At 38.2% G+C, this 72,089-nt stretch overlaps 5 protein-coding genes, 1 non-coding gene and 1 pseudogene across 7 annotated transcripts; 4 read left to right on the forward strand and 3 right to left on the reverse strand.

Moving 5' to 3' along the window:
* The first annotated feature begins 14,354 nt into the window (after positions 1-14,354).
* On the forward strand, positions 14,355-17,328 carry LOC149390621 (pectinesterase-like). The gene is made up of 3 exons (XM_089619478.1): positions 14,355-15,003; positions 15,099-15,483; positions 16,486-17,328. The coding sequence occupies exons 1-3, from the start codon at positions 14,377-14,379 to the stop codon at positions 17,178-17,180; spliced, it is 1,707 nt and encodes a 568-aa protein (XP_089475604.1). The 5' UTR covers positions 14,355-14,376; the 3' UTR covers positions 17,181-17,328.
* Positions 17,329-25,118: 7,790 nt separating this feature from the next.
* Positions 25,119-29,927, forward strand: LOC149390622 (ARM repeat superfamily protein). The gene is made up of 9 exons (XM_089620849.1): positions 25,119-25,844; positions 25,921-26,328; positions 27,109-27,193; positions 28,035-28,131; positions 28,234-28,297; positions 28,374-28,430; positions 28,926-28,963; positions 29,361-29,442; positions 29,724-29,927. Exons 1-9 carry the CDS (start codon positions 25,212-25,214, stop codon positions 29,811-29,813), a joined length of 1,554 nt encoding a protein of 517 aa, XP_089476975.1. The 5' UTR covers positions 25,119-25,211; the 3' UTR covers positions 29,814-29,927.
* Positions 29,928-30,803: 876 nt separating this feature from the next.
* Positions 30,804-30,885, forward strand: TRNAS-GCU (transfer RNA serine (anticodon GCU)). The gene has a single exon. It is a non-coding gene; the product is annotated as a tRNA-Ser (tRNA).
* A 12,172-nt stretch (positions 30,886-43,057) lies between these two features.
* On the reverse strand, positions 43,058-43,780 carry LOC149390624 (uncharacterized). Its single transcript, XM_089619815.1, has one exon. The coding sequence runs from the start codon at positions 43,778-43,780 to the stop codon at positions 43,058-43,060; it is 723 nt and encodes a 240-aa protein (XP_089475941.1).
* Positions 43,781-46,646: 2,866 nt separating this feature from the next.
* On the forward strand, positions 46,647-48,029 carry DIC2 (dicarboxylate carrier 2). Its single transcript, XM_089620217.1, has one exon. It carries the CDS (start codon positions 46,863-46,865, stop codon positions 47,766-47,768), a length of 906 nt encoding a protein of 301 aa, XP_089476343.1. The 5' UTR covers positions 46,647-46,862; the 3' UTR covers positions 47,769-48,029.
* A 729-nt stretch (positions 48,030-48,758) lies between these two features.
* On the reverse strand, positions 48,759-57,517 carry REN1 (Rho GTPase activation protein (RhoGAP) with PH domain-containing protein). 2 transcript variants are annotated; one of them, XM_089619464.1, is made up of 24 exons: positions 57,302-57,517; positions 57,125-57,196; positions 56,746-56,814; positions 56,359-56,395; positions 56,056-56,132; positions 55,693-55,763; positions 55,509-55,587; positions 55,165-55,252; positions 54,583-54,702; positions 54,207-54,284; positions 53,935-53,990; positions 53,766-53,835; positions 53,539-53,623; positions 53,171-53,414; positions 52,560-52,772; positions 51,954-52,241; positions 51,783-51,832; positions 51,410-51,470; positions 51,210-51,293; positions 50,735-50,848; positions 50,487-50,656; positions 50,232-50,295; positions 49,656-49,865; positions 48,759-49,511 (listed from the first exon to the last, which is right to left on the reverse strand). In XM_089619464.1, exons 2-24 carry the CDS (start codon positions 57,152-57,154, stop codon positions 49,044-49,046), a joined length of 2,826 nt encoding a protein of 941 aa, XP_089475590.1. In that variant the 5' UTR covers positions 57,155-57,196; positions 57,302-57,517; the 3' UTR covers positions 48,759-49,043. The 2 variants fall into 2 exon arrangements, with proteins under 2 accessions (XP_089475590.1, XP_089475589.1); XM_089619463.1 differs by having other exon boundaries at positions 55,114-55,252.
* Positions 57,518-68,673: 11,156 nt separating this feature from the next.
* Positions 68,674-70,799, reverse strand: LOC149390627 (2-methylpropanoate--CoA ligase CCL4 pseudogene; annotated as a pseudogene).
* Positions 70,800-72,089: the final 1,290 nt, after the last annotated feature.

The raw sequence follows: 72,089 nt of genomic DNA on the forward strand, positions 1-72,089 counted from the left end.
GTTCAGTAAGTCGAGGATCTGGTGGTCTCGGTGGTCAGTGGTGTGGTCTGGTGGTCTCGATGGTGATTTTTGGAGTGAGTGAGAGAGAGAGAGAGAGAGAGTGAGTGAGATGGGTGTTTTTGGTTCTAAAATCGAATTAAAGAGGTGAGGAAGAAGAAATGCTTTAAACAAATTGTGACAAGTCGCATCCAAATCACAGTTAGATTGCCACATCACTTAATGAGCGAAAAAAGGGGGAGTTAAATTCCGCTCATTATTTTGAATTTCGGATGCGACATATCGCATTCAATAGCATCAACTTAAAATCAATGATTTTGTATCTTGCTCGGTGATGCCTTTGGATGCAACATGTCATATTCAATATTCGTTTAGATGCGACATTTGAATTCTACATGTCACATCAAAAAGTTGTCTGCATCCAAAGGTCATTTTTATAGTAGTGAAAGCAATTATCAAATCGTGGTATTGCACCCTACACTAGCGATGTATCTTAGGTGCCACATAAGGACTTTAGCCAAAAAAATTGAGTTAGGTAACTCTCGTGGGCAAAATATTGATACAATATAAATTGACACTCGGTGGTTAAGACGACTCCCTTATTTGCGATTTACAGCCATGAACCTCCAAAACGGTTGATTTAAAGCTTCTTTGCTTCAATATGGTCGTCACTCAAAATTGCATGAATGAAAAGAATCACACGGAGTTCTCCACCGATGATACGTTATACCTCAAGCTCTAACACTACTGTAAATAGTTGAGAGAGCTCCACAAGAATAACAAGTTATCTCCACGTGTCTAGGTACCTACAAGGTGTTGACATACTTGTTGATGTTGGACTTCGTCCTAGAAATAACATGATAAGGACTCGGCCCAATGTAAAAAAGTTGGGCCTAAGCCCACGAATTTGTAAGAACATGTCCATGAAAAGCGCCAGCCCGAAGGAAGATTCACATATTAGCTCGAGATAACTGCTCCCCGAAGACTCGCAGGTATAGGGTGAGTCAGCTCGGACATCCTTAACCGCCCCCAACGAATGAGTCTTTGAACGACAGGTATCCCAGAATGTAGTAGTGAACTTCAACGGACACACGATGTGTCACCAATCAACCCGGAGCTCACGACCTCAATTCTAGTACTATATTTATAAGACAATTAAGCCTACGTGAGGCACGTTACGTAACTTCTGATTTCTCCCCATCTCTTTTCTGTAATCTCTTGATTCAAACAATTGTATTACTCTTAGCGATATAATATACAGCCCCGAGCTCACCTTGCATTCAATCGCTTTTTAAATGTTATTTTACAATATACAAAATTCTTCAAGTTTTTCCATTTGGTCTTGCAACGGAGATTTGAGGCCCAGTTCTAAATCTAAATCAACCACTACTACAAAATTGGTTTTCCGATGCGCAAGACTATCAGATGCGACTAGTCGCATCAGATAGTCAATCAGAAGCCCAAAAAATTTGCTCAAATTGTCTTTTGATTTTGGCTATCTGATGCAATTTTTCCCACCTGAAAATATGTTCAAACTTTCAGGTGCGACTTTGTCGCATCGGATAGTTAAAAATTTTAGGCGGGCCTTATCTCCCCCTCTTTTATTTCATTAATCTGATGTGGCGAATGGAATTTTAATTTTTTTTTAATTATGATTCGGTGCGACTAGTCGCACCGGAAGAGTTATCAGGTGCGGCCAGATCGCACCTGAAGATTTATCAGGTGCAATAAAGTCGCACCTGATTATTAGGGTTTGTTTAAAAACCAAGGTCGACCCTTTCTTCTCAGTAGTCGCTCAAACTCGTTTTTCTCTCTCCCTATCTCTGCTCTGAACGTCCCTTCTTCGGTCTCAAAGCTCTCTCCGACCACCATCTCATCCGTCCCTCTCTTCTCCGCCTCTTCCTTCGCTTGAGAACACTTCGTCGACCACCACAAGCTACCGTCTCAGGTCCTCCGCCTCATCCGGCCACCGCCTTAGGTCCGACATCCTCAGTCACCACAGCCACCATCCCTGCTCCACCAGGTTATCTCTCTATCTCTCTCCCTCTCACTGTATCTCTGGCTCTCTATTTCTCTCACTATTTTTCTCTGTTTCATCAGCACCAGAGCTGCGCCAGCTCCGCCACCGGACCTCACCGTCTTCGCCGTCCCTGCTCCATCTTCGACAGCGCCTCAGCCACTGGACCTCACCGTCTCCGCCGTCTCTGCTCAATCTCCGATGCAAGGTTAGTCTTTTTTTCTGTTTCAGTATTGTATATATATATATATATATATATGTGTGTGTGTGTGTGTGTGTGTGTGTGTGTTTGTGTGTGTGTCCGTGTGTGTGTGTGTGTGTGTTTGTATATTGTATATATGTGTAATTAGTATCTGTATATATATATGTATGTTTAGTTTATATGTGTTAGGAATTAATTTGTATATTGTGTTATGTAATTTTAATTAGATTAGATTAGTTTTAATGTGTAACTTAATTAGTATTAATTTGATAATTTCACATGTTTAGTAATTTGGCTAAGTTTAATAATTCTATTAGTTCAGGTTAAAAGTTTAAATTGATTGTAACTTAATTAGTATTAATATGATATCTTCAATTGTTTAATAATGTGATTAGTTTATGTTAAAATTAAGTTTTCATTGTTTTTTGACATGTTTTGATATAGTTTGTGACATTTTTAAGTTTTTTTCTTTTAATTAATTTAGATGAATTGTAAGTAAATTATTACCTAGAAATTGTAATTAGTTTAATAATTACATTTATGTTGCTTAGTTTATAATTAGTTAATTAATTTGTGATAAGTTTGTTTAGTTGATTTAACATGTAATGAAATTGTAACTTTGAATAAGAAAAATAGTTTTGTGACATATTTTGATAGTTTGTGATATGTTTTGATAGTTTGTGATATTTTGTTTATTTCGGTTTTTCATTTATAAAATGTTGTGACCGAACCACAGAGGTTCGGTTTAGGGCTGAGCTAATTTGTAGGATAGTTCTTGATGGTTTTTGTATGTCTTTAAATAATTTTGCAGGTTTTTGGTTTGTCAGTATAATATGGGAAACTCTGCCGAAATTTTGGTAGAGTTTCGAATCAATTAGTCTAAAAACTCCCAACTTATTCAATCCGACTTCAAAATAAAATACAATTCATAATCTCTCTTTCATTTTGTTCTCCGTCCTTTATCAATAACTCTCCACACACTAGTACAATTAATAGCATCAGGTGCGACAAAAGTCGCACCTGAAAGCATCAGTGTCGCACCTGAAAGTATCATCAGGTGCGACTTTAGATGCGACAAAGTCGCATCTGAAAGTGCGCACCTGATGATTTTAGGTGCGACTTGTCGCACCTGAAAGTCATCACTATCAGGTGCGACATTTTAGGTGCGACTAGTCGCACCAAACGTCGCACCTAAATATCCTCCAAAATAAGTTATTAAAGCGGGAGTTATAGTATCAGATGCGACTAGTCGCATCTGATACCTTCGCGGGAAAAGTATCAGATGCGACTAGTCGCATCTGATAGTAATTCCCCGCGAAATATTTAGCGGGTTACAGTACAATCCGATGCGACTAGTCGCATCTGATACTTTTCCCGCGAAGGTATCAGATGCGACAAGTCGCATCTGATTGTCTGTAGTTTTTTTTTTTAAATGCTGATTCTAATAGAATCAGCCTATTAAATATATAAAAATTATAATTTAAAAAATTAATTAAATAATTTTTTTGTTAAATTAAATAAATAATTTGAATAATATTAATTAGAATAATTATATAAATAATTTAATAGAAATTCTAATATTAAATTCATAAAATTTGATAATTTACGTTCAATAAATTAAAATAATTACAATTTATTCTTTTTGTTTCCCTTTTTCATTCGAAGTCTCCCAATTCTGGAATGCACGGCCTCCTCTTCCGCCAGATCTTGCTCGTGCGCCTTGGCGGCCTGATGCGCTGCCGCTCGAACGATGTCGCTGAAATTCTACTGAACGATGAGACTTCCTCAAGAGCTGCAAGAGTTCTGTGAACGACTTGTTCGTCCAATGGTTCGTGACTTTGAGGTGCATCAACGAAACCAAGATGGACAAAGAAGAAAACTCTTTGCATCCAGGGTACAATTCCGCTTCCAACTCGGCGAAGAGGTCTTCCACTTGCTCCTCTGCACGCACCTCGCTCTGGGTCGGCTCCGTAGCATCGTCGAAATCCTCGTGATCCCTGATATCATCCACAGCACCGTGCAATTCTCCTATTCCTCTCTGATCTGTTCCTCCGATGGAATCTTCTTCATGAGGAAGGAAGACACGCTCGAGCTCGCCGTGATGATACCATTTTGTGTAGCCTGGGGTAAACCCCTTGTTCAGCAAATGATTCCTGACAACCCCGATGTCGTGCCATCTCACGTTGTTGCAAGGTTTGCAAGGACACCGATATTTGCCATTTTCGTTAGGGAATCTTCTTGCAGCGCGAATAAACTCGTTAACACCGGTTTTGTACTGCAATGTCACCCGATTATTCTCCGTGATCCAATCTCTACTTGGATTGGACATTTCGCTGAATGAGAGCGAGAAATGAAAGTTTGGAAGAGTTATTGATAAAGGACGACGGAGAACAAAATGAAAGAGAGATTATGAATCCTATGTTATTTTGAGCTCGAATTGAATAAGTTGGGAGTTTTTAAACTAATTAATTCGAAACTCTACCGAAATTTCGGCAGAGTTTCCCCTATTATACTGACAAACCAAAAACCTGCAAAATTATTTAAAAACATACACAAACCATCCAGAACTATCCTATAAATTAGCTCAGCCCTAAACCGAACCTCCGTGGTTCGATCACAACATTTATACATGAAAAATCGAAATAAACAAAATATCACAAACTATCAAAACATGTCACAAACTATCAAAGCATGTCACAAAACTATTTTTCTTATTTAAATTACAATTTCATTACATGTTAAATCAACTACACAAACTTATCACAAATTAATTAACTAATTATAAACTAAGCAACATAAATGTAATTATTAAACTAATTACAATTTCTAGGTAATAATTTACTTACAATTAATCTAAATTAATTAAAACCAAAAAATTTAAAAATGTCACAAACTATATATCAAAACATGTCAAAAAACAATTAAAACTTAATTTTAACCTAATATAAACAAATCACATTATTAAACATGTGAAATTATCATATTAATACTAACTAATTTACAATCAATTTAAACTTTTAACCTAAACTAATAGAATTATTAAACTTAACCAAATTACTAATTAAACATGTTAAATTAATTATCAAATTAATACTAATTAAGTTACACATTAAATTAAACTAATCCAATTAAAATTACTTAACACAATATATAATACTATAATTAGTAACACATATAAACTAAACATATATGCAATATACAAACACATATATATATATATATACATATATTATTACACATATATTCATATATGAATTAGTAATATATATATATATATATATATGTATATATACTTAAACAGGAAAAAAAAAATAAAAACACTAACCTTGCGTCGGAGATTCAGCAGAGACGGTGAGGTCCGGTGGCTGAGGCGCTGTCGGAGATGGAGCAGGGATAGCGGAGATGGTGAGGTCCGGTGGCGGAGCTGGACAAAACAGAGCAAAATTGCCGTGAGAGAAAGAGAGAGCCAGAGATAGAGTGAGAGAGAGATAGATAGATAACCTGGTGGCCGGAGCAGGGACGGTGGCAGTGGTGACTAGCGAGGTCCGGTGGCCGGATGAGGCGGAGGTCCGGTGGCCGGGTACGAGGCAGAGGACCAGAGACGCACGGGTACGTGGCTGTGAGGCGGGTACGGGTACGTGGCTGTGAGAGAGAGAGCTAGGCAGAGAGGGAGCGAGGCAGAGAGGGAGTGAGAGAGAGAAATACCGAGTGAGAGAGAGAGGCAGTGGTGACTCGGAGGCAGCGGGGCCGGGGCTGAGCGCACGGCGAGACGGCGGAGACGGTGGCGGAGCTCCGGCTAATGAATCATAGAAAATTAGTGAGAGAAAGAGAGAGCCAGAGATAAAGTGAATGAGAGAGAGAGATAGATAGATAACCCGAGGATGTCGATCGGAGCGGGAGCTTGTGATGGTCCGGTGGCCGGCTGAGGCAGCGGAACCTGAGACGGGCGCTTGTGGTGGTCGGCGAAGTGTTCTTAGGCGAAGGAATAGTCGGAGAAGAGAGGGACGGAGGAATAGTCGGCTAATGAGGACGGAGAAGAGAAGTTCGCAGAGAGGGAGAGAGAAAAACGAGTTTACAAAAAAAAAACAAGTTTCAGCGGCTACGGAGAAGGAGAGTCGACCTGGGTTTTTAAACAAAACCCTAATAATCAGGTGCGACAGAATCGCACCTGATAATTCTTCAGGTGCGACTAGTCGCATCTGATAATTCTTCAGGTGCGACTAGTCGCACCGGATTATAATTAAAAAAAATAAAAATTTCATTCGCCACGTCAGATTAATGAAATAAAAGAGGGGGATTTGAAGCCCGCCTAAAATTTAAAACTATCTGATGCGACACAGTCGCACCTGAAAGTTTCATCATATTTTCAGGTGCGACTAGTCGCATCGGATTGTCAAAATCAAAAGACAATTTGAGCGAATTTTTTCGGCTTCTGATTGACTATCAGATGCGACTAGTCGCATCTAAAAGTTATTTAGATGCGACTTTTAGATGCGACTAGTCGCATCTGATAGTCTTGCGCATCATAAAATCAATTTCGTAGTAGTGACAACTTTCACTTTTCGCTCTCATTTAGCGAAATGTCCAATCTAAATAGAGATTGGATCACGGAGAATAATCAGGTGACATTGCAGTACAAAACCGGGGTTAACGAGTTTATTCGCGTTGCAAGAAGATTCCCTAACGAAAATGACAAATATCGGTGTCCTTGCAAGCCTTGCAACAACGTGAGATGGCACGACATCGAGGTTGTCAGGAATCATCTGCTGAACAAGGGGTTTACCCCAGTCTACACAAAATGGTATCATCACGGTGAGCTCGAGCGTGTCGTCCTTCCTCATGAAGAAGATTCCATCGGGGGAACTGATCAGAGAGGAATAGGAGGATATCATGGATCACAAGGATTTCGACGATGCTATGGATCCGACCCAAAGCGAGGCGCGTGCAGAGGAGCAAGTCGAAGACCTCTTCGCCAAGTTGGAAGCGAAATTGTATCCTGGATGCAAAGAGTTTTATTCTTTGTCCTTCTTGGTTTCATTGATGTACCTCAAAGTCACGAACCATTGGACTAACAAGTCGTTCACAGAACTCTTGCAGCTCTTGAGGAAGTCTCATCCAGCTGGTAATTGAATTCCGGAGAAGCATTACGAGGCAAAGGCGAAGCTGAAGCGTTTTGGCATGAGATACGAGATGATCGATGCGTGCATTAACGACTGTGTCCTATTTTGAAAAAATCTCGCAGAAGCCGACGTGTGCCCAATATGCAACAAGAGCAGATGGAAGCCAACTGGGAAAATGATACCGCAAAAGATTTTGTGATATTTTCCCCTGAAAGATTGATTGAAGCGGTTGTACGCGTCTCGACACACGTACATCTATACCAACTATCATGAAGTGGATCTATATTTGACGTAAGTTATCGTTGAGAATGCGTTTCAATTCATTCTTGTATATATTGCTATTTGAGTAATGTTTTTAACAACAGTGAGCATTTGGATCTCTTAAGCGAATCTGGAGTTCGCGATATTGAAGCGGAGCATAGAAAGAGGTTCAAAATTTGGTTTGAGAGGAAGGTAACAACAATATAGCAATGCAATTTTTTTTTTATAAACGCACAAGTGCTAATCAATGCTTTCTTCGTAATCAAATTTTTTATATGAAAGCTAGTGGCTCTGACGTGTTTGTCGAGCTCTATTCGCTTTCTATAGGTTCCCTTCAAGTCGCTTATCAATATCCGAGCTGCTTTGTAAACGGCGTGAAGTTCATCACTCGTCGTCGCGATAATCAACGAGTCACTCAAAATAGCGGTGTATGTGTGCTTGTGGATGATTTCACTTACTATGGTCGAATGGAAGACGTCATCGTGGTGAACTATAGGCATAACTGTAGTGTTGTATTGTTCAAATGCATTTGGTACGGTGACAAGTATCATGCAAACCGACTAGTGCACACCGATAAGACTACTGGAGAAACGAGTGCTTATACCGTGAAACAATGGTTTACAGAGGAGCCGTACGTACTCGCGACTCAAGTGAAACAAGTTTTTTTTACATCGAAGATCTTGTTAAAGGCGGCGACTGGGAAATCGTCCAGGAATGAAATCATTGAGGGATTTGGGACATTCCTAAAGTTGACCCCTCCAACTCAGCCTCGATCCCATTGACAATAGAATTGTCAAACATCGAGCGTCTGAATCATCGACACGAAACCAATGAAGCTGAGTTAGTGACTGTCGTTGACGATGATGAAGAAGACGATGATGAAAATGAGTGACGGGTCGTTTTTTAGAGAGAAGATGTTGATGTCGATATATAAGAGGATATTAACATTATAGGCATAGATGACGATGAATGAGTAATTAGTATGTTTATTTACTAGTATGTAACCACGGTTTTCCTCCGCCATATGTGAAGTTTGTTAATAATAAAATCCGTGGTGCCGTCTACGTTTTTTTTTTAAACAGAAAACTAATATTTATTTACTAATATTGTTTTCATCTTACAGGATGTCAGATGCAGGTGGAGCAGGTGGAGATGAGTCTCCGCTACACCTTTCAGGAGTAGGTGGAGATGAGTCTCCGCTAGAGACACCGGGTTCCCAAGGTCCTAAGAAAACAAGGGGACCAACGAATGGCTCTATTTCGGCAAAAGCAGCGCATGGGGTACCCGATGCGAAGGTTGTTAGGTGGGACCCAATCAACCAAACCTTCTACCAGGATGTAAGGAAAATAATAAAAAAAGGTAGGAGTGTTCAACAACCGCGTCGGCGCTTTGATGAAAGTCCATATCCCAGTCACAGTTCGTGATTGGAATGAAGTGACACCCCAGATGTTGGGCAATATTATGAGCGTACTTCATTCCGAGTACACTTTCGTATACAAGGATGATGAGACCGAGGAGCTGCTTCCAGCGGATTGCTTTCGTCATCAGATTGACCAGACTATCATTCGCGATGCAAAGCGAATGAGGCGCAACCAAAAGTCTAGATTATTAGGGACGTTCTTAGGCATATGTTGCGGGCAAATAAATGTCACCAAGAAAGAAATCCCAAAAGGATATCAGAAAGACAATTGAGAGAACACTAGGACAAAATACGTTTTCCGGTGCGACGAATGTCGCACCCAATGCGTAAAATGTCGCACCTAAAGGTTTATTAGGTGCGACATTAGGTGCGACAGCGTCGCACCAAATAACCCGTCACAGAAGGTATTCGGTGCGACATGTCGCACCTAATAAGTACCCCTTTAGGTGCGACACTTTCAGGTGTGACTTACCGCACCTAATGTCCAAGTTATTTTCCTGCCAAATTTTATAAAATTGGCGAAATTCATATCGGGTGCTACAATGTCGCACCCAATGCCGTTACCGCCATGATATTCGGTGCGACATTGTCGCACCGAATATGTTTTTTAAATTAAAAAAAAAATACAAAATTAAAAAAGTAAATTAAAATTAATTTAAAATTAAATAAAAATTAATTAACAAAATTCTAAATGAATTAGAAATAATATTCTGAAAATAGAATTCTTAATTAAAAATACAAATTCTTTCCAAAAAAAGCGTAAAAAATGAATTCCTAATTTTTTTTCCTATAAACGCGAGGCCGGGGCTGAGCCAAGAGAGGGCCGGGGGCTATTTGGGCGGCAGCGGGTGGGCCGAGGGCTGTTAGGGTGGCAGCAGGTACGGTGGAAGGACCGGGCTGAGTCGAGGGATGGTCACGGGCGGCGGGGGACGACCGAGCTGAGCCGAGGTGGACACGAGCGGCGGGGGACGACCTGCAGGTCGGAGAAAGACATAAATAAGAGAGAGAGAGAGAGAGAGAGAGAGAGAGAAAGACGTACGTCACGGCACCGGGGAGGTCACGGGCGGCGGGGAGGTCACGGGCGGCGGGGGACACCGGGCTGAGCCGAGGTGGTCACGGTGCCGGGGAGGTCACGGGCGGCGCGGGGAGGTCACGGGCGGCGGGGGACACCGGGCTGATCCGAGGTGGTCATGGGCGGCGCGGGGGACGGCCTGCAAGTCGGAGAGACAGAGAATAAGAGAGAGAGAGAGACGTACCTTGGAGGAGGACGACGAAGGGGTCACGGTGGCGGGGAGGTCACGGCGGCGGGGGAGGTCACGGCGGAGGAAGAAGAACGAGCGTCGGAGAGAGAGAGAGAGAGAGAGGCCGTTTGGGCGAAGAAGAAGACGCTCGGGTATTTAAAATACCCTAAAACTATTAGGTGCGACTGCGACCTAATAGTCATAAGTGTCGCACCTAATATGACTATTAGGTACGACAATGTCGCACCTAATATGAAATTCCAGAACCAAAAATATTCGGGGGGAATTTCTGACCGTTTTAAATATTTAAACCCATTAGGTGCGACAAATGTCGCATCTAATTGTATTAGGTGCGACAAATGTCGCACCCAATAGTATCAGGTGCGACATTATCATATTGGGTGCGACAGTGTCGCACCGGATAGCACTAATAGTCAGCGAAATTTTTAGTCGCTTGGAGGATTATCTGGTACGACATGTCGCACCTAATATGTGCTTATGTGCGATATTTAGGTGCGACATGTCGCACCTAATACCCTTCCGCACCTAATATGTTAATTTGTAGTAGTGGAAGGTGATAGAAGAGTTCGCAACTAACGATTGGAAGGTAATGTATAATTCAAAAAAATTATGTTATCTTCTATCAAATCGAATTATAATGCAATTTAATATTTGCAGAAAAAGTTTGATCGCAACAGGGACAATTCAAAGAACAAGAAAACGAAGTCCACACAAGGGTCGATTTCTTTCTTGGCTCATCGACATTTGAACGTAAGTTTATTATAATTTTGTAATATTTATTTTGCAATAATTACATTACTCATATTTTTGATAAAAAAAACTGCAGAGTATGGAAGATGAGACTTTGGCCTCGGCGTTAGACACGTGGGAGAAAAAACACCAAGATGATCAAGGCAACTGGACGACAGATTGGGCGAAACAAGCATTTGTAAGTTACTTGTGTTAATTACTTAATTATCAATATTCGATAATCTTAATAATTTTTTTATCATATGTTTGAAGGCGCGAATTAGAACTCAAGTCGAGGATATTCAGCGACAAGCAGCGGAGTCAGGCCAAACGTTTGACATAGACCAGGCGGAGCAGTATGCGATGGATACTGTTCTCGGGCAACGTCAAGATTGGTATGTCGGGATAGGTCCCTCGATCCCGAGATCCTCGTATCTCTTGGCTCAGGCTCAGGACGAGAGCTCGTCATCGAGGAGCATTCCAGATCCAGTGGTTAGCGAGCTACAAGCAGTGTTGGCCGCACAACAGGTCGCAATGGAAGAGATGAGGCGTGAGCAACAAGCTCAGATGGAGGCCTTTCAAGAACAGTTCTTTGCCTACACACAACAGCATCCGTCTCCCATGCAGACATCCCCCGCGATGCCGCACCTTCGGATGACGCCGCCATCAGCTTCAATGCCGAATGCTCAGACGCCAGATTCAGTAGAGTTTCAGCGGCAGCGTACCAGGACGCCAAGGCGCACGAGGAAGATCTGGCGGAAGAGGAGGTCGTGCAATGAAGAATTGGAACCCTCCGAGTGAAAAGGGGAAACAAAAGGAATAAGTTGCAATTTTTTTAATTTATTGAATGTAAATTATCAAATTTATATTTGTTAATATTAGAATTTCTATTAAATGATCTATATAATTATTATATGAATCAACATATATATAATTATTATTATTAAAATGATTTAATTAATTTTATAAAAAAAAAATTATAAGCTGATTCTATTAGAATCAGCATATGAAAATTATATGCTGATTCTATTAGAATCAGCATTTAATAAATAAATAAATAAAATAAAAATAAAAGCTAAAGAGAATTAGTCGCATCTGAAACTTTAGCACCAAAAATATCAGATGCGACAAGTCGCATCTGATACTCTTGTATCCCGTCAAAATATTAGGCGGGAAGGAGTATCAGATGCGATTAGTCGCATCTGATACATTTGGTGCTAAAGTTTCAGATGCGACTAGTCGCATCTGATACTCTATAACCCGACTTAATATATTGTTTTGGTGTAAATTTAGGTGCGACTTTTGGTGCGAAAAGTCGCACCTAAATTTGTCGCACCTGATAGTGATGACTTTCAGGTGCGGACTTTCGCACCTAAAAGCATCAGATGCGGACTTTCGGATGCGACTTTGTCGCACCTAAAGTCGCATATGAAAGTATCATCAAGTGCGACTTTTTCACTTTCTGGTGCAAAAAAGGTCGCATTTGATGCTATATTTTTTACTAGTTAACCCATTTATTTGCTTAAATTGTCGTGACTGCTTTGGTGTGATTTCTCGCATCAACAATACTACTTGGAGCTTCCACCAAAAGAATCATGTGCACCCTGTTTTCTAAGTCCCCTTGCTTAAAAATCACCCCAAGTCAACACAATCACCAATGACCCAATGCCTGACCTTGAATTATCTTCAATAGAACATGTTGTTGAAGTTTTGAGTACTCACACTTATGCCAATAACGTGGAGGAGAGGTTGATCCGCTAGTCTGGGACACGGAAGACAATGCTTCGTCGAAGCTCAATGGTGATGTTCAAAAGGCATATCTTGATTTCTCACATCTCTGAAGTATAAATGGAAGGTTTTCCATGGGAGGTGGTGTTATAGTCTGAATTTCAGCAAGAAAATGATGTAGCATGAAGCTTCCTTTATTTCTTTTAATTTCCAGTGAAGTCACAAGTTGTAAGCTGTAGTAATTAATTTATTTCATAATTATGTCTAAGGATCTAAGGCCATATAGTACGTATTTTCTATTTTTGGGATTTGCTAACGCCTCATGCGAAATTTTATTAATGCGGGAGAAAAATGAAAATACGAGGAAAAAATAAATTATGAGAGAAACTCAAAATTTTATATTGTGTTTAGAAGTTATAAAAAATGATAGACAAATAAGAAATAAAAGAAAATGGACACAAACGCAGACTAACATGTAGAAATTTGAATGAATTTTAAAAATGTAATTTACTGATCACTAACAATACATCGTCTTTTTTTTTTATCCAAACAATAGATAAAAAAAAATACTAGTTATATGTTCCTGCAACTTTTTACTATGTTTTTACTCTATCTGACGTTGGCGGGCGAAGTCATATATGTTCCTTTTTTTTGGAAAAATATCAATTGTATCCGCTGAATTTTAGTCAAACGTTGCATCTATACCCTGAGTTTTTAAGTCTTATTAAACAATTATTTCTTCAGTTTTTATTATTACTATTAAATAGTCCCTCAGTTTTGTAAATCACTAAATATACCTCTTACTATAAATTTGAGTTGGCTTTTGATAATTTCATAGGTAAAAGTAGGGGTGTAAAAAACCAAAAAACTCTAAACTGGATCTAATTATATAACCGCTGGTCCGGTTTCAAAATTTTAGTCCGCGGTTTAGAATGGAGATCAGGTTCTAATTTTTTATTTTTTTTAATATTTCTAAAACATTTGTTATTAGTATAGGTTTGGCATCTTAACTAGTAAATGTTAGACCAGACTGACTGTGCACAGCTCTAGGTAAAAGTCAACCAAAATTTATAGTAAAGAAATATATTTTTGTGATTTGAAAAACTGAGGGTTAATTTATTAATAAACAAGAAACTGAAACTGAGGAGGTAATTGTGATAGATTTGAAAACTCAAGATATATATAAAATTATTTGACTAGAACTCAAGGGACACAGTTCATATCTTTACTTTTTTCTTCTACTAAAATAGCCAATATTTGAGAAAAATATTAACCAATTGACCATATATATAGCCAGCTATCTTCTGTAACGTTGACAAATTGACACCAATAAGAGCTTAAACCTCTTTTTACGTATTACCCAGTGGTAATAAATAAATAGATTTCTCACAATACCCGAGCATTTAGAAGAAAAAATAATATATATATATATAGTTGATCAATATGCATGTACATAGCTTGTCTTATACTTTCTACATGTGCACAGCTACGAGATCAAGCAAATAATAATTCAGACCAAACACGCTTCCTTTGTAAACAAACTTACACACGTCTATATATATAGAGTTTCAAAGTACATGTCTATATCTCAAAACAAACATCCCTGAAAACAATAAACACAACTCAATTTGCATGCATTAATGGCTAACCCTAAGAAACCCTCGTTACTTTCTAATACTTATTATTACCTCCCATTATTTCTTACACTTCTTCTCTGTCATCACGCAAATGCCATTTCTCGGGACAGGTATTGCAAGTCCTACCGCGACCGTTCCTTCTGCTCCAAAGTCCTCCCCAGCGGCAACTTCACCAACGTCCGCTCCTTCGGCAAATACTCCCTCAAAAAATCTCTCCAACGCTCCCAAAACTTCCGCGATTACCTCGACGAGTATCTCCGGGAAAGCTCGGGCCCGCTGCCGGTCCATGCGATCCGGGCCCTCGAGGACTGCCGAGACCTCGCTGCCCTCAACGTCGGGATCCTCTCGGGCTGCCTCGATTCCATCAAAAACCGCGACGCCCTCCTTTCGATGACGGCGGCTGATGACCTCCGCACGGCGATGAGCACCGCGGTGACAAACCTCGAAACGTGCTCCGATGGGCTTTCCTACCACCCGTCCCTGCTGGCCTTGGTGTCTAAGAACGGTGGGCTCGCCAACGATGCCAGGCTAAATGGCCTCAGCCTCTCACTCTGCCTCGACGCCTGGGTACCGAGATTTCTCCGCCGCCGCGCTCCTAAGTGGAGGCCGAATCGCCCCTTCGGAAAACGGGTACTTCATTTTACCTTTTAAGTTTTTAGTTATCCTTCCTAGATTTTATTTTCGGTGCAACAAACAATAATTCCGACATTTGTCTTTCTCTCTAGGGCAAAGTCCGGCTGAAGTTTAGGTCGGAGGCAAAGAGGAAGGTTTACGAGGCAGCGGCGGGCGGGCATCGGGGCCCCGGGCGGAGGCTTCTCCAGTCGGCTGGGGACGAGGGTGTGGTGGTGAAGGACATCGTGGTTGTGAGTCAGGATGGCACGTGGGACTTCGTCAATATCAGCGCCGCCGTTGCCGCGGCGCCGAAGAACCTGAATTCCACCACCGGGTATTATATGATATACGTAACGGAGGGTGTTTACCAGGAGAACGTGGACGTTCCCACCAACAAGAAGTACGTGTTCTTGCTCGGAGCCGGGATCAATCGGACCATCATTACTGGGAATCGCAGCGTTGGAGATAACTTCACCACTTTCAACTCTGCAACACTTGGTAATATTTCATATATCACATGCACGTATACAATTTTTTTTGTTTAATATAATCAATAAATAATCCCAGTTCTACCAGTTGTTATAGGGAGTTTAATATTCTCGATCCTATGAGCTGCTAATAGCCTATAGAGAGAGAGAGAGAGAGAGAGAGAGAAAAGGGTGGACAAGACTTCACGCATACATGTAACGTAGGATCAACACTTACTTTATTACCATGCCACATAGTCGTTTTAAAAAAAAACGTTTTTAGATTCAGTTTTTGATAAAGTATTTATAAAACAGTTGTTGCTATAACAAAAACTGATTTTGCATTTGATAAAATAAATATATTAATATGATGATTTATATACATATATATATAAATTATAATAATAAATTAGATATATGTAAACAACAAAAATTTATTTTATTTTTAATATAAAGTTTTTTAATTATTAAAAAAAAATTAATAAAATTTTTTAATAATTTTTTTAATATAAATTAGATAATTTTTTTATTTTTAATATAAATTAGAAAAAGTTTTTTTTATAAGATAATTTCGAAATTTCACAAAAAAATGAAGATATTAAAGTAAGTGTATATCAAGATACGTAAACGCTTTTTTCAAAAATTAGGAATCTTAGTTTTTCCGTTTCATGTATAATATCTAAAAATAAAAATAGAGATTAATAAGATGTGTCAAAAATGTGACCCATATCAAATACTAATTACTTATATATAAATATGTGTCCAATGTGCAATGTATAATGATATAAAAGCTAAAATAGTTATCATAAACCACTCAGCATGAGATATAATGCATTAAAATTATAAACTGCTCATTGGGTTTATCTTTATATATCCGGATCTTTGACAAGCAGATTAAATTGAATTTCCGCATATCTGTTTTAATTACACTGACTACCGTGATCTTAACGCTGTATAAAATCAAATACATATAATGTAATCTAATTAATTACTAAAATTTATTGATTATTAATTTGATTTTTCCGTGGGACAGTGGCGTCAGGGCAAGGCTTCCTGGGAGTGGACTTGACGATCCGAAACACGGCGGGGCCGAGCAAAGGCCAGGCCGTGGCACTACGCAGCGGCGCTGACCTTTCGACGTTCTACCGGTGCAGCTTCGAGGCGTATCAGGACACACTCTACACGCACTCGAACCGCCAATTCTACCGCAACTGCGACGTCTATGGCACCGTCGACTTCATCTTCGGCAACGCGGCGGTGGTGCTTCAGAACTGCAACATCCTCCCGCGGCTGCCCTTGAAGGGGCAGTTCAACGCAATCACCGCTCAGGGCCGCACCGACCCCAACCAAAACACGGGAACCACCATCCAGAACTGCACCATCCGCGCCGCCCCCGACCTCGCCGCCAGCAACGGCACCACCAAGACCTACCTCGGCCGCCCATGGAAGGACTATTCCCGCACCGTCGTCATGCAGTCCTTCCTGGACCGCCTCGTCCAGCCCGCCGGCTGGCACGAGTGGTCCACCAACGTCACTCAGCTCTCCACGCTCTACTACGCCGAGTTCGCCAACACCGGCCCCGGCTCCAACACCACCGCCCGCGTCACCTGGCCCGGATTCCACCTCATCAACGCCACCGAGGCTGCCCGGTTTGCCGTCTCGCCTTTCATAGCCGGAGATAGCTGGATCCCCCAGACCGGCGTGCCTTATACTGGAGGCTTGATGTGAATTTGATCATCATACTAATATATTTACAGATGTTTACATCATATGAATTCTTTGCTGGTTTTCGATTAGTGGAAGTATGTAAGGTTCTTTGTTTTGTTTTTGTTTTTTTGTTTTTGTATTGTTAAGATCATGTTTGTCCCAAGAAATCACTAAGATCATTTTTTTTTAATTATATAAATAAGGTTTCTAATTTGTTCTCTAAACTAGCTAAAAGCAAGTGTTTGACAGATGTGTAATTCTAAAAGTGTCTCCATTTGAAGACGGGGAGAAAAAGGAATAGACTAGGATTCAACAATCAAATATGTAAATACAGAGTGTACTCTTGTATATCGTAAGAACTATCAGTATGATTAGTCACGAGTATATATACTTGTCGTAAACATCAATAAGACCAAGTTGAGAATCCTACCATTGGGATTTCTCTCTTCCTTCTTGTAGAAATATGAAGCCCAAATTCATTCTCAGCCCGGCCCATTATCAGCGTTGTCATTCTGTTCAAGTGAGGCAAAAAACGACCGCTCGTAGCAGCCTTCAGTGAGTTGCTCGCGATGCCGTTTTATGCCACTGTATCAGAGCCCTTGGATGCTTGGCAATCGATGATCAGGATTCAAGAGGAGATTCGCAATTGGAGACTTAAAGGTTGAAGAATGAATCTGAATCGAAAAGAGTAATTCATTAGTCTTCTTCTTCATTCTAGGGTTTCTTCGATTGAGAGCTTCTGAGACAGAAATTGGGTTTCTAGATTGTAGCCTGTGAGTTGTTGAGAAGTTTGGTTGAGAACTTCTCTGTTCTTGACTGTTGTGTGTATTTCTCTTGGTCTAGTTTGTATCTCTGTAGCGAAACCTTGAAAGTTTGAGTAGTAACCCCAATTTCGGCCAGCGAGTTCATCACCGGAGCTCAACGTGCATGTAGCAGTTTTTTTACTGTGAAGCACGGTAAAATTCCGTGTCCTTTATTTCTTGCTCAAAATTTTGATCCCAAAAAGTGTGTTTGGTCGTTTTCTTATGTGTGTGTTCGATCGCAATTCATAACACTTCTCTAATTCTGTTATGGTTCAAAGCTTGGTCAGGCCTTCTTCTTCGAATGACGATATTCAAAACTGTGAGTTCATCTTCGACTGTGGAAGGAGCTTCAATTCCTTCTAGATCGGGACCTTTCACTTTCAAACACTCTATCTCTATGAAGCTCGATTGTAATAACTTAATGATTTGGAGCAAACAAGTCATCTCCACCGTGAAAGGCCATATTTTCAAGATTTTATGCTTGCAAAGAAATCAACGCTGGTGAAGTACCTCGGACTCGGCGATGAAGAACGGGAAAATGTGAATCCAAAATTTCAAGCCAGAAACCAGCAAGATCAATTGTTAGTTTATTTACTCCTCTTCGAGTTTGAATTTTATACACACAATCTCTTATTTCCAAACTTAAATTCAGGTTGATCTCAAGTTTTTTTACGGCTTTTCGGAGTGTTCATGGTAGGGATGGCAATTTCGTGTTCGTGTCGTGTTAATCGTGTTTGCATAAATAATTGTTAGAACCAAATCCGACCATTTATTAATCGTGTTTGAAGTCTAGATTCAAATCCGACCATTTATTTTTTTACAGATCCATAACCGTTTAAATTAAACCATTAAGTAGTCGTGTTAAATGGATTATTTAATCGTGTTTTAATCGTGTTTAGACATTCAGACTCAATTAATTGCGATGAATTATAAAATTAGTCAAAACTCCAAAATAAAATAAAATTAGCAAAAACATAATAGCCATAGGAAAATAAAATTACCATAAACATAATAGCCATAGGAAAATAAAACTCCAAAATACAATTATCTTTCACAAAAACAAATAAAAAAGACATACGATTAGTTTTAGTCAATACGAATACTTTAACCTTCGGATTCTACATCCTCATCACGTAATTACCATAAAGCCAATCACGAGTGCAAACTAATGCCTCGACCGTACTAGGAATAAGTCGGCTACGATATGCATCCAAAACTCTACCGCCGGTACTAAACGAAGATTCCGAAGCAACAGTTGAAACGGGAACGGCTAATATATCACGAGCCATTGCCGCAACGATAGGATATCGACATTCATTTAACTTCCAATAGGCGAGGATGTCTAACTCGATGTTCCGGCTCTTCTAAATAAAGTTCAAATTGGGTTTTTGGAATATTCATTGATACATATTCATTGATTCAATTCCAATCACATAAACAACCACACATAATCAGTTCAAAACAATCATAAACCATGTTCTAAAATCGAATTAAAAATCACCAATAACAAGATTTAAATTCGGAACTCTAAAATCGCAAGGGGAACAGCCACAAAGAGTGTTCGAAATTCAGATTCAAACAATCACAAAGAGATTTCTAAAACCGGATTCAAACAACCACAACAACGAGCGTTCTAAAATCAAATTTACCTTGAGATTGAGAGAATAAATGAGGCAACGAACAACGACTACGAATCTGGCGAAGAATGACGTAGCAAACGAAGAAGAACCTGTCTCCGGCGATAATGTGTAGCACGTCCACTCGCGCGCAGCTCCGACGAAACTCCACTCGCGCTCGGCTCCGGCGAACCTCCACTCGCGCTCAGCTCCGACGAAACTCCACTCGCGCTCGGCTCCGGCAAACCTCCACTCGCGCTCGGCTCCGGAGAACCTCCACTCGCGCTCGGCTCTGGCGAACCTCCACTCGCGCTCGGCTCCGGCAACCTCCAATCTCAACCTTCTCTCTCGGTTTCTCTCTGCCAATCGCTAGGTTTTTTTTTTATTTTTTATTAAAGCCTCTCTGAGACAAAGTAAGTCTTAGAGTTAGAAGATAAGGATGAAGACATGGACGCAGTGGGTAGGACCGTATCTCAGTGATATTGAGCTTTCTATGATACAAATTATTATATATATTACTTTACATTTAATCTTTCCCTTTTAAAGTATGTTGCAGACTGCAACGTGTACAATGAAATAGGTGAAATGACTTTTAATGATAATTACTTTTAAATTTTAATGACAAGTTGCACAGAGCCACATACCTAATTGTTTACTTTTTTTTTCAAACAAAGAATTAGTCAAATATCAATTGAAAAAGAGAGGGAAAGAGAGGTAAAACAAAATAAAAATATTAGATTGAAATTGAATTTCATTGGAAAAAAAAGGAGGGAATGTTATGGAGGGATATAATATCTTAATATTAATATAAAAATTCATAGTTACATGAAATAATAATAAAATTTATAATTATATGAAATAATAATAGTTTGTTAATTACATACAAAAATATCATTGGTAATGTAAAGTGAATTAATAAATTTTCTAGGATAATTTGAATTGTGATTGTTCGATATTTAATTGAATTAAATATCGAATAATAAAATAAAATTGAATACGTAACGTTATTATGAGACTATTGTTCATGTATATGTGAATTGTGAATTATGATTGTTCGATATGAATTTAATCGAAAACAAATAAAATTGAATATGATATGTTATTGTGCGACTATTGTCTGCGATTGTTCAATACGAATTGAATTGAAATAAAATAAAAGTGAATATGATATGTTATTATGAAACTATGTGAATTGTGATTGTTCTATATGAATTGAATTGAATTTAATTGAAATCTAATAAAATTGAATATGATACGTTAATATTAAACTATTGATATTGTGAATTGTGAATTGTGATTGTTCGATATGAATTGAATGAAAATAAAATAAAATTGAATATGATATGTTATTATGCGACTATTGTTATTGTGATTGTGAATTGTGGATGTTCGATATGAATTGAATTGAAATTAAATAAAATTGAATATGATACGTTATTATTTGACTATTGATATTGGGATTGTGAATTGTAATTGTTCGATACGAATTTAATTGAATTGAAATCAAATAAAATTGAATACGATAAGTTATTATGAGACTATTGTTATTGTGATTGTGAATTGTGGTTGTTCGATATGAATTGAATTGAAATCAAATAAAATTGAATACGATACGTTATTATGAGACTCATGTTATTGTGATTGTGAATTGTGGTTGTTCGATATGAATTGAATTGAAATCAAATAAAATTGAATACAAAACGTTAATATGAGATTATTGATATTGGGATTGTAAATTGTAATTGTTCGATATGAATTTAATTGAATTAAAATCAAATAAAATTGAATACGATACGTTATTATGAGACTATTGTAATTGTGATTGTGAATTGTGGTTGTTCGATATGAATTGAATTGAAATCAAACAAAATTGAATACAAAACGTTATTATGAGATTATTGTTATTGTGTATGTGAATTGTAATTGTCCAAATAAATTGAATTTAATTGAAAACAAATAAAATGGAATACGATATGTTATTACGAGACTATTGTTATTGTGATTGAAAATTGTCATTATGAGAACACCCATTTGGCATACTAGTTAAATCAGTAATTGAAAACAACTAATTGAATATTGATTTTATGTTTATAGTTTTAAATTAATAATTTTACATACATAATATTAATCGTGTTTAACTGGATCGTAATCGTGCTATTACTCGTAATCGTTTTAATTGGGTCATATTCGTGCGGGTCGTAATCGTGTTTCGTGTCGACCATTTAATAATCGTGTTAATCGGATTTTTATCGTGTTATCGTAATCGTGTCGTTTTGACCTATTATTTAATCGTGTTACCGTGTTCGACCCAATTAAGAACCGGCCCATTTATTGAGATCCAAATCCGCTTTAAATCGTGTTGTAACCGTTTCGTGTTTCGTGTCCGGACCAAATTGCCATCCCTAGTTCATGGTGAATTTTAGATTTTGGGCTCAAAATTTAGTGCCGAGACCTCATTCGAACTATTTGGAACTATTTTTGAGCATCGAGTGGTCAAATCAAATCAAATGGAGGCTTTTCAGGCAAATAACTAAAAATGAAAGGCGGGACCCCTTCCTCCGCGCCACACTCAAGACAAGACCGCGTCGTGGTCCCCTCCTCTACGCTTCGGTGTCGCGAATTATGACGTATTTATTTTTGTTTTCTTTAGTGATTTGAAATTGGATCTCATCCAATGGCCCAAATTACTCTGAAATTCATCAGATAACCTATACATGAAATTGGAAACCTAAAAACACACTTTAAGTTTTTATTTTTAGATATTAGAAATGTGTTTGGCTGATTTTTTGAGAAATTTTGGACATAGAAAGAGAGGTTTTAATAAAAAAAAATGAGAATTTCGCCTAAAGATTTATGGACATATTTGTCAAGAAATTTGGTAATTTTTTTAGTCAAAATTTAGAAATTGTAAACACTAATTTAAAATGTGATTTTTTCTACCTAAGATCCTTGTTTTACTTCGGTGTGCGGTTTAAAGAGAGGGGATAGAGAAAAAATTAAATAAAATGAGAAAAGAGAGGGAAAGAGCGTAAAAACATAATTAAATAAAATGATAAGTCATAGTTTTCAAATAGCAAATTATTAATGAAGTTTGGTAAAAAATATTCAATGGTCATAATTTTAAAATAATCTTTCTATAAATTTAGATAGATTAATGGGTGAATAATAAATAAAGTATTACAAAATTAATATTTTTGGAGGCTTCTTGACCAAAATACATGTGATTTTAAAATCTATTGAAAATGTTGTTTTTCAAATACATGATATCTTTTAGTATACGGTTTTTCCTATGCATGTAATCAGCTTTTAAAGACAATGAAGCTTCGGTTGGTATTGTAGCTCAGGACCACGTTGGGAAAATGACTTGGATGTGGCGGAGCAATTTTGGCGGAGTCAGCGGTCGAGGCAGAGCTTCAAGCGGTATACGTAGTTGCTTTGTTGGCGAAGTTTAGAAATGAGTGTAACGCTATACTCGAGGGAGACAACAAGTGTAACATGGAGAGACTTACTTCGGCTTGTAATTGTCCATTTTGGCATCTTGTGCCTCTCTTTGAAAATGTCTTAGAGGTAGCTAAAGTTTTTGGTTGTGTATCTTTTAATTGGATTCCGAGAAGCGATAATAGTGTGCTCATGATCTTTGTAAATGGGCAATGTTAGATAGCAACCATGATTTTTGTGTTGAAAGGGATATTTTGTCCCTTGTGAGGAATCATATTTTTTTTACGAAAAAGCTGTTTAATCGATGAAAATGGCACTCTTTCCATTGATTTTCCCAAAAAATAATGTGTCGGAGAGATTTTGAGGAGGCCCATTTTACTTTATAAATTTTTTTAAATAATTAGCATACATCTATAAAAACATCAAATCATAATTGTTTAGTAAAACACTAGTATAAATTTGTTAAAGTGTATACACATTTTACATATCATTGTGCATCACAGTATGATAATAATGGAATGATAGTAAAATTGACACTTCATTAACACCAGGGTTTCAAATAACGCAGATTCTGCATTGCCCAGGTTAACGGTAGAGTTTTGAGTGTATTTCATAAATATTTTCATTTTTTAAAAATTTCACAAATATCGTAAAGATTTCACAAATATTGCAAACTATTCCGCAAATACATCGGACGATGATATCTTTTAGTATACGGTTTTTCCTATGCATGTAATCAACTTTTAAAGACAATGAAACGTCGGTTGGTATTGTAGCTCAGGACCACGTTGGGAAAATGACTTGGATGTGGCGGAGCAAGATTTTGGCGGAGTCAGCGGTCGAGGTGGAGCTTCAAGGGGTATACGTAGTTGCTTTGTTGGCGAAATTTAGAAATGAGTGTAACGTTATACTCGAGGGAGACAATAAGTGTATCATGGAGAGACTTATTTCGGCTTGTAATTGTCCATTTTGGCATCTTGTGCCTCTCTTTGAAAATGTCTTAGAGGTAGCTAAAGTTTTTTGATGTGTATCTTTTTATTGGATTCCGAGAAGCCCTAATAGTGTGCTCATGATCTTTGTAAATGGGCAATGTTAGATAGCAACCATGGTTTTTGTGTTGAAAGTGATATTTTGTCCCTTGTGAGGAATCATATGTTTTTTTACGGAAAAGCTGTTTAATAGATGAAAATGACACTATTTCCTCTATTGATTTTCCCAAAAAGGAATGTGTCGGAGAGATTTTGAGGAGGCCCATTTAACTTTATAAATTTTTTTTAAATAATTAGCATACATTTATAAAAACATCAAATCATAATTGTTTAGTAAAACACGCGTATAAATTTGTTAAAGTGTATACACATTTTACATATTAATATGCATCACACTATGATAATAATATAATGATAGTTAAATTGACACTTCATTAACACCAGGGTTTCAAATACCGCGGATTATGTATTGCCCAAGTTAACGGTAGAGTTTTGAGTGTATTTCATAAATATTTTCATTTTTTAAAAATTTCACAAATATTGCAAACTATTCCGCAAATACATCGGACGATGATATCTTTTAGTATACGGTTTTTCCTATGCATGTAATCAACTTTTAAAGACAATGAAGCGTCGGTTGGTATTGTAGCTCAGGACCACGTTGGGAAAATGACTTGGATGTGGCGGAGCAAGATTTTGGCGGAGTCAGCGGTCGAGGCGGAGCTTCAAGGGGTATACGTGGTTGCTTTGCTGGCGAAGTTTAGAAATGAGTGTAACGTTATACTCGAGGGAGACAACAAGTGTATCATGGAGAGACTTATTTCGGCTTGTAATTGTCCATTTTGGCATCCTGTGCCTCTCTTTGAAAATGTCTTAGAGGTGTATCTTTTAATCGGATTCCGAGAAGTGCTAATAGTTAATAATTGATTAACACATAACCCATTTTCAAAATAAAACTATTATGCACAAAATTTTTATAAAAACCCACAATCAAAGAGTAATTTCCATTTTCCACAAATCCCCCTTGGTTTTAACCATATACAATTTTGTTCCCCAAAAGAAATAAGCTTAATGGTTAGCCCCACAAAAGTTAAAATAATTTAAAAGACAAGCATAAGTGTAGCAATTACATCACGAAAACCCCGTCCCCCTATTTCCCAATAAACCCCCAAATCAAATCCCAGGTGCGGAGTAGTCGAAGAAGAAATGGAAGCGTCCGACAATGGCGGAACGAAGCGCAAGCGAGAGGAAGAGGTGGACATGTCGCTGCTGGAGGCGCTGGAGAAGTCGCAGTCGGTAGCTCCAATGGAGGTCCTGGACGTTCGCGCCGTGAAGAAGCTGGTCCTCTCCTTCGAGCGGCGGCTGAAGGACAACATCGCGGCCCGCCTGAAGCACCCGAACAACCCCGAGCGGTTCGCCGAGTCGGAGGTGGAGCTCCACGACGAGGTCCAGCGGCTCCGCATCCTGGCGGGAGCCCCGGAGCTGTACCCGGAGCTGGTGGCCCTGAACGCCGTGCCGTCGATCCTGAACCTGCTGGCCCACGAGAACTCCGACATCGCCTCCGACGTGGTGGCGCTGCTCCAGGACCTGACGGACGCCGACGCCGTGGAGGACAACGACGCCCCCGCGAGGGCCCTCCTCGACGCCCTCCTCGACAACAGCGTCCTCGAGCTCCTCGTCCAGAACCTCCACCGCCTCCACGACTCCGACCCCGACGACTCCGCCACCGCCCACGCCACCCTCGCCACCATCGAGAACATGGTCGAGCTCAACCCCGACGTCGCCGACACCGTCTGCGACCGCACCAAGCTCATCAAGTGGCTCCTCGCAAGGATCAAGGTACATATTTCATCTACTTGCTTCCATAACAGAAATCAAGGTAGGTACATACATATATGTGATGCCTTGTTTGAAGGTTCGGGAGTTTGACGGGAACAAGCAGTACGCGTCGGAGCTGCTGGCGATACTGCTGCAAGGGAGCGCGGGGAACCAAAGGCGGCTGGGGGCCATGAACGGGGTAGACGCGCTGCTGCAGGCGGTGGCGGCGTACAAATCGAGGGACCCGAAGAGCGCTGACGAGGAGGAGATGCTCGAGAACCTCTTCGACTGCCTCTGCTGCGTCCTCATGCCCCTCGAAAACAAGGACAGGTTCGTCACCGCCGAGGGCGTGGAGCTCATGCTCATCATCATCAAGCAGAAGAAGTCCGCCTACGCTTCCGCCATGAGGGCCTTGGACTTTTCCCTTACCAAGTTCCCTCGAGCTTGTGAACGTCTCGTCGATGTTTTGGGCTTGAAGACAATCTTCGCCGCCTTTATGGGTAAGGCAAGTACTTTATTATTATTATTATTATTATTATTATTATTAACTTTACATTGGCAATTATTCGAAATGGTTTAGGCCCTAGGGTATAGTTGGTGTATTTGTGAGATGGATTTATTGTATCTCCAATCTTGTTTGGATTTAATGACCCTAAAGTCGGTGATTCTTGGGTCCTTGCCACAATTGGGGCCTCTGGGGTAGTCTAGTCAGGTCTTACCCGGACACCATGTTAATAATAAAAAATATTGTTTAGATTTTATAGCCTTCAAAGTTTAAGATATAGATTTTATAATCTTGTTTTAGCGTTGACTACGAGCAGCTTAAGTTGTTTATGTAGGTGCGACCAGAAAAATACAATGAAGAACGTAGATTGAATGATGCATCATATGCACGAGATCTACTAAGGCATCGTGGATTATAAAGGATCGACTGTCTATTCTGTGTCCTTACGTTGTTTTTCATATTGTGTTTGTTCTTAATCTCTCAGCATTTCTATCAGTTTTTATCTTCACGTGCTTCCCTGAAATTGTTTAGTTGCAGATCCTTTCTTAAGCTTTTTTTTAACTGTGGATTTCACTAGAATGTTATGGTCACTGCATTTGTTTACAATATATCTCACAAAATGGTGACTGTTCAAGAAACATTAATCTTAGCTATGATTGCGGAGTTAGGGTATGTTTAATAGGGTACTGCCTGAGAAAGTTGGTTGCATAAGATGCAATTAACAGCTTTGCTTTGTGTGGTCAGGAATCATGAAATCATTCTTTATTATTTCTGTTGCAGATTCCAAACAACAAGAAAAACAAGAAAGAACGATATCAAGAAGAATTGGAAGAACGGCTGATCTCAATAATTGCATCTTTATTCGGTAAGTTGGCACGCCAATGCATTTCTTGTATGGATTTAAAGTGTATACCCCAAATAACGTACAGCTCTAGTGTTTGTAAGGCTAAGAACCACAAAATCTGAATCCCTTTAACTTGCCTCTCACATGTCACTGAGAATAATATGATGAATCCACAATTTTAGTTGAGGTAATACCGAATTTCCATTTATGCATACCATTAAGTAAAAAAGAAAGCAAGATTGTAAATTTGTTTCATGAGGTGTCCTGCAAATGTATGATGAACTGCCTTTATTTCTCCATTGATCTGCGTCTTTGCCGCCTTTATAAACATCTTAATTTGGATTCTACCTAATATTTTAAGGGCAAATGTAACGTCCATTTTTTACCCAATTTTTAAGTAGATAGAGAGGTTTCATAAATTAAAAACTTACCTATGTTTTCAATATTAAAAGACCTATATATCCATTCATCTTTTAAATCTAATATCTCTTTCGTGACCACCACCATGGCTCTAGATATTGAGTTTGTTAAGTGTCTCGATGATCTGGTGGTGAAGTACAACCACTGACAGGTTCCCGATTATTAGAGATACAAGAGATTGAATCCTTGAGCGTCATGAGAGAATGGTTTCTTTTTTCTACAAAATAAAATATTAATAAAATTAATAAAGTAATAAAATAGTCATCCCATCACCACAGTTTCTTATATTCCAGTTGCAGCACTATTCAACATAAATGCTGCTTGAGTTTTTTTCATTATGAACGTAAATAATCAAAACCAAAAGGATCACATGGAATTGCCGATTTTTCTAATACAGGTTTTATAGATCATAACTGACATTCAATTGATTTTCCCAACCCAGGTGAACTTACGAGGGGTTCAAAAAAGGAAAGGTTGTTGAGTAAGTTTGTGGAGAATGAGTGTGAAAAGATAGACCGGCTAATGGAACTTTATATGAGGTATGCTGGGAATTTATTTCTTGAGTTCACGGGCCATCCACCGATTTTTTGTTTTATGCACTCAGTTCTAACACATCTTTTTCTCTTTTATTTGACTCAAAGATATTCCGTCCGAGTTAAAGTAGAAACTGAGCGGTTAGACAACCTTGATTTCGACGATTTAGAGGTTGGATTCCGATTTGTAAATCATTTGTAGTTACTTTGTTTTCCCCAAATATTGACTCAGTTCGTGCACCATGCAGATGGATGAAGATGAAAAGTACAACATGAAGCTAGAATCTGGGCTTTACACACTTCAGGTTTGAGTTCGTTGGTTATTCTTGTGTTACTCGCCGCTGTTGGAATATGCACATTACAAGGGTATTTCATGTGTGTGCATATCTATTAGCTGTTTAAGTACATGAAGGTTGAAAAATGGAGAAGAGTTAAGAATATGATTAGATATGTCAAGGAATTGGTGATGCATGGGGTTTAAATAATGAAGGGAGATTACAAAAAAAAAAAGGATGAGAAAGAAGATTGATTTAAATATCGAGTTGGAATATTCCCTTCCACGGGCTAATTTTGGGTTTTGTTGCTTTTAATTCATGCCCAAAAAAAAAAAAAAAAAAAAAAATTAGCTCTCGGATATGTATGGATGGACTCCCTGCTCGGGAAATGCGATTTATTATTGAATTGTAGGTCGAGATTCTTAGTTGGCTCTTCTAGAAGTAGAAATTAAGATAAATCAAAATCCGCTAGTTTATCGTTTTCGCTTCCTACTAGATTCTAACCTCATATTTCTTTTGGTACAGTTGATTGCTGTTATCCTGGGTCATCTTTGGTGCTCTGAGTAAGTTCTTTCATTGGTAGATTTGTAATTTATAGGTTAAATAAAAACATCAAGGATACAATAGGTCCACTGGAAAATGCAACAATCATCCAACACTGTTTGGCACATACTACGACCATGAAAAAAAATCACTGATTGAAACAAAACCTAGTTGTAAACAACATAGCAATGTATAACCTGTTAAGCTCAATAAAGCTTTTGAGACCACTGACAGAAGCTGAGCGTATTAACAACTGGGTATTTCTATATAGAGAACCGGTGATCTGGGTCCAATTCAAAACAGGACCGCCCGATGTCAATGAGACTCCAAACATTCTCGTTTCTTTGATAAAAATACGTATGTGTTTTTGGTTTTTCATCTCCGTACTAACGTTTAAATTCGTTATGCTGTTCGCAGAAACACTGAAATGAGAGCACGGATTGAACTACTATTGAAACAACAAAAGCTTACGAGGAATCATATCAAGGATATCCTTCAGGTATGTGTACTTTGAACTCTTTGTCCTTTGATACACTGCCCTTTTGAATCCTTAGATCAGGACTGTCTCGTCTCTTAAAATTGAAGAGAACATTCACTTCCTTTGCTTGCTTCGCTCTAGTGAGAGAATTGTTTCGACATCTCTTGAATTATGGAATTTCGGTTCATTTTATAAATGAAAAATAAAAAAATTGATCACCATATCCATGTGCACATAGAAACAGTCTCGATCCTTGAAACGTTGCTTGCTTCTGATTATTGTCGATTTTTTAACTCTTGTAGGAGTACCATGACAACATTGGCGATCTCGATGGACTAGATGAGAAAGAACGAGCACAGGCAAGGATACAGAAGTTCATCTCAGCCCTTTGATACATAAGAACGTTAACTTGGCGATATAAGGAAATAATTTTTTTTTTTTGGCTGGACTATTAGAAATGATTTTGCATTTGTAAACTCGTGACTGAACTAAATTCTAATTTTTTTTTATAATCATCTTCCGAATCAAGCGTATGTTCTAGTGCATGCATAAAAATGCACGTTGGACGTTGGTAAACTGGAAGTCAGACAATTAAAGTCAGAAGAAGCTTGACAATGGAGAAATTCAGTAATAAACCTGCTTGGTATCTTTATGCCAAATCCAAAATTTGATCAAGACTGCTCCAAAAAGAACGTTTTAGAAAAAAATTGTTTAAATCGTACATTATATTATATATATATATATATATATATATATATATATATATATATATATATATGAATCATCTTCACACACAAATCACGTACCGATTTTTTGTTTTAATTAGGAAGATAAAATATCTCAAAAAAACTTTAAATTCATTTTTTTCAATCCTAAATATTTATAGACATCTCCATAGATTTTTTTCTTTCAGACTATAATATATTAATTATTCCGCAGTAACGCGCGAAACATACTGCTCGTAAATACTATAAAGCAGAGTACATCATTTTGTATCTAGGTCAACTTTTTACCTCCTTTTTATTTAAAATTAGCTGTGTGTTTAATTTCACTTCAAAGTTTAAACTCCAAGGTGCTTATTATTGTACGTTCAACCAAGTGATTTTATGCATTTATGCTGTATGTTCACTTTCAAACAATTTCCATCTATGACGATCCTTTTTGGGAAAAAAAATGTTGGACCAAACAGATTTTCTATTAATCTCGAGCCTTTCTTTGTTCAAACAGTGTCCGAGCATTTTCTTCCCTATATTAATTTTGTAGTTTTTTTCGGTTATTTTCGACTGAAAAACATTATGTTAAGGAAGTTAAAAGCTCTCAAAATCTATATTGGGCTTGTAAGAATATTTGATATAACAACAAGATCCGTTGAAAGTATCGAAGTCGCTTTGGCCGAGTGGTTAAGGCGTGTGCCTGCTAAGTACATGGGGTCTCCCCGCGAGAGTTCGAATCTCTCAGGCGACGAAAGAAATGCTTTTTTTTTCTTGTTTCCTTGCATTTGATTTCTGTCCCATCGATTATCATACTTACCTATTTTACTATGCAATTGATTATACATCAATAGACGTTTATAGCTATAAATTATTAAATTAGTTTTCCCTTAAAAAGCTATATATGGTTAATTTTAGTGAAATTGGAATATGTGTCTTTTTTTATTTTTTACTGCATGATTTTAGTAGTACTCTGACCTTTATACCATGTAAGTTGACTTTTCTTGTACCTGTCTGTGGAGACGGAGATTTTGGGTTTGCAAAGGAGGATGGGAAGAAAAGCTATATTTGACTCACTATAGTTCGAGTCTATCATCTCCGATATGGAGTAGTTGGATTGGATTTAGTTTCTTTTCGTTGAGTTCTAAGATATTGTAATTGTGTGGCGCATTGATTAAGACACTTACGTCTCACAAAAGATACTTCGGGTCCCTTTTGTGCCAAAAATATTCCTCGCTCTCAGCTCTCCCTTTTTGCTTTCTGGAATCTTTCTGAGCAAAAAAAAAAAAAAAAATTGCTTGTGCTGGTCCCAGATCTTTATTAAAGACACATTCGTTCAACTTTACTAATTTGGAACAGAAACTTCATTTCAAAATGGAAAAATGATACAAAATAGTCATTCGAAACTTATTGATTAGTAAAATAGTCAAAGTTTAAATTTTTCAACAAAATAGTCAAATGTACGCTTTCAAATTTTTTTTGACAGGCATGATTAAAAAAATTTACGATTATTATAACCAATTTATCACTTTTCAAACAAATTAATATTGGGGTCAAAATTTTTTTTTTGAAACCAGATTGCTGCTCATTTTGACTATTTAGCTACATCATCCTTTCAAAATCTCGCAAGTAATAATGTTATATACTGCTGAATCTGTTAGGAAAAATATGTGAACTATCCATTTGCTCTAAATTGTCCCATTTTAATATGGCCATATGAATTTTCACTTACGCCATTCGAATTGTACCTTTGAACTCTCTCTAAAATAGATGAATTTATCTTAAAAGAGAAAAATCAATGTGGTGATGTTGATGATAGGTGTAGAATATCTCTCGAAATAATCCTTATCTTCCTCTTTCGTGATCTATGAGTTCTATTTTATGATTATTCGAACATTGTGGCAATTTTTTTAATGTTTAACTAGTCTCATTTACACAACTTCTCCGATATTGTCGGCTCTACCCGGTGATTTTTTCTCTTACTTTATGAGCTATGAATTTCTCTTGTCTAATAGCCCCAAAGCCTTTTGCTCGGGTTTTTTTTCGCACGAGCATGGCAAGCTGTCACTTTTAATCGGGATTATTCCTAAAACTATGATATCCTCAATGCTTGTAGACCAAAATTCAATGTGTCAAAATTAATCCAAAATTATGACTTCATGTTTTGTACAATTACCTTTGTAGCCTTAAAATTTTCTTTCTCTCTCTCTCTCTCTCTCTCTCTACCTCTCTCTCTCTCTTCTTTTTATCTTCTTCTCCTCGCGTCCAGGCGAAGAACTCACGATTCCAAATCTCGTTTCTCATTTTCCTTCACTTTCGTTCATTTTTGTTCTTCCATTCTTTTTTTTGTTATAGTTGTTTTCATTTCGAGCTTCGATCACAACATGGTTTAGTTGTTTTCATTTCGTTCTTATGGTTTTTTAACTATGTGGTATGTGGCGTTAAAAAATGCATTCAAGGTGTTATCCTAAATTTTTATGCAATATAGAAATTTTTTGTCGTAAAAAAATATGGGGATTCGTTTGAAGATTAATGGACATCTTTGTCAATAAATTTTCTCGATGTCAATAAATCTTCAAAAAAATTCTCAGAATCCTTAAAAAAAGATTCTAGAATCTGGGTTTTTCAAGAACTCACATTTTCAAATCTATTGTTATTGATGTCAATAAGTTCTATACTTTATTGACATCAATATCATTCAAAGAATTAAATCTTTATAGAAATTCCCAGAATCATAAAAAATATATATTATAGAATCTTGGTTTTTCAGGAATTCACGTTTCCAAATTTATTGATATTGATCTTAATAAGTTCTGCAGTTTATTTGCATTAATATCAATAAATCAACAAAGAATTTGGGACTCATGGAGACTGGTGAACCCGATCTTCGTTGTGGTTGTGGTGAAGAACAAACTAGCACATTTATGATCTGTCTTACCTAAGATCTTTTATAAATTACTACTAGACTGAATTCTTCCTTTCTCCAAACTTGATCTCCAATGTCGAGCAAGTTCTCGCTACCAGAACAAGCAAAACGTCGCCGTTTGCCAAAGACTCGATTGCATATCTCGTCGTTCTTCTCACCAATGCCGATAGAATCGAATTGGAAGGCCTTTCCAATCTCGATGTTGCTCTCGTCGTCGATTCTCGCCTCCAAATTCTGTATTCGTAGGGATTATGTTGCTGTCGAGTCTTCGTCGTGATTGTGGCTCAAAGCTCGGTCTTCTCAGTCAAGAAATTGATAAGAACGCGAATCTCCTCACAAACGCCAATGGAATCGAATCGAAAAGCCTTGTAAATCTTGATGCTGCTCTTGCCGTCGATTCTCGCCTCCGAATTCTTTATGCCCAGGGGTTATTCGCCGTCAAGTCTTCGTCGTGGTTTTGGCTCAAAGCTCGGTCTTCTCGACAATTGATTTGGAAACGTGAGTTCTTCACCTGGACACGGGGAGAAGAATAGAAAAAAGGAGAGAGAGAAAAAACAATATTAAGGTTACAAAGATAATTGTACAAAACATGGAGTCATACTTCTGGATTAATTTTGACATATTGGATAATTTGGTCCAAAAATATTGAGAAGCTAATAGTTTAAGAATAAATTCTTCGAAAATTTATTGACAATGATGTCAAAAAATCTTCAAAGAATTTTCCAGAATTGTTTAAAGTTTTATTGACATGAATGTCAATAAATCTTCAAACAAATTTCCAGATTCTTCAAACCAATTTTTTTTTAAGATTTTCCAAATTATTCGGTATACTCGAGGCCTTAGAGGGAGGGGAATCGTAAAGCACGTTGATATGGACATAAATAGCTCTCTCTTTCTCTTTGCCTCCTCACCAATTCCTCTTCTTTTCTGTCATGATTTATGTTCTTCTTCTTCTTCTTCTTCTTCTTCTTCTTCTTCTTCTTCTTCTTCTTCTTCATGATTTATGTTCTTTATTCTTCTTCTTAGTTCTTCTCCACCAAAAATGACAAAAAAACACCCACACCCAAACTCAAACCCTAAAGTTAAAGCCATGACCAATAAACCTAAATCATCGCCAGTAAATAGAGAGATGCTCTAAACGAGATTGATTTTGGATGTGTAGTTCTTGATTTTCGTTTGGTTTGCTTGGAAATTTTTTTTCCAAATTTTCCAAAAACAATCGTAATAATGTCGACAATGTCAATAAATCAGATAGGTTATTGATGACCATGTAAATAAACTAGCTAGACGAAATATAAAAAAAAAAAAAAAAAAAAGATATTTCATTGAGCGTAATTTTGTACCGACAAATATAAGGAAGTAATATTTTTGGATTAGTTTTAACATATTGGATTTTGGTCCAAAAATATTGATGAGATCATAGTTTATGAATAATGCTTTATATTATATGAACAAAAACCAACCAAATCTAGCTGAAGAAACCCTACGACACAAGTAAAAAATGGGGATTGGAGTGACGAATCTCGGCCATTCTGCGTCACCCGTTTTCTGGTTTATCCAAATTTCTACCATGCGGCGACGATCAACCCTATAAAAATGGTGAAGAAAATTCCACCTAAGAAATCAGTAATTCTACCACCTAAAAGTAAATGTCCGAAGAGTTAAAACTAAATAAACTGACCGTCGGGAGGCTTCTCAAAATGCGGGGCTTGTTGGGAAAAATTAAAAATTAGACCTCGGATTAAAGTACTTGATAAAAAAAAGACTGATTTTAGTGTAATTATGGATTAGCTTTACTAGAAGCTAGCAGTACTGGATTTACAAATAAATAGTCAAACAAATGGTTCTAGCGGAGGCACCATTTTCATCAATCATTATCACATGCAAGTTGATTAGTTTACTACAAGACCAGTTCTCGTCAACTTGTTCTGGCTTCAATTTGAAGATTTCTCATTATTTTTCTCCAACCGATATTGACCACCAGTACCACATCCTCTTTGAATAGTCAAATGACTAGCCAGAATACTGAAAATCTCTTAAAGTATAGCTCAATGCTTTATTATATATTTCACGGACTCAAGGAAATCTCAATTTCGAATTGATTTGTCTGCAGACTAATTTAAACCAGAGTTATACTGTGAAGACCAAAAGTGTATCACCACTGTTATTTGTAAGAAGATATCAAGTTAATTATTTATATCTTTTTGTGATTTCACATTCAGATTGGCAATATGTTGTGATACGTGACAACAAAACTAATGTAAATATAAACTAATTGATGTGAACATATTTCATGCTAAATTATGTCACCGGCCTAGTTTAACGACATAGACTCAAATAGCGTGTTGGGTGTTCATAAGCCCACTTGATCCTACTTAATTATTTATTTATTAGGCATTGATGAGTGGGGTAAGATGAAAGTGATGTATAACTGAATTTTCAACGGCAATAAATTGAAACTTTTTCGAAGAATAAATTGTAAACAAGAAATTCATGACCAATATACCGTAAGTTGTAGCATTAGCATACATATATATATAGAGACTATTTTTCATGCATACCTATATATTCACACTAATTATTACATTGAACATTTGTGCGTAAGCAAAAAAATCTTTTAAATTTCAAGAAAATATTTTGCTATTTTATTATTGAACGCACGCTCTCACACAAAATGGGACCTCAAAAGAATATAAGGGATTCAGCGAGTACTTTTTAAAAATTACCCATATCATAGTACTATTCGTCCAAATACATTGCCGTTTTCACGAGATAAATAAGAGACATATCAAAAGCAAAAACAACATGAGTTTATTTAGAAAAATCCCAAAAATCAAAAGATTCTTCAACCAAAAACGTCAAAACCAGGAGATTCTCCGCCAATAGTCTCAAAACTGGAAGACTCTTCAACCAATAACTTAAAAATTAAAAGATCATTCCGTCAACCTCAAAACCAAAATGATTTTTCCGCCAAAGTCTCGAAACCGGATGACTCTCCCACCAATAGCCTCAAAATCAAAGAATCCTTCCGCCAATAACCTCAAAATCGAAGGATCATTCCGTCAAAGTCCCAAAACCGGAGATCCCAAAACCAAAATCTCAAAAATCAAAGGATGACTCCGCCAAAATTCCCAAACTAGAGGATGATTCCACCTGAATCTTCAAAACCAGAGGATCCCTCGACTACAATCTTGAAAACTTGAGGAATGCTCTAGCCATGATCCCCAAACAAAGAGACCCTCTTTGTCCGCTCCGCTCTCCGACCAGGTAGACTCCACAAGCCCATGTCAATGACTTAACACCCTCAAGCCTCTATAAATACCCCTCATTTTTACCATTTTGAGGTAAGTAATTCTCACTACGGCAAAACTCTGCCAAGTGTTCTCCTCAACCTCTCATTTCTTGTCTCACTACACAAGAACACAAAAAACATGGATTTAGACCCCATACATCACATGAACACTTGAGCTAGTGTTGAGCTCGGAGGAAAACCCTCTGCACCTAGGTAGTTTATTTTCTTGTTGATCCCGTTTAGGTGACGGAGAACGAATACCCGACGAGAAGAGGAAACCCCACGAACTTGTCGTGACTTCGGCATTTAAGGTCTAAACCCCAATTGGCTCTAGTCTAAGCGGTTCCGATGGAAATGATCTCATATCCATGTCGTCTCTAAGGATTCATCATGTCCGTGTCATTTTGAGTGTTGCCCCAAATATTCGTAGTCCAAACGGTCCCGACGAGAGAAACCGATAGCCCTCGTCACAATCCGAAGCCAATATGAAGCGGACGACTTAACGTGAGCCACATGATCAACTCTCGTAATATCACGTACATGTAATTCGAAAAATATGTTCACTTAATTTATGAGTTTTAATAAATTCGGTGCATTATTGCTAGTATGATCCATCCAAGTTGTGGCATATATTAAGCCATCTATATGTGTGTATGTGTATATATATATATATATATATATATATATATATATATATATATATATATATGTATGAGTGATTTAATGACAAAACACGATACTTAAAAAATTACAAAGCACAATATATAACCCATATAAGAAAATAGCCAACGTGATCTCAGATGCTGCCCTAGCCAATCAAATTTAGTATTTTTAATATTATCTTCTTCCTTGTCATTTGGTTTAATTAAAGTAGATTAGTCTTTTTATTTTTAATTTCCAAATCGTATGAATGAAAAAGTGGCCAATGTGACCTGAGACTTTTATTTCTTTTAATTGTTTGAATGATTGATCAATAATGACGATTTATATAACGCGGTCGAAGTCTGATGGAAATTATTGCCGAAGGGTGCTTGGTAGTATCATTATCACGAAAACTATATACACGGTGGAGTTTTTGAAAGACAATTTTACGCGAGTATCCACTTACACGGTGGTTTCAAAGATTTATTCGAGTATCTTACTTAAATTTAATTTAAGTATTACCTATTAAAAACTATATAAGTATTGGTAAGATATAATTTTTAAGTATTTATATCCATTTAAAATTATTACTGTATTTATAATTGAAAAAATGGCATGAAGTAACCAATTCAAACTATGGCTTTTGCAAAATAGCCCTAGTTTTATCAGGTTAGGCAAAATAGCCAATTCAAAAATCCTTCCCAAAAAATCCCAAACAAAACACGATTCTCACACAATTTCCCCAAACAGAACACGTTCGATCGTGGCTGATGAAGAGGCGGCTCCGGCGGAGCCCGATGCTACAGCGGCTGCTCCGGCGGCGGCGGAGGCGGAAGAGGGTGCTCCGGCGGCGGCCAAACAGGGCGGCGAGGCTGCTGTGGATGAGGGGCTGCCGTTGAATCCACTCCTGAATCCCCGTCGATCTCCTCGCCTCCGCCGCCGTGACGGAGAGTCCGACAGGAGGTAAGATCGACGGAGCGATCGGGAACATCGCGAGCGTCGAGGACGCAAGAATCGCGTCGCCGAAGAAGGAGATGTTTCGGTTCTGCTTCAGATCCTCGATTTCCAGATTGTCATTAAATTTAATCCTGCCTCGATTAATTTTAATCCAGCCGTCATAAACCTTACATTATGTCTTTATAGTTCGTTGAGATTAAATTTAATCCAACCTAGATTAATCTTACTTTGGCTAATTTGCTTATAGTTGACAAACTATGGCTACTTTGCAAAAGCTTAAGTTCTATTTGGTTATATAGCCGCTTGACCCTTTATAATTATAGGTATTTATCATCGAAATTTCTAATATATTGTCTCTATCATAAATAATTTCTTGCAAAAAAAATATGTACTATATATAATAAGGCAATCTAATATTTTAGTGTAACTTCTCTGATTTATTAATTTAAGCACTCTGACTAAAAAAATATTTATTTGTTTCACAAAATTTTAATAATAAATAGGTAAAAAATACTCATAGGTTTACGCAGACCCAAAAACTCATCAAAAACAAACAATTATGCGTAGTTTATAGTATAATTTTTTTTTTTTTTGGTCACTAGAGTTTGGTTTTGTTGTATAAATTATTTATATACAGTCAAATCTCACAAAATATGGTGAATAAATCTCATTTTATTTGCATCTCGGTAGAAAATCAACTCGTTTTATTTTATTAAGTCTATTCTACATCTCTCTCTCTCTCTCTCTCTCTCTCTCTCTCTATATATATATATATATATATATATATATATATATATCAAACCACAACTTTTATATACCAAGTGAAAACTGAGGAAAAAAATACTCTCTCTATGCTCATCTTACCCAAATCGAAACTGTTTAGAAATTTGCTAAATAGTCAATCTTTTGTAAATTTTAAATAAATAACCATTATGATAATGTGTCATTGTTTGGACGTTTTTAGCTTTCTATTTATGCCCTTGGAGTCTAATGGTTATTATAATTATTAACGAATATTTACAATTATTAATGTCTTTTTTACTTTGTTAATAAAATCTCGTGGCTATTTACTTAAAATTTACTAAATATTAGCTAATATCTATATATATATATATATATATATTCATAATTTCATGTTAGAAACATGTATCACTAAAGTGCAGATAAAAGAAACTGCACTAATATATAAATTTATGAAATTCATTAAAAAAAAATTCTAGATTGTCTCCTGTAAGTTTCAGAGAATGAAAATTCATATTGATCTTGGCTCTAAAGGCCGAAATATATAGATACAAAAAATCCTAAAAAAGAGGAAAGATAGGAACTAAAATAGGAAACTTAACTAACCCTAGACTGATTCTAATCTTCGAGTATTTACAACATAATTACAGAATATTACATAATTAATTTCCTATTTTCTACACTCCCCCTCAAGTTGGCGCATATATATCAAACATGCCCAACTTGCTTACAAGAAATTCAAAAACAGGCCTAAACAACCCTTTAGTCAAGATATCCGCAGTTTGCTCCTTAGTAGTAACAAACGGAGTGCAGATTATTCTATTGTCAAGCTTCTCTTTGATGAAATGTTTGTCAATCTCGATGTGCTTTGTTCGGTCATGTTGTACCGGATTCTGAGAAATACTAATAGCTGCCTTGTTGTCGCAAAACAGCTTTAGAGGCAGATTTGCTTCCTTCTTTAGGTCTTCTAGAACTCTCTTAATCCATAACAACTCACATATTCCATTTGCCGTCGATATGAACTCTGCTTCCGCGCTACTCCTTGACATGACGCTCTGCTTCTTGCTCCTCCATGTCACTAGATTCCCCCACACATAGGTACAGTAACCTGAAGTAGACTTTCTGTCACCTGGACCGGCCCAATCAGCGTCTGTGAAAGCCTCAACTGTCCTGATGTCTGATTTCTTGAAGAACAATCCTTTGCCAGGGCAGCTCTTCAAGTATCTAAGGATCCGGTAGGCAGCCTCGAGGTGTCCTTCATATAGATGGTGCATAAACTGACTCACAAGACTCACAACAAAGGCAATATCGGGCCTTATGTGTGCCAAGTAAATCAGCCTACCAACCAATCGTTGGTATTGCTCCACATTGATTGGAGTCCCTTCTACGATCATCCCAAGCTTTTGATTCGGATCAATAGGAGTATCGGCCGGTTTGCAAGCACTCATCCCAGTATCTGTAAGCAAATCCAAGACATATTTTCGTTGTGAAACTACGATACCTTGCTTGGATCTTGCAATTTCCATGCCGAGGAAATATCGCAATTCTCATAGATCCTTAACTTCAAACTCCCTTGCCATCTTCTCTTTCAAGTCTTCCAACTCCTCACGATGATCTCCGGTAAGAATGATATCGTCTACGTAGACGATGAGAATGACAATCTTTCCTTCCTTCGAGAATTTGGTGAAGAGAGTGTGATCGGACTGGGCTAGGCAGTAGTCTTATCCCTTGACGAACTGAGTGAACCGCTCAAACCATGCTCGATGTGATTGCTTGAGTTCGTATAGTGCCTTCTCTAGCTTGCATATTCTTGACTCGAATCTGTCATCAAACCCGGGAGGGGGCTGCATATATACCTCTTCTTCTAGTTTCCCGTTAAGGAAAGCATTCTTCACATCGAATTGCCTGAGAGTCCAGTCAAGGTTAACATCAATGGAAATCAAGATTCTCACAGTATTAAGTTTAGCCACTGGGGCAAATGTTTAGGTGTAATCAATCCCGAAAGTCTGTGTGAATCCCTTTGCTACGAGCCTTGCTTTGTATCGTTCAAGAGTGCCGTCAGATCTGAACTTCGGAGTGAAAACCCATTTGCAGTCGACAATGGGTTTTCCTTTAGGCAATTCTTGAATTGACCACGTCTGATTCTTCTCAAGAGCTTCCATCTCCTCGTGCACAGCCTTCTTCCACTCAGGTTGAGACATAGCTTCCTGAATACTACTTGGAACAACCATAGATGACATATTTGTGATAAAGGCCGTGTATGAAGTGGATAGGTTAGAATATGAAATGTAGGCAGAGGTAGGGTATTTTGCACAAGCTTTTTTTTCTTTTCTGGGTGCGATAGGAAGATCAGAGTCAGGAATTTCCATACCATTTTCAGGATCAGGCACCGGTTCTGAATCTTGACATGTAGGTATTGTGACCGGCTCTACATCTTGGTTTGGAAACTTCCTCATATAGGTCTTGTCAAATAGAGAACTTGCCCGATTATTGTACAATTCTATTTGAGATTTATCATTTATACTCGGCTGATTTTCGGATATTTCTTAACCTAGTTCAATATTTCCGAGATTTTCACTGATCTGCTCATTTATTTCCTGAATTTCATTCGGTTAATTAGACTCAATAATATTTTCCAGATTTTCACTTTGTCTGGTTTCCAAAAAAATTCCATTCTGACTATTTTCCGAAAAAAAACTTATCAAAGCATGATTCATCTTCTAAATTATTCTCCCCCTGAAATGAGACGCAAAATATGGTTTTGATTCAAAAAATTCAGAATCCATTGTGACAAACATTTTTCGAGAAATGGGATCAAAACATTTATAGCCTCGTTGAGTAGGTGCAATTTCTACAAAAATGCATTTTTTTCCTTTTGGATCTAACTTACTAGCAGTTCTATCCGGATTTCTTATGAACACAGTACACCTGAAGATTTTTAATGGCATAGAGTTAAACACACGAGATTTTGGAAATTCATTTTGAAGAATATCAATCGGTGTTTGAAATTTCAAAATTTTTGAAGGCATTCTATTTATTAAATAAGTAGCATGAAGATATCACCCCAAAGATAATTTGGTATTTTTGTTGAAAACATTATTGCTCGGGTGACTTCAAGAATATGCCTATTTTTCCTTTCGGCTATGCAATTTTGAGGAGGTGTATCAATGCAAGAACTTTGATGAATTATCCCATTTTTTCCAAAAAAAACTCATTTAGAGATTGAGTGAAATAGTCTCTTCCGTTGTCACTTCTTATCATTTGAATTTGAGAATCAAACTGAGTTTTAACCATATTATAAAAAATTTTAAAAATGTTCTCAACTTAAGATTTGTCTTTTAGCAAAAAAACCCAACTTACCCGTGAATGATCATCAATTAAAGTGACGAACCACATTTTTCCAGAATTTGTTGTTACCCTAGATGGACCCCAAATGTCGCTATGAATGAGTGCAAAGGGTTTTGTTGCCTTGTAGGGTTGTGATGGATATGAGTTTTTATGATGTTTTGCTAAAGCACGTATTTCACATTGAAAAGAAGAGGGATTTTTGTTGGAAAATAAATTAGGAAACAACTTGTTCATATAGTGAAAACTCGGATGACCTAGACGAAAATGCAAAAAATAAATCTCCTTATTACTAGAATTGTTAAAAATTTGTAGACAAGAATTCTCTTGACCTTCTTTATTCAAGTGCATCCCCTCTTCCAAGATGTAGAGCCCTTCACATTCCCTAGCACTGCCAATCATCCTCCCCGAGTCCAGTTCCTGAAAATGACAATGTGAAGGATAGAAGATTATTTGGCAATTTAGGTCACGAGTTAACTTGCTGATAGAAATGAGATTGCAAGCTAAATTAGGAACATGAAGAACTTTAGATAGGGTAAGAGGTGGTGAAACACTTATATCACCGAGTCCAGCAATAGCAGTAAAGGATCCATTTGCAATTCGGACCTTTCTGTTTCCTGCACTCGGTTTATAGGTTAGAAAGAAGCTAGAATTTCCTGTCATATGATCAGTAGCACCTGAATCGATGATCCAGATATTATTGAATTTAGAACAAAGATAAGAAGAAATGAACAATTTTCTACCGTCTTGTGCAAGGGAACATGAAGGAATGACTGGTTTGGGAAGATTTTGAGTGGCATGTAGTAGATTCAGGAGTTGCTCAATCTGTTCCTTTGTGAAGGTTGGCTTATCCGAGACGACTTGTGACTCTTGTGAATCTTCAGCAGCGGTGTCGTAGGCTTTCTTCGGTTTTTCCTTGTCTCCGGGTGGCTTTCCATGAATCTTCCAGCACGTTTCCCTTGTATGCCATGGCTTCTTGCAGAAATCACACCATGGTTTCTTCTTGTTTCCCTCATGTCCTCCTCAAACAAACATAGCCAATGTCTCACTTGCAGGCTCGGCCGACTCAGGTGTATTCATGATCTTCCGGCGGTTCTCCTCCAGCCTGATTTCGGAAAACACCTCTCGGATGGATGGCAGTGGTCTTCTTCCGAGAATCCTCCCTTTTACCTCGTCAAGTGCCTGATTGACCCCAGCGAGGAACATGAAGACTCGGTCATTCTCTTCACGTGTCTTGAACCAAGAGTAGTCAGCCGGGCTTTCCCACTCCTCGTCGTGACACTGATCGAGTTCCTGCCAAATTGCCACCATCTCATTGTAATAAACTGTCACGGACCTGCTTCCCTGCCTTGACTGCCAAAGTTTGGTTTTTAGCTCGAAGATCTGAGAGAAATTCTCCAAATCCGAGTAGGTTTCCTTCACAGATTCCCAGACCTCTTTGGCAGTTTTCATAAACAAGTGCGGTTTGGCGATTGCACCATCCATGGAATTGAGAAGCCACGCCATCACAAGTGAGTTCTCCGATCTCCAGTGGTTATAGTCATCGTCGCTCTCCTTTGCTGCCTTCACTTCTCCGGTGAGATACCCTAGTTTCCCTCTTCCATCTATGGCGAGTTTTACTGACTGAGACCACTCAAGGTAATTGCTACCATTCAGCCGATGCACTGTGATGTGCATAGACGTGTGAGAGGACTCACCAGTAATAGGTGATGGTTTTTTCGGGGTGGTTAGAAGGAACTTCTCCATCGTGAGAATTTAAGTCAGATTTTTTTTTTTAGCTAGGTTAGGGTTGAGTGTTTCGGCTGCTCTGATACCATGTAAGTTTTAGAGAATGAAAATTCATATTGATCTTGGCTCTAAAGGCCGAAATATATAGATACAAAGAATCCTAAAAAAGAGGAAAGATAGGAACTAAAATAGGAAACTTAACTAACCCTAGACTGATTCTAATCTTCGAGTATTTACAGCATAATTACAGAATATTACATAATTAATTTCCTATTTTCTACATCTCCCATGTTTAGAACGAATGATCGATGATCAGTTGGAGCGCATGGTAGAGGCTAGCACATGTGCTTGATTAGTTGTCCTTAAGAACAATGAGGGCACTAATATGTTCTTTGGGGAAGAATGTTAAGATCCCTTTTAATTTTCTGCTCAAAAATATTTTCAATCTAGTCCCAGAAAGGTTCTAATGTCTTCTCAACCTTTTAGATGTCTTATGGGTTTAGATTGATAATCACTCGGCTATTTATTTAAAGGGCATGGGGGTCAATGATGAAGGAGAACCTAGTGAGTCTTCTCGCGTTGCCACATGGTGACCGCAACCGACTACTACGATGTGAAAGATTCCTGGGGCTCATCTCAAAACCAATTGGCTATGAGAGCAGTAACTATTCATGGCCTTTATAAGAGCCCTTGTTAGTTATCATTCACTTTCAATATGAGATTCCTAACATGCCCTCTCAATATGGTGGCTCTTTTACGTTCGCTCATCTTGGACCAAATCTCACTGATTGGACTAGATACCTGTTTGAGCTTTGTGGGCTCTGATATAATGTGAAAGTATCATGTGTTACCATCTCAAAACCAATTGGCTATGAGACGAGTAAACCATAAAATTTATAAGCTCTTGTTAGTTCTCATTCACTTTAAATATAGGATTTCTAACATAAGGGATATAAAGCTAGTTCTGTACATTCCCGCTTGATTGCAGTAAGAAAAGTATGCAACTTTTCTTTTCTCGCTGTCTCAATATTATTGTTAATACGATTTTATATTTTTTTTTTTGGGGGGGGGGATAAAATAACATGTCATGTGTTCACATGCGGCATGTTGTTGCGTTCTTGTTTATCTTCCATTGGCCGTTGATTGTTACGATGCTCAACTCTTGATTGATTGGTTCTCTATATCATCGCACGGGCATCGTGGTTGGGTGATTTTACAGTTAATTACCGAAAAATATGTATGTTGTAGTTATAAATTAGCAAATTATCTTTCCCATAAGAATCACAATGCTCTACGATAAAATTAAATAAAACGTCATGAATGTCAAATGTTTAAGAGCTCATCGACTACTAGAATAACTTGAATAGCCATCTTCTCAATCGTTCATCTTGACGATGTGACAACCATAAGACAAACGTACACCTACCTGAAGTAGTTCAATGTATTTTTTAGTACGGTACCTATTGTGTCGAGACTAATGGAATCGCATTACGGTAATAGGGATAATCAAGATAAACATCAAAGTGGCTTTTCACTATTAAAAAAGTATTATAGAAATAGAATGGTTTTAGAAGCTGACTTTTAGAAGCAACATGTCACTTTTAATTGCATCAATGATATATTAAAAATGTGATCATTAAAAATTGAAATTTTGGAACTTAGAAGCAACATTTGTTGGTTCTAAATGTTTTTTTTCCTCCTAGTATTTATGTAGCCAACATGTCAAATATGTGACTTGATTTCAAGGTTGGACATGGACAACTTCCCATGGCATGTGTTCAACGACATCCTCGCAGTTACAGAGTTAGTGAACAAATCCTACAGGTTCCGAGATTGTGTGGCGGTGCTCCACACACATTAGTTTAGTTCAATTATAATGGTAGTATATCTTGTGTTAGAACTCTTTAGTAGCCAACTAGATTTTCCGATCCAAGTGTTATTAAATGTGCTTGTTTTGCAACATATTTTAATTTATTAAAAAAAACAAGAGATTGCTATGAATAAAGAAGAAAAGTAAAAACTAAATCGGGCATCTCATTAAATTTAAAGCCTAATGTGATCACTAAGAAAATAAATTACAAATCAATATTAGGGCTTACAAATATAGTGCTTATGCTTTACGGAATATTTCAAACATACTTCCTATCAATGAAACATAAGTTGAAAATAGATTGGTTGATTTCATTCTATTTGAAAATATAGGCAAACCCATGCCAAAACACTATCCCGCCCTCTGTTTCCTCTCGAGGCAAATCCATTCGCGCTCCCTTTAGCTCATTTTTCTTTTCTCATTTAGGTGACGGAGATTGGAAAACTAACTTTCTGATGAAGACTACCACCACCAACATCGTCGTCTCTCCTAAGACTCTTTTGATATCGTGGTTGTTTGGGTATGTCCTAATTCACCACAATCTCCTAGCGACAGACGGAAAACAACCCCATCTGCGTAATAATTCCTAAGACTCTCTAGAGATTGTGACTGTTCGGATCCGCGCCAAATGCCACAACCCTCTAGAGACCGCCAGAAAAGTGAAATCAATGGTCACAAGGACACATATGACATCTCGATTCCGCCACTAACATGATTCATTAAAAAAAATCAAGGGATTGAAGAAATATAAAAACTAAATTGGGCACGTCGCTACATTTGTAAACACGAAGTAATCACTAAGGAAATAAAAGTACAAATCAAGATTAGGGGTTAGATATATAATGCTTAAGCTTTAATGGAATATTTCAAACATATTTCCTATGAATGGAAGTAGAACATATGTTGATATTTTTATTTTTATTTTTATTTGGGGGTGACCCACCAAACGCGTGGTAGTCCTGAAATTAAAAAAGTAAATCAGGGCCAGCTAAGAGTCTTATTTCTCCACCTTTTTCTTTGTTTCCTCTTCCTTTCTATTTGGTTTCCTCCTTCTCTCGTCTTGTCCCATAAATAGATCCATTCGTCTTCTTCTTCTTCACATCGTCACTACCATTATTATATGTCTCAGAGGCCCAACGTCCCTCACTTCTCCTCCATAGCCTTCGACCTCCATTCCCACCTCCTCGTCTCCAGCGAGAACTGAGAAAAATCCCCCAAAAGCACAACGCCATGACCGTCAAGAGCTTCGTGGAGGGAGGCATAGCCTCCATCGTCGCCGGATGCTCCACCCACCCCATGGACCTAGTCAAGGTCCGGATGCAGCTCCAGGGATCAGAGCCCTCCCCGGCGCTCGCCTTCTCCGGCGCCGCGCCGCCGAAGCCCGGCCCGCTCGCCGTGGGGATCAAGATCGTCAGGTCCGAAGGCGCCGCGGCGCTGTTCTCGGGAGTCTCGGCGACGGTGCTCCGGCAGACTTTGTACTCCACGACCCGGATGGGCCTCTACGACGTGCTGAAGCAGCGCTGGACGGACCCGGAGACGGGGACCATGCCTCTGACGAGCAAGCTCGGGGCGGGCCTCATCGCCGGAGGGATCGGCGCGGCGGTCGGAAACCCCGCCGACGTGGCGATGGTGAGGATGCAGGCGGACGGGAGGCTCCCGGCGGCGCAGAGGCGGAACTACGCCGGAGTGGTGGACGCGATCGCGAAGATGGCCCGGAGCGAGGGGATCGGGAGCCTCTGGAGGGGATCGGCGCTGACGGTGAACCGGGCGATGATCGTGACGGCGTCGCAGCTGGCGTCGTACGACCAGTTCAAGGAGGCGATTGTGAGGCGTGGGGCCGGGAAGGCCGACGGGATCGGGACCCACGTGGCGGCGAGTTTGGCGGCGGGGGTGGTGGCGTCGGTGGCGTCGAACCCGGTGGACGTGATCAAGACGCGCGTGATGAACATGAGGGTGGAGCCAGGGGCGCCGCCGCCGTACAAGGGCGCCATCGACTGCGCCGTGAAGACGGTGACGGCGGAGGGCCCCTTTGCTCTCTACAAGGGCTTCATTCCCACCATCTCCAGGCAGGGGCCCTTCACCGTCGTGCTCTTCGTCACGCTCGAGCAGGTCAGGAAGCTGCTCAAGGACTTTTGATCCTAGAGATACCATTGATGATGATGCCGAAAAATATCATTAGAGTAATCGTATTCTTATTAATTTAGTGTTTTTTTTTTTTAATTTCTTACTATGTCCGTTGTTACGGTGGTGGTGGTGTGTGAGTTGTTCCGATTGGGTGGCTTTTGGTTCGCTGATTTTATTCTTTTATATTTATTATATACAAATTACAAATAATGTTATTGGTCCTGTGAAAGCGAATGGGAATTAAACTGACTAGATGTCAAACTGGTTTGATGACTTTGATCTATAAGTTTGGAGGAAGCGAAGAATAGTTGGCCCCACATGTGAAGCTTTATGGTAAAGCAATGGAAAACGGAAACTGCTGTTTTTTTTTTTTTCGCTGAGAGGAAATTGCTGGTCATAAATTAGGAATCAATTTGGGAGGACCAGAAGACCAACTGTTGTTGCCACACGTGTTTTTTTAATGAAAAATTCGTCTAACAAGACAAAAGTCACAAAACTAATGCTTGTTGTGAGGCCTGCTTTTCAATTGGAAGAGCATTATTTCTTTCTCAAAAAATAAAAGAGCATTAATTCTAATAAAAAAAATAATAATAAATTTCACTTTTGTCCTCTGAATTTTATATTTTAAAATTAGGAAAGTTACCTTTAAAAAAATTGAGCTTTTTATTCTGTTTCCCACGTGTAATGTGAGAACTGGAAAGTCAATTATCTGATAACCAATGCGTGTTGATCTGTTTAGATATATTTGTAAAGGTCAACTTTTTTTTTCCTGAATGTAAAGGTCAAATTTGGTTGTATTACAAAATACAAACACAAAGCTTGAATGAGTCAAAGTCGTAGAACAGCATTTGTACGCGATTATATAATATAATTGTTACATTTCAAATCTAACTAACTTCGTTCACTCTCAAGCGCTTCAAAGTTCAAACTGGTAGATGATGCTCAAATTTCCTTCTATGTTTGACGTCAACAGCAAGAATATGAATTATGTATATAAATAAGAACGAAAACTTGTAAAACAACCACCATTGTATTTAAACTTGCTAGGTCTTTTGTCCTATACAGATTACTTGCTTCTCTCAAAATAAACTTTGCTTATCTGAACCAGAAAAAAATAAATAATGATTCAAGACTACAATACAACATCACTTAAATTAGAGAAATGGTTGATCTATACACCCGAGCAAAAGACGGAAGGCATGAAAAGTCAGCCTCTGTAGCATAGAAATCCAACTTATCACTGAATTCACTATCTGCTATGGTCTAAGAGTTCATTAGGAGAGCCTATTATCTGGTGCTTGTCTTCGAAGACATGGAAGCTTGACCGCCTCCCACAACTCGACCTTTGTCTATGCTGATCGACATGTGGTTTTCCGATTTTCCTCTCTCCAATCCAACCGAGTTCTGGACTTCTGACCTTTTGCCTTTGTCTGAGTGGCTCACAGACTGACTCTCTGCCTTCCTAAGCCTTTCCAGGTTTTGGAATGCCTGACCTTCTGATCCCGCGCTTCTGTCCCGATTCTGAGTCAGACCACAGCTATCTCTCTCGGGGTTTTGAACCGCTTTGACTTCTGACCCAAGGCTCTTGTCTTCTTTCCGGTACGGCTCTCTGCCCTTCACCGGGCTCTGAGTAACTTTAGGAGAGCCTCGGACTTCCACATTTTGCAAGTCGTGTGCGATTCGGTTTCGCTTCTCCTTCAAAAAGTTTAGTCGGGTTGTCAACTTTGTAAGCGCCGCATTCGTGGAAACAGGCCCCTGTTTGTGTCAAATTGTTTAAAAAAAAAAAATTAATCTAATAGGCTTGACATGGACATAGATTTGTGCGGTTAAATGTTCTACAAGTTTTCAGTAAGTTTTTAGAGGAAGAAACGGAAGCCAGTATGGATTGAAGAAACTTACCTCAACCTTGTTACCACTCCGATTGCCACTAATACGCCTGTATACAGCTGACTTAGGAACCGATGAATCTACTGAGGCCTCAATGGAGCAATACATGTCGTTACATACTGAATCTGTGTTCTGCGTACGAGGTAGATGTTTATTCGACACGGACATAGATTCGACCTTAATCTCATTCTCAATTTCTGAGCCATCTAGTAGCCGAGGATCCTGTACAATAATGATTATAAAGATAGCTCAAGATAGTATAGCTTTCCTTTTCAACAAATCCATCCATTTACTATTAAAAGCCCATTATTTAGACCATTCACTATCAAATCCATCCATTGATTATCAAAACCCTGTTTTAATTACAGGCCAAACTGAGACAGACGGCAAAAACTTATCTAGCTTATTATTAGATTCTCCCCATTCTACAATCCAGCCAAAAAAATTATGTTCTGTGAACACGGAAAGAAAATTGTGTGCTGTTATCTAAAAGCATCGCCAAGAAAACGGATGAGAAAGTATAATATATAAAACTATTGATATTTGTCAACTGAAATGTGTCAAAGAACTGCCCAATTATCCGCTTACCTTGTTCCTTGACCTTTCAAGATTAGATGGGGAATTGACTTCACTTTTTTTTTGGTTGTCCACCCTGAATTTCATATAATGGAGCAAATGACAAGAAAAATACAGAAATCAGTGAACAAACAGAATAATTATCCATTTGCAATCTGCAAACGTACACCTTAATTCTAAACTCTAAAGATTTAAAATCCATCGCCACGTATGTTGGAAAATTTCCAAACATTAAGAGAATGATTAGGCAATGAGATGAGAACTTACAACTTAATTTGATGACCCCGAATTTTATGGGGTGGATTTCCTGATTTCGACGCTGAACCATGGTGTAGTTCACGCTGTTGATAAAATTGCTTTCCGAGCTCACCAAGTTTCTGAGTCAAACTCATGACCTCCGCCTCTGCGACAGCTATTTCCTCAAGATCTGCTTTTGTCTTTAGACCATTTGAAAGTTTAATTATTCGTCAACCTGAGAATTACAATTGTAACAAAAAGATCTTTTGTACACTTACCTTTTCATCAACATTTTCTAAATTGGGTAATGACCCATGAGACATGTGAAGTCCTGCTTCAATAGCCACTCTTAGATCCCTCTCCTTACACAACTGTTCCTTTAAATTTTCCACCTGAAAGTAGATCAAGGGTCAAGAGTGAACAACAAGTTACCATCACGGAGGTAATGAACCCAGAAAGCTTATATAAGTTCTGATTCCTTATTGGTCGTGCATTTTTTTTTTTTTTTAAATTTAAGAGAGACTGATACTTGCACTTAAAATTACAGACATAACAAGAATACAACTCATGTATTGATCACAGTAGACCAAACTTATCTTTTACGCATCTTATGCTGAAAACACAAGTATGATGAGAATATATTTGGGCGGCTCAATGCAACTACTGAAATCTTTTCCTCTTTCTGTGCCCCAGCAAACTTTTTAACGTGTAATACAAGAAAGAATAATTATTCCAAGAGGGAAATAAATGTACTTCTTGTTCAAGTGTTAGACGGCGTTGATGCAAATCCTCCTTCCTTGTTTTCAGATTTGTTCGCAGAACTGCGTTCTCTTTAACCTATTTGGAACACAAGTTTTGTATGAAAATTTCTCCCAATATATATATATATATATATATATATATATATATATATATATATATATATATATATATATATATACATATACATGTACCTCTTCCTTGATTCTGATTTCTAATTCAGCCTTGGTGAACTCAAGCCTCTGAACTTCAACCCTTCATGGATAAGGAAAAATATAAACGAACTAAAAGATTCAGCTATAGAATAAAATACATTTGTTTTCTATTAAAAAAATTAAAAAATAGAAAGCAAGCTCATTGCTCAATCTGAGTTCTTAAGTTAATATTAGATTTAAGCACCATTTAACAATCTCTTTCGGTTATGATTAAAACAATATTAAACTTGTACTCTTCAGTGAATAAAAATAAGATCAAACCGAAGTCAAGAGAACTACGCCGCCCTGGGTCATTGAACACATTGGATTTACAAAAGGAAAAGTAGCTCCGCGCACAAGACACGTCACTTACACATCATCATCACCATAATCGATTGACTCCATGGAAAGGTTTTTCCTTCCCTGTTAGGTGCAAAAGAGAGAGAGAGAGAGACATGATTCAGAGAATAGTAGAGATAACAGATGGTATGGCATGTAAGATATTAAAGGGAATAAAAATAAAAATAAACTAATATTTACTCACAGCAGTACGTCCCCAAGTGCTCCGATTTCTTACACCATGTCCTGGTCCATTCGATATCGTTGTTGATTTCTGAATGCATGCAAGCATACTGTGATCAACTGGTCTCGAGAGTGAACTAGGTAGCGGAGTTGTCTCTCTCAGTGCTGCTGGGGAATCATTTTCCTCACTTATCTCAACATTGGGTGGAACTGAGGGATTTTGAAGACAACTTGATGACAAAGTCTTTATTGGTTTATTGTTGTCATCTACTTCAGACGAGTCCGAACCTGAGATAGAGCCAGACGATTCCTGCATTTTTTAAATAGTTTGCATTTGTGAATTAGTTAATAACCAGTCTAAAATCTAGACCAGACTAGAGCAAGCATAAAGAGAATAAACCTCCTATGGTTGTGGTAGGTCCTTGAGACTATTACTAGGGAAAACTAACAGAATCATATTTAAACCATTTACACGTATATGAATTACGAAACATTATACAAGTGATATCACAATAAGTAAGATCCTGTATTATTTTAAGGAATGAATCGCATAGAAACATCTGATGAATTCTTCAAGTCCATGTTCCCCAAATAATCATTTAGTATTGGTAAAATGTCACAAACTAACCACGTCGTCGTAAAGACTATTTCCAGAATCAACGCTTTCACTACATGATACACTCGACGCATTTTCAGGATCAACTTCTGTCTCTGAATCCGAATCCTGTGATCCATGATCATTTTCATCACCTTCATATGACTCATCATCCTCAGTTCCTGCCTCTGACTCACTACCACTTTCTTCTGAATCAGTATAAGGTTCAAGTAACACAGAACCCTCCTGCGAAAGAAATATAGTCTATGAAGGAACTCAAAAGGGTAAAAAAAATTGAAATAAATATCGGGAAGTGTTATTGATGATATTGCTCAGTCAGAATTTCTCAAACCCATAGAGTTTAAGATCTCGTTCGGCATCTTTCCAGATGAAAACTATAACTGGCTTTGCAACAACACAATAAAAAAAAGTACTACTCTAGACTGATTATCAAATTATTTAAAATTTGTTTATATTTTTCTATAGAAATGGATAGGATTGGGCTTTTCCATTGGAACACTTTTTTAACTGTTCCATACTACAAGAAATACAACTATCATCAAGATAAAAACGTCTTCATTAAAAACTAGCACAAGATAACACCAACCTAAATCAGACACATTTAGAAGGAAGAAATCAATTACCCCAAATATTTTGTCGTACTCGTCTAACAAAGTAATGACAATGGCCTGGGCATGATTAGCTGCAGCAGCTGCTTGCAGAAGCTGAACAGATCCATCGCCGCCCAAGTCAAAGTCATTTTCAATTTCGCATTCGCCGGCGAGAAGAGGTCTAAGAAGTAAGGGAGCCATGCAAGCTGCCACAGCTGGACAGCTCATCCGATTTTCAGCCTTGTGTGTTGCCACTTTCTTCATCATCGTTAGTATTCTGAAACAATCATAGAAACACGGCCCATAAGATTAAGCAGCAAGGAAACTGCATGGTCTGCTGTTAAATCGGATAAGATCAAATGAGAAATTATCAGATCAGAATACTTGGACATTAGGGATACCTTTGTAACAACCGGCGGTTCGGCTCTGGAAAGGCTTCACAAATTGCAGTACGCATGGCATTTACCCTATTGCTTCGCTCAGTTCCTAACACATTCCAAGTATAAGAAAGAAGAGAAAATCCATCCATAAATAAATGGGGGCAAAATAAATTAGACCAAATTCCATCTATAACAAAATAATCAGAGAATTGAAAACACAAAAGAGGAGATATTCAATGCAAACTTACGACACGCTTGTAGAAGAGCCTTGCAGCAAGATGCTGGAACTGGAGAAGAAGGCAACTCTCGGAGAACATGCTGAAAAAGGCATCAGAGTCATTTAATAAAATATATCACTGCATCTTACGTAACTGTTATTGAAAATAATTCAAATTTGTGTTGCAAGGAATAACATGCCTTGATGCAATCCGCAATAACATGGGCATCCTCATCAAAAGAAAACTCATTTTTCCCTGAAGCAAAACAATGAATGTCAGTAACATTTCAATGTGAGCTGAAAAACAAATATCTTTGACGATGTTGACACAAAAAATTAACTTGGTTTCTATTCAGTGAGTGATGGAGAGATGAGTTATATTGTTAAATGGGCCTTGATAAAAAAAAATTACATGACTAAATCACATGCAAAACATGATGATGGTAGCATGTAGATATGATAGAAACTTGACCTTGCTCATATTCCCGAACTCGATGTTCAACATCGTCAACATCTGCAGCTTGTCGCAATATCCCTTCAACCTTGACTCCTGTTACTCACACATAAATTGTAGGTAACACCACTTGAGCCAGATATCCAAACATAGCCTAATTTATAACAAACAAAAGGCATTCCTGGCGGATCTAATTTCTAAGAGTAAGATAAATTGGTCTATCATTAGTGTTTCTAAATTGTTGAAAGTGAATAGCAGGGGAATACAGCCTAGCATGAGAAAACACTGATATTATAAATGTTTCAGGTTTCAAAAGAAAAATAGGAACATGCCTACTGAAATACGAAATGCTAGTCACTGCAACGCGCAATAACAAAAAGTAAAGAAATCCCACCATATTCTTCTATAAACTGAAGAGCTTTCTCAAGAAAAGATGGAGATCCATCAACGTCCTCTAGAGCGAGTAAAATTGGCCTCCCAATGACAGAAATTTTTACAGGTGGTCTATCAATTGCTATTAGAAAGGGCAAAAGGAAAAACACAGTTAAACAACGAAATAAACAGAAACTTTTCACAATAATGTAAACTATGTAGATGAAAAGCTCATCAACTCTGCTGTAAAATTTTCTAAAACTTGAATCAAGCGAAGCAAAATTCCACCTATTGAAAGTAACTTGCATACTAAAGCACATGTTTGACATGCAAGTCTCTACTACTACTATCTTTCCCCATGCCCACAACTAATCCCTAAGAACACCAATGTCAGGCAATTAGAAGATAAAGTCATCACATATTAGAAACATTATCCTTTTTCTCTTTTTAGTTTACTTCGTCTTTCCAGTTTTGGAAGTGACTTGCACAACGCTATTTTATGCCTTAGTAGATGAACATTTGGTGCAAAGCATCCTACTAAAGAAGAGCATACACTGATCTAAAGAACCATCAACTGAATCAATCTGATCATTCCTGAAGATACCATTTTGCCCCATTGGATGATTCGGGGCCTGTGCTAAAGCACTCTCCAGTGCAGTTTTCCATTCTTGAAGATCCTCTAGAGTCTCTGCCTAAACCAACAAGATAAACAATGTCAGCAGCAGAAAACCAGTTGTTCAGAAACGTGACGCTTGAAAGTTATAAGAATCAAGGCAGGACAAATTGTCCTTGAAAAACACTGAGAAATGTGCATCACTAAAGCTTTGATGATGTCTAGTGAGGCAGACCTATAAGAATAATAACTCATCGCAGTTTAGAGGCAGCAAGATGGATGAGGATATCGATTTAAACAATGAAAATGACCAAAAAGATTAAGCAGATAGGTACCTTAAGAGTGAAAGTTCGTCCATCGCGACCATCAGGGAAACTCACAGTCAAAAGTTTTTTGTCTGCTTTTACAACCACACTACAAAATTAACATTAATGGCACAAGGTTAGTAAATTTGCTTTAACTTTTAGATGGGATCTACCTCAACACATTAAATATAACAAGAGATGATGTTAAGCCAACCTGCCTGAATTGTTGAGATCAATACCACCGAGAGTCAAATTTACTTCACTTCCCTTTTGAGGAACAGCACTCTGGAAAAAACAAATACTACAATATCATAAAAAATCTAGAGAGAAAGCAAAGAAAGTCATTGATGAATTAGCACAATAAAAGATGATTAAATACTGCTTAAGGAAACAACAAATATCAGAGGACACTTCAGTTCCTAAAAGGCAATTCCAAATACAGATGTTAGATGTCAAATATTTTTTAGGGAGACACAAACGCCACCATCAAATGACTGGTAGATGAAAAATTTAATCAATTAAAACTGAATGTATAACAGAGACAGTAATGGGCCTGCAAATGTAAGAAAACACTTACCGGATCGCTTCTGAAAAAAACCAGAGATGTACGTGTCAGTATAAACCACCTTTTCTTCCAAGATGTCCATCCAATGCCTAGATACACAGGTAACAGAAAATGGGGTTATGGATCTTGGAAATAAAGTATAAAAATAATAGGATCTAGTAAAATAGTTTCCAAAAAAGGGAAACATATACAAGTCATCAATACGAATAAAGTAGGGATTACACATAAAACCAACTTTAGATAGTATTTAAATGTAGGGAAAAACGAGAATATAACCACAGGCACAACATACTATAACTAAAGTTCAAACCATACCTTTGGAAGATAAAAATAGAGGTCCAGTCTTGAAAACCTGGAGAAAAGAAAGTCAAAATATCATCAGCTCAGTCAACAAGATTCCAATGCATTCCTATAAAAAAAAACCCGCGATGATCTCAAAATCAAAGGAGTTCACAGCCATATAAACCACAGGATCATGAAATTGACCTAGAAACTTCAAACATGGGAATTCTAGGACTACCAAATACAAATTCTGAACTCTACAAGATATTTTCCCCGGCACAACTGATTATATACACATATTGCACAAAGAACCAAATCCTAGGTATGACACATTAGACAAACCAAAACTACAATGTAGTACTAAGAAGCAATCACATCTTCAGAATATAAGCTAATATGTGAATAAAGCTCGAAGTTTACCGTATTGCAAACGCGAGTTCGCAATTGCTCAGCTGGACTCGGCAGCGGAGGAGCTGGAGGAATGTTTACCTGAAACAAGCAAAAATATAAGGAATATTTTTTCCTTTTTTCTTGTCTCTGAAAATCTTGAGTATGACAGCCTAATTTGAGATTTCATCACACACGGCTTTTTTATTAATCGCTTAACGAACAAACACGATACGAAATCAAATGTATAGGCATCGTATATGTATGTGCGTGCACGTACATTTCCGCTGCAAATACCTACCATTACGAAATGCGTATATTCGTATAGACATTGCAAATATATACGTGTGTGTGGGTATGTATATATACAAACATACACATACACACATTTATACATCAAATGAAAACTCACCTGAGGCTGTTCAGAGTTTCTGGTAGCCATCCTATAGACTCGATCTCATTGAAAGAAATGATCAAACCCTCTCTGCAATATCCACATTCCATCAAATTCGAAATACATTCCGATGATCTTAAGATTTAAAACACTCATTGAACATTCGAAGCGAAGACGGTACATTGCAAAACACACCTGGCATCGTAACGAAAGAAGAAGAGGGAGACAATTGAAGCGCAAAAAAGAGCGAATGATTTTGTTTATTTATTTATTTATAAAGCGTCTGTTTGGTAATCTTTTATTTTCCTTTCTTTCTTTGTCTTTTTTTTCTTTTTCTCGGAATTCTTTTTGTCTGTTAGTTTGTTTGCGTCTCCCTGAAGTCGAGGCAAAAACAGCGTTTGTGTGGGTTTCGGGTTTGAAAAATAAAATAAAGGAACAAAAACGAAAAGGGTAAGGTGGTCAAATCAGATAGAGACGAGCACGGAGAGCCTCGTAAATAAGCTGGTATTTTGTACACGTCATTCGTCTTGGAGGGAATATTGAAATAAACATGCGACCGCGCCGGATCGCGTCTTTTCCCATACTGCCCCCCCTTTTAACGGGTTCCCCATTTTCTTCTCATGATATGAAATGATAATGAAAAAGAAAAAAAAAAAAAAAAAAAAAAAAAAAAAACTACATATTTTGAATCTACAATTTTACATATTACTCACCCAATTTAAAAGGGTTGAATAATACCCGTTCTCACACTCGTCTACTGATATCCGGCCCGTTAACACAAAAAAAATTATGAGAAATTGATCTCGGGTATATTAGGTAGTTTCAAGTTGCCACTTATCTAATATTCTTATGTTAATGGCATTATTTTATTAAATTTTATAATTAAAAAATTAATTAAACGGGTAATAGATCCTACATTTTTCTACCATTTATCTGGCTGGCGTGTACACCCGTTACCTGGCCCGCTTCACAAAGCGGGTTACTGAGTCCGAGTGATATGCCCATTTTTTTAACAGGGTCCGTGCAACGGAACATGTACGCCCGATCGGACTCGGACCTGCTGCCATTCCTATTTACCATCATCAACCACACTTACTTTCGTTAATTAATATAACAGAGCTTTCACTAAGAGTTGGGAAAATGAATCATTTCTTTTAAACAATTAGTAAATGAGGCGTGAGTATTCAATAATGACGATTTTTTTTCTCAACTATGATTTGTAATATTCTTTCTTGCAACCTTTCCTATGTGTTTAAGGCACCAACATGTTTGACGATGTCCAGCAGAAGATAAAATTTATAATCCAAGTGAAAAGAAACTAGACCGAAGAATAATTAGTGATTTCTTCATTGGTTACCCAAAATAATATAAAGGATATCGATTTCATTGTCCTAACCGTAGTATAGGAAATTTCAAAACTTGAAATGCTAGTTTTATTGAGAATAGTGAAGTTAGTGAAAGTTTGGAATAACATAAAGTGGAAATTCCAAAATTCATATTACAATTACTTATCTTCTTCTCAAGTTTTTGGTCATACTCATGTTAACCATGATATGATTTGCACTGACAACAATATGATTTGCACTGACAACAAATTAACGACCAAGAACCATTAGATGATGTTGTACCAAAGAAACCTATCAGAGATGAACCATAAGAATTGCATTAAGAATAGCAGTGATAGACAATGATCTAGTTTGCCTCTATCCTCTATTTTTTAATATTATATGGTTACGTGTAAGAGTTGAAATTAGACTTAGAATTGACACTAATCTAGTTTCATTTCACAAGCATAATAGTGATAGTTGTGCTGCTAATTGGTTAGATGCAATGAAAGAAGAGCTAAAATAAATGGATCCCTATAAAGTTCGGGACCTGGTTGAAATTTTTTATTGTTGTAACAGAGTTGGGTACTGGCCATTAAGACCAAGTGCGATTCAAATGACAATATCGAAAGACACATAGTCAGACTCGTTGCAGAAGATTTTACTCATACATGTGGTGCGACTCAAAAAGACCTTCCCACCTGTCTTTTAAAATGATTCATTGATTGTGATGGCTATGGTAACTCATTATGATTTAGAGCTCCATCAAGTGGGTGTGAAAATCGAATTTCTCAAAGAGAATTTAGATGAAGAAGTGTTCGTGAATCAACCTAAAGGTTTTTTTGTTGACAGAAAAGAACATATAGTCTGTAAATTGAAGAAGTCAATATACAGACTTAAGCAAGCTTCTCGAGAATGGTATCTCAAGTTTATTGATATCATCAGATATTTTAAATTTAATAAAAACATCGTTGATCGATGTATATCTTTGAAAATGAGCCAGAGTAAGTCTATTATCTTAGTTTTGTATACCATTTCTGTGCGTTGCTTTGGGTGTGTTGAGATCTTCCTTTATTTAATCCTCTAGATAAGCATGAAGCATACGGAGGGCGTGGTTCCTGGTGTTGGATGTGCAGAGCTCAGCGCAGACACTGACATTATTTTCATTGCCGTGTTCGTGTTCTCGCAAGCTCAGCTCCATCTTTTGGCGCCACTTCTTCAGCTCCACGCTCACCATCTTGCTGCGCTCTCCTTCAAGCAACTGTCCAATCCTCTGCCGCCAAATTCGATCTCCACACTGCTTGTGCCTCGCGCCCGGAGACCTGCCTCCTCCAAGAGAATCGCCGCAGTGAATTCCACGGCCACCGCCGAATAAGCAAGTCCAATAGACTTTGGCGTCATGTACCCTAAAAGGCTTTCCCTCCACTCACAATGTCACCAAGACTAATGTTGATTGTTTGAGAACGTGTAGGGGGGAAACTCACCGCGTACCCTTAGCTCACGTTCTCTTCTTTTCTTAGAAAACCACGACGACGAACTCACTTCTGACGCAAAGTAGAGCGATGAGCCACCATCACACTCAAATCCCTCCTAAGAATCAAAGATTGAGGGACCTTAAGGGCCAAGGCCTCCAAAGTGTTTCTCTTTCTCTTGACTTCTAAAAGAGCGGATTCGTTCCCATTCTGTCACAATTCGAAAGTCTTCTAGAACTCTTTGGTCATTCAGGTTCTTACCCCAATTTCCCTTGAGCTTCTCGAAACCTAAAAAGTGACTTAGGGCCCTCCAAGACATGACACGTGACCAAGTCCGCTCACACCACATGTCCATGAGTGTTGATAAAAAAAATGCATTAATATGGACAAATTCACATACAACCACTACGGTTGTTATTAGTTTACATATTTGATTATGATTTTATGGTGTAACCAATATTATGATGGATTTATCTTCCACTATGTGCGATTATGATTATCAATTAAACCATGAGGTATGTAATAGTATATGGATCAAGTGGGAGAATGTTGGACCTCATATATCCCAAATTTTGCCCTATGTGAATATACCAAGTATGTAGTAGGGCGGGTTGAAAAGGATGAACAAACGTAAAATAAAGGAGAGAAGTATATAGGTATGTTGATTCTGCTGGGGATGATTCTCCCGTATAACCATATTAATGCAGAAAAGTATATAGGTATGGCGTCATTAAATGACACGGGGTCGTCGTCGTTCGCATCCAAGGCAACGACGTTTGCTTCAAAACCAAGATACGGTTGGGCTCTCTAGAGACCCTTCCACTACGACGAGGCAGTGTAGCACTTGGACCAACGTTTGTGTTTTCTTCTTCATCTCCCACTCTCACAACAATTGTAGGTGGAGATGAATTCCATTGGACGTTAGTCTTCGGGGTTGGTCTAACAGTTTCCTCGAGTATAATTGTACTTCGAGGTTTATGACTTTTAACATAATCATCTTCAAGAAAAGTAGCATGAGTTGAAACGAATGTTTTTCTATCAATAGGATCATAAAAAATACCTCATTTTGTCCCTTCTGGATAACCGACAAAGAAACAAACGTTTGTTCTTGGTTCTAGCTTGCTCGATTTTTTTTCAAGACATGAGCGGGACAACCCCAAATACGGAAGCGATGCAAACCTTCAGGTGCTCCATTCCATAGTACTTTGGGTGTTTCGGATACAGATTTTGAAGGAACTTGATTTAAGATATACATGGCAGTCTTCAATGCATACACCATAAAGATGTTGAAAGTGAAGAGTAGCTAATCATGGATCTTACCATGTCTAATAGAGTTCTATTTCTCCTTTCAGCAACCCCATTTTGTTGAGGGTTACCAGGAGCCGATAATTGCGACTCAATCCCATGCTCAAGCAAGTAATCGGTGAACTCAGTGTCTAAGAACTCGCCTCCCCGATCCGATCGAAAGGTCTTAATAGTCTTACCTAATTGGTTTTCAACACAAGCATGAAATTCTTTGAACTTACTAAAAGTTTCAGATTTTCGTTGCATTAGGTAAATGAAACTATATCTAGAATAGTCGTCAGTAAATGTGATGAAGTATTCATAACTGCCTCTCGCAGCTTCACTCATTGGTCCACGGACGTCAGAGTGAACAAGTTGCAGAGGTTCGGTGGCTCTTAATCCTTTTCCAGCAAAAGATCGCTTGGTCATTTTTCCTTCAATACAGGATTCACAAACAGACGGAGTTCTCACTTGAAGGTGTTTCAACGGCCCAAGCCTTGAAAGCCTCTCTAGCCTCTTTATATTTATATGACCAAGTCTTAAGTGCCATAAATAGGTTTGTTCATCACTAGATAGTTTAATTTTCTTATTAGATGTGGGTCTAGCTACTTTAAACATTTCAGCATTAAATGAACATTTAATTTCAAGAGTTAATACATATAAACCATTATATAATAAGGCATCACATATTAATCTTCCATCTAAAGAAACACTCATCGTTTTCTCATTCACAGATAAAGAAAATTTTTGTTTAAGTAATTCATAAACTGAAATTAGGTTTCTACAGAACCCAGGAATAAAACAAACTGAATCTAATATCAAATATTTATCTTCAAATCAGAGTGGAACCTAAAGCTTTAGCCGTGACAGGCTCTTTGTTCCCCACTCTAAGATGTAGTTCGTCTCCCCTCAGTTCCTCCCACGAGTCAAACACCTGTAAGGTTGTACAAACATGATTAGTTGTCCCCGAATCAATTATCCAGGACGAGAGAGAATCTCCAGCATATAATGCTTCTAATACATGTAAGTGAGTGAACGGTACATTACCTTCACACGACTCAGGGCTGATGTCATCATCATCAGGAATCACTATAAGTGATGGCTTTTCCATTACGATAACATTCTCTAATGGTAAATCTTCTGGTGAAGGTGGACGAGGCTGTGGTGCCAAACTCGGTTGCACCTGATGGTAAGTATACTCTATCAAACCATCACGCCAAGAAAGAAGTTCGCTTTGAAACTTCGTCATCTTATAATCCGGGCTAAAACCATGAAAGTAAATGACAAAGTCGGCGTATTCCTCGGCGAGTGAACTCAGAATGATTTCAACCCGAGTTGCCTCATCAATCTTTGTGCTCCCGAAGGCGGCTTGATTCATCCAATCCGACATGTTTCTCATATAGAGAACTGCGCATTCACCAGACTTCATTTTGTTATCCATAATATACTTCAAGAGATTATAATCCGAAGTCATGCTGAAATTAATAAAATACAAGTACATAAATTATTATTGAAAAGGAAAAACATTCATCATATAAATTTAGGAAATAGAAAACATAATGCATAAGCACGGGGAAAAATACTAAAGTTTTTTTTTAAAAGACCCAGTTTTTTATATTCCAAGTTAATTCGACCAATAGTCACAGTCCGTTTCACTCTGGTGACGTAACGGAGTACACCTAGTGAAAATGAGAACCATCGCAGATTAGTGAACAATCACAGTAACTATGCTCACTAACTACCATTTTAATAGGAATCGTTGGCCACATGAGCAACCACCGGTTGGTTCATGCATGAGTCGACCCAACATTTCAGTGAAAGAAATCTAGCCCATACGCACTAGCATAACTAGTACACGCAGAGATCAACCCTCCCACCTATCGTTAGAGACACAACCTTGGTATTGGAATCAGAAAAGCCCTTTCGAATGGAACTGACCACCATGTTTAGAAAACCGCTGGTCACGAGGGGATCTTTCATCCTCACGGTGTTGTGTCAATGTTGGAGGCCTAAGACTCAATATACTTTTAGTATTTTAATTTCCAAGCATTTACTTTAATCTAGGTGATACACTCGTGTTTACTTAATCATATTAAAAGCTCGAGTGATTCTAAGCTACCCTTAAAAACAATAAGTTTCGATATAGCTTAGTGATTAGGAATTTTGTGACATTCTAGTCTTGATTATCCTAGTAGTATTCCTTCACCGAAAAGCTCCCAGTAGAGAAGGTGAGACACTAGGTCTTCTTAAGAACCCTCTCAGCTTAGCCTCTTATCGGCTTGGTGACAAAGCTCTCCGATCCGTTCAACTCATTCATTAATTAACTATCATAATCCAATTAGACAATTTTAATGAATGAAAACCCATGCCAACCATTAACATACGATACATGATCTAAGTTATAGCATACAAGCATGGCAAAACAATTAAATAAACAAGCATAGCAAGCATGGTATGATTCGTGTTGATTGTATCCTAATTGACTCTTAAAAAAAATAAAACGAGATGAACCCAATCACATTGGTTCATGGATATTGGTTGAGCACAAGCATATGTCTCAATGGAAAAATAAATCATTGTCAAAAATATTTAATTTTTCATAGTTTTTCGAAAAAAAAAATTATTTGAATCAAGGCCCAATCATATGTCCTTTAGAAAAACAAATCGATATCAAAATCATTTATTTTTCAATGTCTTAAATAATATTTACTTGGGCCCAACCCATATAAATAATTTAAATAAAACTTCAAAATTTTAATTTTTCTTCGGTAAGATTTTTTTTTTAAATTTTCGGTGGGCCTTTAGGCCCACCGGGCATCTGGGCCCAAGCCCGGATTATCCTCGAGCCCACCCACCACGGTGGGACTCGACCCGAGTCATCGGGCCGTGCGTTCTACTTGTCCCGCCTTCACAGCAGGATTTTCCTTCCGTCGTGGTGGTCCTCCGACAGTCCCTCCATCACTACTCGTTGTGGGTCCGTCTCTCGCCGATCGTCGTGATCAAGAACGTCGCTCGTCGGATTACAACAATAATAATAATAAAAGATTTACAAAAAATCCTATACCCTTTGAATTTCGGGTGCAAAAAAACTAGAAAAGCGAGAATAAAAAATTCTACGATCAACCACAAATCACAATTCACATAATCATATATTGAATTGCATGAACTTCATATCAAAATATAAATTAATTCAAACCATATTAAATTTAATCACATGAACGAATAAATTAATTAAGTAAATCGACTAGCTCTGATACCACTTGCTGGGGATAATTCTCTCATATAATCATATTAATGCGGAAAAGTAATTAATTACGCTAATCATGAGCTAATTAATTCATTGATTATATGACAAGATCTAGATTTACGTTAATTAATTTTATACGAGAGCATATATGTCAAGCAACCGATTTAAGGGTAAACGAATACTTAAATTGATTTTCGGTTCAGCTACAGAACGTTCCTAAGCCAATCGCGTACTCCTTGCGTCGTCTTGATGAAGGACTCGAGGATGACACCTTAGTCTTCCGAAACGTAATCTCCGAGACGAATAAGAAAGATGAGTGGGCACAGTCTTTATCTCACTAGATCACGAAACTAGGTGTTTCGAGATCTCACTCTTATTTTACTAAGAATGGAAACGAATTTCCGAGGGGAAGGAGAGGCAGAAGTGCACGGCCAAGGGAAGCTAGAATGCACGAATTTTTTCACAAATTAATTGTTTAATTTTGCCTTCCCATGAAACCCTATTTATAGTAGTAAAAGGAGATATTCATGGAACCTTCCAAAATGTTTTTATTTCATTTTAGTGTGTTCACACTAGTGGATTAAATCTAGACCATCGGATCTCAACAAGTGAATCCTACTTTTTCTCTCATCCATCAGATCAAGATCTATGAGATATTATTCTCTTTTTAAATAGAGAATATTTTATTTAGTGAGATAATAAAGGAGAATATATTATTTCCCTTTAAATATATTTCCATATATTCTCTCATAAATACTTCCCTTTAAATAAGGAGAGAATATAGAACAATATCTCATATTATTCTCTCTCCTTTATTTAAACAACTAAAGAGAAAATATTGGTAAATACCAACTTGAAATTGTCGAACTTGATGGCACACGGCCAAGGTGATTTGCGCAACTCCCTAGTGCCAAAACCCTAATTCGACTTTTCCATGTGTGCAAGACCCAATTGCTTAAAACCCAATTAATCATTTATTTACTTGGTCCAACAATAAACAAATAATTAATAATTGTTTATTTACTTGATCAAACAATAAATAAACAATTCTACCATAAATATTTATTTAATTATGCGAATACTCGTTTTCCAGAATTAATGCTGTCAATCATAATTACAGCAAGTGAGATGAATAATGATAAACATTATTATACGAAAGTTCTTATCCGCCTTTATCAGAACCGAATCGGGGACTATGGACCTAGTAATAGAAGCTTAACAAATCCGATGAAAAAGACGAAATAGTCCTTTCCCTTTTTCATCGATTCGTCTAATCTTGGTCAAATACTCCACTTTGTAAGTCAATACTGAACTCTCCTTTATACTAGAATTATATTTACTCATCGTGACGAGTGTCCACTGATATAGTCAGTTCGTGATCAAGATCCTCCAGGTTCAACCCGTATCGAGAGAAGTCAATTTATTCCGTTATACTTCCCTTGATACATATCATCCCTAAGCCTTGTTGCTTCCCTAGCGAAAGATTCTTTCGAACGTTACGTACTTCGAAAGTGCGCGCAATCTATCGGTTCTGGAATCAACCCTTAGGTGAGAGAACATTAACCTTCTTTCAGGAAGGCTGGATTCTGTATCTGTAAATCATTTCCCACTCGAATTATGCTCTGAGAAGACTCCCAAGACATTAGCATGAATAGCCTTTTAGCGAATGAGTCAAAGAGCTCAGTAACATAACCTAGTGTCCATGATCACTTCAGGATTTAGATCAAGTCTCACTGTGACCATCATAGTGGCCTCGATTAGTGTGTCGTAACGGTCCTTAAACGACATATCTACACCAAGACATGTCCAAGTCGTACACTTACCACAAACGTAGAATGCTCCCACATAGTGATCAGCCTTCACCTATGTGTTCCACATATATGACTTTAGATATAGTTTTCCAGGCGTATATCAGTCATCGACCATGTTTTAGCACACCGTCCGCACTCAGGTGCCCAACACGTGACTCAGTTAGATGCGGAGGCTATGGAATAATGAATGTTTAATAAATCTCAATAAATAAGAAATAACGATTTCAATTCAAATAGATAATAAATGTCAAATTTTATTTTATTAATAATTTCAACGAGAATTTACATAAGTATCTTCTCGTGGGCAAGAATTCCTAACAGATTCAAACGAAGGTATACTTAAGGAGAAAAGAGAGAACACTATCAAAAGGTTTTATTTTCATTCCATCATAATATGCTAAACATAAAATGTCATCGATTTCTCGCCGTTTTGTCACTGAAACGACAGTGTCGTCGTGTCGCAAAAATTGCCCATTACAAAAGAAACGTAGATCGATGACACAATGGAGCAATATCGGCGAAACATCCTAAAAATCGTCAGCCTCTACACAAAATCAACATTATTTCGGTGACATCATCAGAACTGCGACTACGATTCCTCCGCGAGTCCATCGTTTTGTTTCAGCCGAATTCTCGTTATTTTTTTTGCTCAGATCTAGTTCTCTGGTTTCAAATAGCGTGAAAGATGTCGCTGAGAAGAAGAGACTAGGGCTACGTTAATATATTGGGCTTTTGTTTCATCCGGAAGTCATTCTCATATGTTTTTTTTTATTTTAAGTAACTAGTGAGCTTTTGAAGCTCAAACCCAAACGCACACCATCAATTACCAATGCACTTCATTACTTTACATTTTATTTTCTTTTAATTCATTTTAGTTTAATGTTCTTTCGTATTAGTATGCTCTTTGGAAGTTAAAACTTTCAAAAAAATATTAGAAATATTAATTTATATACCTAGCACATACAATATTATTATATATAACATAATTTCTTAAGATATGTCTATTATAGCTATGAAAAATATTTAACATGTATTTTTATACATTATGCAACATTATTTCCGTCAATATTTTCGTGTTTTATCGCCGGTTTCGTCGACACAATTTTTTCAAATTTCCATATTATTTTCATCGCAATTTCCATCGGTCATCGCAATTTTCGATTTATTGGACCATCGACACAAACATTGATTTTGACTAGTATTTGACCTACAATCTTCTATTCTCTCCGAAGTTCTACCTAATATGGTTTGTTCTTGACTTATGAACATGGATCGTTCCTTAACTTTCATGAACCCTCAGGCCTATTTGACTCGGGCTCGGTTCCAGATCCTTTCTGTTCTCGGACTTATGCAATTTATATGAATAACACATTTTATTTTATGTAATATTAAAGATTTAATTTGGATAATTAGGAGCATATAACATAATAAAACAGATTTCTCAAATAATTTAGCCAAAAGTATTAATATGATATAATAGATTACTGTAATTTGAGATAACAAAGTTTTTGAAGGAGTTCTCACTACCGCCTTGAAAGAAATTTGAATGAATTGAGATAAGGGAAAATATCATATCTATTCATTTCCTTGTGTTTAATCAAAATGTTGCAATTATTCCCACAATTTCCAAAAATATCATATGTATCCATTCAGATTACTATTTATAGCATGATACCCTATAAAAGTGTATTGAATCAAATATAACCGTTTTCATCATTTTTAATTAAAAAATATATATTAAATGCACATAATACCTTTAATAAGATCTTCTATTTATTTTTCATTTTTATATAAAAAAATGTATCTCAATTTACTTTTCATTTTATTTAAAAAAAAAATAAAAAAAGTCTCCTTCATCTTACGATGAGTTTGGAGATTGGCTCCGGCGTCCAAAAAGAGCGATGACGATGACTTTGGAGTTTTGTGAGTTTTTCGAATATAAAAAATGTGTGAAATGTGTTCGATACGATTTTATTCCGTCTCCACACTAATTTTTTTATTTATTATTATTTTTAATCTTTGAGAATCACGAAATGGTAAGTATACATTAATATATTTCATTTTCTTCATAAAAAAATATAAATATGTGATATCGTTTAGGATAAATAAATCAAAATCAATAAAATTTTAGTTTAAATGATATATTTGATATATAAATGAGTTCAGTGTATAAATATAACTATGATATAAGTAATACACGTGATATTTCTAAAAATCAGAAGAATAATCGTAACGTATGATATTTTATTACAAAATATGATATGCGACACATGTAGATAAGGCTATGGTCTTGGCACGTGTACTATATGTGTTCCGTAAAGTTAAATACCTATTACTAGAGAGATATATCAGTACGGTTTCTCTGTGTTCACAATGACATACGATAAATTTAATGGGCCCCTCATTATCTTAAAAAAAGAAAAACGAGAAAGAAAAACAATGACATTATAAATGGTATGCAAAATTTGCCAGACCAAGAATTAATGGGGTCACTAAAAATTGTAAGTAAGAGAAAAGAAAAAAACTCACATGATTGACTTCATAGCCATCAATCATTTTATTTCATCTCACACTTGTACAGATTTTCACATGTAATACAATATTACTGGAAAACATCACACACCACAAATCACAATCAGTTTGGCCGCTATGTTGCAGCATCAAACCCTGCTCCGACGGTGGCTCGTGGGCCCCATCTTCCGGGCCATCTCCCGGAGAACGAACTTCTGGATCTTCCCGGTGGATGTCCTCGGGAGCTCGTCCCGGATCACCACCGTCTTGGGCACCATGAAGTGCGGCAGTTTCTCCCTGCAGAACCTGATGATCTCATCTTCCGTCGAATCCGCGTTGCCCTTGAGCGTGACGAAGGCGCAAGGGGTCTCCCCCCAGAAGTCGTCGGGGCGGGCCACCACGGCGGCCTCGTCCACCCCCGGAAACCCGTAAATGGCGGACTCGACCTCGACGCTGCTGATGTTCTCTCCCCCGGAGATGATCACGTCCTTCGACCGGTCCTTGATCTCCATGTACCCGTCCGGGTGCACCACCGCCACGTCACCCGTGTAGAACCACCCGTCGGGACTCATGCACCGCGCCGTCCCCTCCGCGTCCTTGTAGTACCCGAGCATGACCGAGCCCCCGCGCAGCACCACCTCCCCGAGGCTCGCCCCGTCGTGGGCCACCTCTTCCCCGGTCTCCGGGTCCACCACCGCCGCCCTCGCCAGCCCCGCCGTCCCCACCCCCTGCCGGGCCTTCATGCGGGCCCGCTCTCCAGGCGAGAGCCGGTCCCACCCCCGCTTCCACGCGCACGACACCACCAGCCCCGCCGTCTCCGTCAGCCCGTACCCGTGGCTCACCACGAACCCCAGCGCCTCCGCCCTCGCCAGCACCTCCGCCGGCGGCGGCGCCCCCGCCGTCATCACCTGCACCGCCCTCCCCAACGCCCCCCCGCCGTTCGCCAGCATGTTCAGCACCACCGGGGCGCCGCACATGTGGGTCACTCCGTGCCGTTTAATCGCCGCAAACACCGCCTCCGCGTCGAACTTAAGGAGGCAGACGTTGGTCCCGCCCACGGCGGCGATCCCCCACGGGTAGCTCCACCCGTTGGCGTGGAACATCGGGAGCGTCCAGAGATACACCGCCTGCTTGGGGACACCCCACTCGACCAGCGAGTCCATCGTGATGGCGAAGATCCCCCGGTGGCAGTGGACCACCCCTTTCGGAGACGAGGTCGTCCCCGAAGTGTAGTTCAGCACGATTGGGTCCCACTCGCTCTCCGGCCGGATCCACTCGAACCCCGGATCGCCGCTCTCCACCATCCTCTCGTAGCCGTCGCCGGCGTCGTCGGAGATAAGGACGAGGTCCGGGCGGGGAGAGGTGTGGGCGAGGGCGGCGAGGGCGAGATCGGCGGAGTCTTGGTGGGCGAAGAGGAGGCGGGAGGAGCAGTGGCGGAGGAGGACGGCGAGGGTTCGGGCGTCGAGGCGGGTGTTGAGGTTGTTCAGTACGGCGCCGGACATGGGGACGGCGAAGTGGAGCTCGCACATCGCTGGCACGTTTGGGGCGATTACTGATACCACGTCGCCGCGGCCGATCCCCATCGCCCTTAACGACGACGCCACGCGGAGGCACCTTTCTCGGGTCTCCCGCCACGTGTACGTCTTGTCGCCGTAGACGACGGACGCGCAGTCGCCGTACACCGTGGCAGCGCGGTCCAGGAAGCCCAGCGGGGTCTGAGGGGGCGAGTTTGCCGGCCTCGGCTTCAGCTCTTCCATTTCTTCTCTCTCTGTTTGGGTGATTGGGAGATCAAAGAAAACCCCTTCTCGGTTTCTTTCTAGCGTGGATTTGAGATAAGAGCTTGACTAAGGCTTTCGATATTAATATTTCGTGTGGTTGTGTATACGTGGATATCTCCATGTGGGCTTTGCAGAAAGTTAGGAGAAGAAATTTATAGGGATCTCCTGAGATTTATCCTAATCCGTGACTAGTCTATTTGTAGCTTGTCATGATTTTGTTATTATTAGTTTAAGAAAATTGTGTTTGAAAAGTTAACCAATATTATGTTATGATATTAAGAAGTTTGATTCTTAAAAAAAAAGAATTTTTTTTTAATAAAGATTATGAAGTTTGATATAAAAATGGTACGTATCCGTGGATTACTCTTGAAAAAGGATATATATTTTAATGGGTGATTAATGGAGCATTCTTCGGGATTTCGTTTTCTTAATTATGAGATCATAGCAGTTCACAGATCATGTACTTATCCTTCCACCTAGATGCCAACAATATTTGTAAATAATTAACCCGGAGTTAAAGATGTTCTAGAAAATAAAGATTGGATTGGTACGTACGTCAGATCATGTGATATATATATATATATATATATATATATATATATATATATATATATATATATATATATATATGGACAACCAAAAATGTTACCGCAATGGTTCCACGATAAACAAAGCACAACAATATAAGTAGCACGGTTGTCCTTGAGTACGACGAATATAGTCAAATGAAAAAAATTGAGTGCTGTATAATAAGGTCATGGGGTGATCACGTACGTCTTTAGACTTCTTGTTGGATGAGTGTTTTTTGAGTAACCACACATAGTAAAGTTGGGATTTTTACATACGCCGGAATGATGGGGTCGGAACCATATACCAAAGAGAAAGGCGATTCACAGTTGCTACTTCTATAAGACCTTCAATCTTGTTTGAAGTTGTCTTGCCCAGCAGCTCAACTCTTACAACTGTATTTCATATGGTTAAGGATCCGATTAGATTTATACCCCATTCTGTGAACGCAATAAGACAAGAGAGTGTGGTGATTGGTGGTGAGAGTTCTCGAGATGTTTACAGATATATGGAAACTTTTGCAAGTTTTAACATATTTGGGCGTCAGCTTTAGTGTTCGCAAGGCCTTGTCGGAGGACTTTCTAACCAAGAGATTGTCATTCCACGTGGTTCTTGCATATACCTCCATATACTTTCCAGACGGTGTACTCGGCATCGTTTTCATCTAAACATTAGAGCTGAGGCCTGGAGAATTCACTCTTGTAAAAAGCGTCCTATTCTAAGGTTTAACACGCAACTTGGAATGAGGCTCGTTGCTTTCGATCTATCAAGTCAGTCACCAATTTTGAGGAAATTGATGATTGAAGTAATCCAAGTAGATTTTTTCCCCACAAAATGGACCAGATCTTCTTTCAGGTGGAGATTCTATTTTGGTTAGCGGAACCATTCTGACTAGAGACGAGTTGTGTGCTGTCAACTTTTCTAGGGCGACAACATGAATATTCTCGCTCCTCGGTACCTAGCCAACCTTGCCTTTTTTTAAGGCCTC

This window comes from Urtica dioica, chromosome 7, assembly GCF_054948205.1.
Source record: "Urtica dioica subsp. dioica isolate 48M chromosome 7, U.dioica_male_clone48M_v1_H2, whole genome shotgun sequence".
Lineage (NCBI taxonomy): Eukaryota > Viridiplantae > Streptophyta > Magnoliopsida > Rosales > Urticaceae > Urtica > Urtica dioica.

Excerpts from the sequence above, each read along its gene's own strand:
- DIC2 (XM_089620217.1), top strand. The coding sequence starts at position 46,863 with ATGACCGTCAAGAGCTTCGTGGAGGGAGGCATAGCCTCCATCGTCGCC.
- LOC149390624 (XM_089619815.1), bottom strand. The coding sequence starts at position 43,780 with ATGGAGAAGTTCCTTCTAACCACCCCGAAAAAACCATCACCTATTACT.
- LOC149390621 (XM_089619478.1), top strand. The coding sequence starts at position 14,377 with ATGGCTAACCCTAAGAAACCCTCGTTACTTTCTAATACTTATTATTAC. Across the intron at positions 15,004-15,098 it reads ATCGCCCCTTCGGAAAACGG|GGCAAAGTCCGGCTGAAGTT; the intron begins GTACTTCATTTT and ends CTTTCTCTCTAG. Across the intron at positions 15,484-16,485 it reads TTTCAACTCTGCAACACTTG|TGGCGTCAGGGCAAGGCTTC; the intron begins GTAATATTTCAT and ends TCCGTGGGACAG.
- LOC149390622 (XM_089620849.1), top strand. The coding sequence starts at position 25,212 with ATGGAAGCGTCCGACAATGGCGGAACGAAGCGCAAGCGAGAGGAAGAG. Across the intron at positions 27,194-28,034 it reads AATAATTGCATCTTTATTCG|GTGAACTTACGAGGGGTTCA; the intron begins GTAAGTTGGCAC and ends TTCCCAACCCAG. Across the intron at positions 28,132-28,233 it reads CTAATGGAACTTTATATGAG|ATATTCCGTCCGAGTTAAAG; the intron begins GTATGCTGGGAA and ends TTTGACTCAAAG.
- REN1 (XM_089619463.1), bottom strand. The coding sequence starts at position 57,154 with ATGGCTACCAGAAACTCTGAACAGCCTCAG. Across the intron at positions 53,415-53,538 it reads AACCGCCGGTTGTTACAAAG|AATACTAACGATGATGAAGA; the intron begins GTATCCCTAATG and ends TGATTGTTTCAG. Across the intron at positions 49,512-49,655 it reads GGAGTGGTAACAAGGTTGAG|GGGCCTGTTTCCACGAATGC; the intron begins GTAAGTTTCTTC and ends TGACACAAACAG.